This window comes from Phodopus roborovskii, unplaced genomic scaffold (assembly GCF_943737965.1).
Source record: "Phodopus roborovskii unplaced genomic scaffold, PHOROB, whole genome shotgun sequence".
Taxonomy (NCBI): Eukaryota; Metazoa; Chordata; class Mammalia; order Rodentia; family Cricetidae; genus Phodopus; species Phodopus roborovskii.
This window is the reverse complement of record NW_026126517.1, coordinates 37,858,179-37,929,587: the sequence shown is the minus strand read 5'-3', so window position 1 is coordinate 37,929,587 and position 71,409 is coordinate 37,858,179. Positions and strand designations below refer to the sequence as shown.

Sequence of the window (71,409 nt, the reverse complement as noted above, 5' to 3'; positions counted from 1 at the left end):
ATTTGAAAATGGTAATACAGTAAAGCACAAGGCGGCACCCCCCCATCCCACCCACCACCCCTCACCCCCCGTGGAGATGGCTGCCTCCATACTGGGAAAGGGAACAGAGGGCAGGCAAAGCTGGGAACTCAAGCCTGAGGCCTAGCGGGAGGCAATGTCCCCTCTCTGAGTAGTGCAGACCCCTGCCTGCGCCGCCCAGCTCACCGGCTTGTTCCGGCTGTGCCTGGCTCAGACAATGTGAACACACAATCATTCATTATAACTCAATTACAGTGATTAAAGCTGGTGGCATGCAGAGGCAGGAGGGAGTGTTGCCAACAAAATTTACACTCCGTGTCATCAGCAAGAGATAACAGCAGCTGACAGGCCCGCTGCCTCCCCTGCCATCTGCTCAGTGTGGCCGCCTGAGGGGCAAAAGCAGCCGCTGTGCTCATGGTGGCCCAGAGTGTTGAGATGGGCTGGCTGCCTGGGGCTGGGCTAGGATTTGAGCAGGGTGCTTGTGGGGTACAGGGGAAGTGGGAGTTCTAGGCCCCACACACGAAGAGCTGGCTTTGACACACAACATGCAGAAGGGGGTTCGAGGAGGGTAGGGATTAAAACCGCTCAGGGGTTTTCACCCACCCGGGGCACAGGTTGGCTTTCTGAGACCTTGTTTATTCACCATATTCCAGATGAGGAAACCGAGGCACAGTTACACAAAAGCCCAGTCAACAAGACAGTCATGTGGGGGCAGTCATGACTCAAACCCCGCTCTGGTTTTCATAGAGATGGTAGACAGAGGGGTGTGGGAAGTTGGGGCCACACTCAGCTTCAGGAAGATAGAGCCAAGCTCAGACCATACACTCTGGGATCCAGAATAAGTCCCCACTGATTTAGAGCAGAGGAGTCTAAGATGTAAGGCAGGAGCACTAAGCCCAGGCAGAGCTATGGAGGGATAGGAACACTCAGCAGTTGCCCTGGATATGGGGAGACTCAGGTTTTGGCTACCAGAGGGGTTTGGTAGGGGAAATGAAGGCAAAAGTCAGAAGCAAGGGCTATGCCACAAGGCTGAGAGGTGGGAGGGACAGAAGAACAGAACAGAACTGCCTTTGTTTGTTTTTGTTTTTTTAATTTATTTAACTTTTATTTTATGTGCATTGGTATCAGATCCCCCAGAACTGGAGTTACAGACAGTTGTGAGCCACCATATGGCTGCTGGGAATTGAACCCAGGTCTTCTGGAAGAGCAGCCTGTGCTCTTAACTGCTGGACCATCTCTCCAGCCCCAGGAACTGCTTTTCTTAATACAGTGTGACAGTAACCAGGGCACCCAGAATTTGGGATTTGCTGTTCTAAGTTTCCAGACAACAGGACTCCTGCACACTGGCCCAAGCAGATGCACTGGTCCCCATCATGGAGGGTCTTTTCTGAGCCCCGTGGACCACTGGTGGTGACAGTGGGACACAGCAGGAAAAAGAGCATGATGAGCTCCTTGGTTGCTCCAGAACAACCCTTCTGTGTATGCTTTCTTCACTTTATTCACTTTTTTTTTTTTTTTTTTTTTGAGACGGTCTCATGCAGCCCATGTTGGACTCTTGTTATGTAGGTAGCCCAGGCTGAGTCTGAACTTCTGATCCCCCTGCCTCCACCTCCCAAGTGAAGAGGTTTAGGCAGATGTCACATCACCAGTTCTGTGTGAGGCTGGGACCCGGCACAGAGCTTTGTGGGTGCTGAGCAAGCACTCTGTCAACAGAGCTTCATCCCAGCCCCGGTGGTCCCAAGTCACTCATTCAGTTCATGGTCTTCACAAAGCCTAAGCCACATTCACCATGGTTGAGTCTACCTGCCAGCTGTCCACTGCCAGACATCTTGCCCTTTCCTGGACCTGCTGGCTAACCCCAAACCTACCCCAGACAAGCATCCCCTTGGCTCCCCAAGGCCATGTCTGACTCCTCAAAGGTCCCATCTCCCTGTCACTAGGAGGCAGACTTTGCATATGCTGCAGCTGTACAAACCAAAGTTGTCCTCCCTTGTGGCTTTCCTCATCTATTTGTCCTTTAGACCTCATTCCATGAAGCTATCCTTACTCCAAAACTCAGTAGGTACCTTTTGAATGAGTCCTGCACCCTCATGCCAGTGTCTGGGAACACTGATCAAGGAATATTGCCATCATGTGGGGATAAGAACCTTAGCTGTCTTTAACCCCCAACAAGAGATGGGAGGCAGGGCTTGGGTTTTCCTAGTTTTTTTCCTTTGTTATTGTTTGGGTTATTTTATACAGATCCCCATGTTGCCCATGCTTGCCTTGTTTGCCTTGTACTCACAGATAGCCCAAGATGACCTTGATCTCCTGATCCTCCTGCCTCTACCTCCTGAGCTGGGATTGTTGTCTTGTGTTACCACACCTGGTTTCTGGCTGGGTCCTGTTAGCTTTGAAATCTAGGGCCTAAGAGAAGTAGGTCTTAGACAACAGGGCAGCAAAGATGGAAAGCAGGGAGGGGAAAGCCGACAGGTGCTGCCCACAAGAAAGAGGACCAGTGTGGGAGGACAGGAGGTCCTGGGTCGGCTGGCTGCCTTCCCCCATTTCACTCACGCATCCGCTCCTATGCCCATCAGTCCCTTGATGTTGGCTTCCATGAGGTGGATGGGACAGATGATGGTCCAGGCTGCAATTTGGAACTGTGGCTTGCTGAGCCCCCAGGGAGTAAGGAGGGGAAAGCTATGCCTTTCTCTCCCCTGTACTTTGCTGGTCAGGTCACTTAGAGATGGACACTTGGAAGCACAATAGAAAGCATGAGCCCCAGCCTGGAGAGCACAGCTACCCTGGAGGGCACAGTACCTGGAATTCCCCAGCAAGAACTGAAAGGGGAAGTTGAGAGGGGTGGTGGTGCTGGGGAGGGTGGGGAGGGCTGCCATGCAAAGTCCAGGCACCTGGCTCTGGTGCCCACCTTCAGCAACTAGTCCCTGTGTTCTGCAAATGTACTGGCAGATTTGACAGTTTCTGCTTCCAAGGAACATCTAGTTCATTCCCTGTGCTTTCTGGGCCTCAGTTTCTCCACTTGTAACACAGAGGTCAGACCAGAGCAGGATTACCCCGACCCATACATAACTTGACAAGCTCCTGATTGAGACCCTAGTAGTCACTTTCCTGTTGCTGTGATAAAATACCAGACAAAGGCAGCTTAAGGAAGGAGGTAAGGACATTTTGGCTCACAGTTCAAAGGTACTGTTCATCATGGTGAAGCTGTCACAGAGCTGCTGGTCACATCCACAATCAGAAAGCAGAGAGAGCTGAATGCTGGTGTCCACCTGGCTCCTTTTTGGTTTGGTCTGGCACAGAACGGTATTAGCCAAAGTTAAGGTGGTCTTCCCATCTCTGTTAACCTAATCTAAATAATACATCACAGGCCTGCCCACAGGGTGGTTCTAGAGCCTACCAAGTTGGTGGTTAACCACCAGGCAGGAAAGGTGGTTCTGGAGTAAGCTGCGGTATGAGCATTGAGGTCCCTGCTCCTCCAAGACACTGACTCGCCTCTCTGTTCACACGGAAGCCGGAAGGGCTGGAGACAGGGTTAGCTATGGCACACTGGCCATTGTCAGCTCCTGAGAGAATGGCTTTTATTTAGAATTTAGAATTGCCATACCAAGTTACATTTGCTTTCAAACATAATTTAAAGAGAAGCAAGCCATTGTCATCTGGTGAGTTCCGGGCTAGAGAAATGTCGTTGGGGCAGTTTACTGACCACTGTGACTTTTGGGCATTTGGATCCAGGTGGCTCTGCTCATGGTCGAGGACACTTGGAGTTCTCGAAAGAGTAGCCCCATATTGGTTCTCCAAGCCCTTTATACCCATCTAGGAACAAACTACTCAGCATTTTTTAGTTAATCAGCTCAAAGACTAGTGTGTCTAAATTCGCTCTCCTCTCAACCAACTCCTACATATCCTACAACAACGAGTTCAAAAATCATCTCTATATCCCCTTCTCCTTCTAAGAGCTGCCCAATCCCCCTGCTGGGGATTCTTATAGCATGATTTTCAAGCCAATGGTTACTATTAGCGATGCTTTGCTATTGGTGGTGCTTGTTTTTCCTCTCAGCAGGTGCATTCTGGGAGGGCGTGGCCCCTGCTCTGGTGCCCCTGGCCTCCAGTGCAGGTCTGCTTTGCCTGTGTTGTTGAATGAATGCATGACTGGGTGGGTGGAGAGGCTTGACTTCAGGGTCTGAGCTAATTTTCAGATTCTATTCTTTCTACTTCTCTATTTAAGGAAAGGAAACTGTTCGTTGAAAGCGTGGTCTTCCAGGCGTTCAGTAACTGCTGACCAGGCACCTGTTTGAGGCAGGTGCTCTGCTGGGAGCCAAGGACACAGTGGTGACCAAAGATGCATCTCTGCCCTCCAGAAAGTCACAGGTGAGTGGCAGAGACAAGGGGCAAAGGAATACAGCAAATGAAGGATTTGACATTCACTTTTGCTTAGTGTGACCCACTCACAATTGAATCTGCTTTGGGAAAGAGAATCAGATTCATCAATGAGGCCACATAAAATCCTGTAACTACATATCTGGGATATCAGCAGTCCTCAGGTCATCAATACACACACACACACACATCCATACACATAGGCATATATACATACAAACACACATGCATATACGTATGCACACTAACACGCATACACACACCTGCATACATACACACAGGTATATAAACACACATGCATGTACATATGCACACTAACACACATGCATACACACAGGTATATATACACACAAACACATATGCATATGCACACTAACACACATGCATACACATACATGCACAAAATCCACCACCTCCTCTCCAGAAAGGCCTCCATAGAGTGTCCATCCCATTAGCATGCAGTTCCCCTGGCATGCAGATTATGGTGTCTAATTCTACTCTCACTAAAAGGACTGGGGTTTGTTGTAGGAAAAAGCAGAACTTGCTGTGAAAAACTAACCTTCAGTAGCCTGCAGGGGTGTTGTTAAGGCTGTTGGGAAGTTTTTTTTTTTTTTTTTTTTTTTTTACAAAGTCTCAGATGTCTGGGAACTTCTCCATGAGGACAATCTCATAAGCAGTGAGAATAGCATCTCTTGACTGAAACACACCAAAACTGTTTAAACCCATATTATTATAATGATATTTTCAAAAAGAATTCTTCAGAGGTAAATTTAAAAGACACCTTCGTGCATGTATGCACATCTGCCTGTTTGTATATGTGACTGCAAATCCACATGTCACAGGTACGTATGTGGAGGTCAGTGTTGGCCCACGCTGTTCACCTTATGTGAGATAGGGTATCTTGTTCATTGGTTTGTACACCAGACTAGCTGGCCTGCCTCCAACTCCCATCTCACTGTAAGAACACTGAGGACTCCCCACAAGTGCTACTGACCCCACTTCCGGTCCCCAGGACTCCAGGACTTTACTCCAGTTCTGGTGATCAATAGCAAGTGCTGTACCCATTAAGACAACTCCCAGACCAACTGGTCAACCTCGGAGGACTTTAATGTTATTACTAGCATCTCATTACTGTCCTTGCATTGCTTTATTACTATGGTATTAACTTACTATTAAAAAAAAAAACAAAAAGCTAGAACATACAAGTAAATCACACATTTAGTTGTACTTCCTATGCATACTGCTTCAAAGTTGCAAAATGGTGGAGGGGAGAGACAGTTTCTCTTTTGCTCCAAGATTTAAAGGTACTTTGCCTTATATTATCTCCCATGAAAGCACACCTGTTTCTGGCCTCCCCAACTCCATTCTGTCCCCCTCCAGCTCTCTTTTGCCTCTTTATCCATTTTTCTCTTCCCGGAGTCAGAGTCAGTCTCCTCTGCAATTACCCTGGGCTCCAGAAATGACAAGATAGATCAATATCCCTGAAACAACAGTAAGTATTGCAGGACAGATCACTCCTGATAAGATCACCCCCAAAGGTGGCAATTATCCAGGATGGAAACTGAGGATGCATCTCAGAGCAGGGCAATCATCTCCTGGGAACCAGATGTTTCCCTCACAGAATAACCGCAGTGACAACCCAGTCATATCACTGGCCTGACTAGTTACCCAGGTTTTCAGCTATGCAAACCCTGCCCTTAGCTCCCCAACTCTTTCCATCATTTTCCTTTCCTATAAAATCCCAGCATCCCCTTCAGCCCCTTGAAGACAAATCTGGTTTTATTCTAGCTCTGTCTGTTTTTCCCAGTGAGATCCTATCCATTAATGTTCCTCCCTCTTCTCTTTGATTGGCATATTAGGATGGCGACCCAGCCTTTTGTGACTCTCAGAAATGGAGCTTTTGACCTAAAATTACAGCAACAAACTTTAGTGAGCCATCCAGGAAAAAGAATGTCTTTTGAGCATTATTCAGGCACAATGGATCAGTCTCGGGTGAGGAGGGGAGACTGATGGTTCTACACAGTTTCTGGAGTTCTTTTTATTCTTGGGACTTTTCTAATCTCCCAACTTGGGGCTTCCTCCTACTATGACTCAGAGAAGCTGAGAAATAAGTGTATAGATCCACAGTTCATCCCTCAATCCTTTCCAATAGTACACACTGGGCCTCCATTTGTGTGAGTGTGTGTGGTGGGGGTTGTTGTTGTTTGATTTTGTTTTTCCTTTTGTTTGTTTAAACTTTGAGATTGGGAGATCAAACCTTCCCCCCCCCAAGGAAATTTGGAATTGTTCAGCAACAGTGGTATTAAATAGCAGACAAAGATACAAGGTATCTCTAAGGAGCCAGGGTGTTTGGGAAACCTCTGCTAGGCTTTGTATAACAGGTAGTACTAGTTCTGTACTATGAGGAAGGCTCTAGAAAAATGCTGGTTCAGCCAAGGAGAAGATGAGAAAGCCTGAGAATATACTACATTCAAAAGATGGGGTAGCCTTCATGTGAAGCATTCAATTTTCTTTTTTCCTTTTTTTATTATTTTACAGTAGGAATTACTTCACCAGAAACCAGGAATATGAGCTGAAATGTGTAACCTACATCAACCCTAAATGTCACTGTAGACTAAAATCTGTCCCACTATTACCTTTTGATTTCTGGGGTGAGAAGCTAACCCTGATTAGTCATGATAGTCCAGACCTGGGTTTCTCGCATCGGATTTCACTCACACCAATTATTCAATAAATAACGATCGTCGGTGAAGGCCATCATACACAGGGAGACATTCCTAGATAACTATGTGCTTTCTATGACTCCACAAACCCTGCATGAAACGAAACAGGCTCTAGAATCTCTAGAATCTGTGACAATGGCTGACAGAACTCAGGAGATTCTCTTAGTTCCCTGTTTCAGTCCATCACCGTGGTGAGAAGCATGGTGGTGGGGGTGACTTGTGGCTAGGCAGTGGGAAAGTTGGGCAGCTAGTCTTTAGATCTTTCTATAGGTCAGGAAGGAGAGAGCTCAAGCAGGGACTGGTAGTGAATATCACTTTTTACAGGATAGCAAAGCCTGTCCCTAGTAAGCTACTTCTGCTAGAAATGTCAGAAGTCTCTGGGGTTCGACAAACTCCCAAAACAGCAATGCCAAATGGGCACCACAGGTTCAAACACAAGAGCCCTTGGGGAGACTTGAACATGTCACATCCAAGCATAGCAATGATGTTTAAAATTACTGTTCATTTGTTAAAGGTGGTATCCAGTTATATTTTACAATTAGAGCATACCTTTTACGTTTGGAAAATTTTTTACTACTTCAGTGATTAAATATCAGTGGCTTCCAGGATAAGAGTCTAGTGGAGGTGACTGCATCATGAGTGGATGAGCTGGGGTGGTTAGGTTAGATTTCCTGAGACAGTAGTACTGAGGGTGGTGGATGGCTACAAGGAGTCATTTCACTGTCCCCTTAACTTTTTGTGTTTGTTGTTCACAATGAAAAGCTAAACAAACTTTACCCACATTGTTTCTGTGTGAGACAGCTGTTCTTGCCTGCTAACAAAATTGTTAGCATGGTGAGACACTCAGGAGTGGCTTACATAGCCTCTAGTATATATTGGTGGGTAATAAGATGCAGGACTGGAAACCCGAGAGCTAAAGTGGCATGTAGGACACAGGTGACCCAGTGAGCTCTAGGAGCTTTGTCCGGGGGATTCCAGGCTACCCTAGACCTTTTTTAGCCATCAGAAACCGTTGTAGTGGTGACTCCAGGTGGAGTTCAGATCTTTCCAGCTCTCCTTTTTTTTTTTTTTTTAAAGTTTTAAATCTATAGAGTATTTTAAATATAGGGAAAAAAACATGATACTACCAAAGCCACTACTTTCTAAACTGTAAGCATTTTAATATTTTCTCAAGATTTTTTTTACTTTGTTTCTGTGTATATGTATATGTGTGTGTGTGCACGCATGCGCATGCCTGTGCTATTGGGATCAAATTCAGAGCCACATAAATATTACTAGGTAAGTACTCTACTACTGAGCCGTAATCCCAGACTTGCATTTTTAAAACAATAAAATGAGATAGATGAATCTGAACTCTGCCAACTATCATTTCTCTTTTTTCTCTCTCCTGGTTGTATGAGGTTATATAATAACTCAGGTCATTATATACCTGTGTCTACATCATCTGTACCTACTTATATTCTATTATCTAGCGTCATCTATTTATCATCTATATATCATTCATACCATCTATCAATCGTCTATTTACCATCAATCTAGCTAGATGTCTATTTAATATCTATGCTCAAATAGTTGTTTTACATAACCAGAAACATGTCTCTGGGACTCTTTACAAACAGCATTGTGTTTTGAGACTTAGCCTAGTTGACACACAAAGTTCTGGCTCATGCATTTTAATACGTGTAAATGATTTTTATCATGTAAGGAAATGCATAGGTTTTGAAAATCCTTTCTCCCATTAAAGAACAGGTTGTTTTAGTTAAATAAGGAGGTAACACTGGCCCTACCTATATTTCTTTGCAGACTTGTTGAAGAATTTCTCGAGAGTCCATTCTTAGGCATGGAGTTGCCAGGTCCTTGGGGCATGATGCTCCCATTTTGAGATTGCCAAGTTGCTCTACAGAGTGGCGGAAGCAGTTTACACTCTCACAAGATATTTGACAAGATGAATCTTTCTCCCTCCTAGCAGTTTCCTACTGTCAAACCTATACATGTTCCAATCCAATGAGAACAAATTGTTCCTTCTGTGAATCTTTCCATTTGCATTTTCCTCAGAACTAACTAGAGACTTTTTGAACCTTTACCAGCCTACCTGGCTCCCTTTCCAGTGGGTAACTGCCAATGCCTTCTGCTTACTCCTTGAGCCTTTTGCATTTCTGTACTAATTCAGAAGAATCTGAATTTAGTATATAACCTAGGTGCCCTTATTTCGCTGCTTCTAAGCATTGTATTCCTATTATTTTATTACTGTTTCCTTATTTCTTGTTGTAAAAGCAGTTCAAATTTTTAACCCCAAATGTATCTGTCAATCATCTATCTCTCATGATATAGCTTTACTTCCTATTTTGTGTTCAACAGTCCTTTCTCTCCTCAGGGTTGCGGATGAGTACAAGACCACAGAGTGATGCATGGGGTCTTGGCTACGAGCCAATGAAAGTGATTGTCTTTCATGAATGGCTCAATCCATTGATGAGCTCAAAATCTGATTAGACTATTCAGAGGTGGAGAACTGTGGGATTGGGACCTGGTGTAGGCAGTAGGTTGCTGGGATCGTGCCCTGGTTTCTCCTTCTTACTCTGCCTCTGTTTCCTATCCATTTTGAAGTGAGTAGTCTCTGCCAATAGGCTGCTGTCGCCAAGATGTTTTGTTTCTCTGTAGGCCAGAATCAACAGATCGAAGGACTTTGAGCTGATGCCTCTGAACCTGTGAGCAAAGAGAAACCTTTCCTCCTAAAGTTATTATTGTTCATTTGTTTGGTGGTTTTTATGTCACATAGATGCAAAGGCTGGCCAACACATCATTAAATATTTTCTCCTAAAGCTAAAAAATTCCATCAACAACCCCCAACCCAGAATTAATTTTCATGTGTTCTGTGAGATGGAGAGCCATTTTCCCAACATAAATTTGGCCTATTGGCCGGTAGTTTAGTGGTAGGACACTTGCCTAACACATGCAAAGTCTTAGGTTTGACCCTTGCACTGTAGGTGTGGGGAAAGGTGGCCCATTGTCCAGGAAATGTTTACCGACTAATGCTTTCTGCTACTGAGGACACCACTGTGTGTTTTGGTCTCACTTCCCTCTGTATAGGGTTCATGTATGGATTTCATACAAATGTGTTTTGTTGGTCAGTCTACACTGCACTGGTAGCACACTTTCCTGTTATTTTATGATGTCTTATTATCTTATTATCTCCTTCTATGTTTCTCTTCAAAGTCATATTTGATATTCTGGCGCCTTACTCTTCATATACACTTTAGTATCAGATTACACAGAAAACAATCTGCTCAGATTTTGCTTAGTATTACATTTACAGACTGTTTGGAAAAGCAGCTTTTTAGATGAAATCTAAATTCCTCTTCATTCACTAGTTTAGCTTGTTGCCTATAGTTTGTTTGTTTGTTCTTTTTTTAATCTTTGATAAAATGGTGTGGTTTCACCTCCATAAATATCTTCTGTAGATATATTCACAGGTAGCTTTAATTGTTGTACGTGCATTTTCCTTTATACTGGGTTTCCCAATGGTTTCTGCTTATAACCAAGATGCTACTGATTAATGAATACTATTCTTGGGTCCCATCACTTAACTAAATTCTCTTATTGTTTTAATTGTTGTGTATTCTCTCTATATGCAAACAAGATGCAAACAAATGATTACAACCTGCTTCATTTCAATTACTGTATCTGTCATTTAATTTTGTCTTTATTGCATTGGTTAATTTGGGGGGTCATAAATGTCATCAAAGCACAGACACTGGCAATGCCATAATGAAACCTATTACTTTGTACAATTGATACATGCTAATAAAAAATTTAAATTATAAAAAGAATATTCTTGGGTTTTTTTTCTTGTTAAAATAGTACTTCTAAAACTTTATCATAATTTAATATTTGGCCTCAAGCTTAGTAACTTTCTATTTTGATACTTTTAAAAAAGTCATAAGAGCTAGAGAGATTGTTCAGCTGTTAAGAGTACTGTCTGCTCTTCCAGAGGACCAGGGTCTGAATCCCATCACCTACATGGTGGCTCACAACCATCTGAAACTACAGTTTCATAGGATCTGACTTCTCTATTCCATGGGCAATGGAATAGAATAGTCCACAGACATACCTGCAGGCTAACACCTGTACATATGAAATAAAAATGAAATCTCAGATACATTTTTTAAAAGTCATGAATGTAGCTTACTGGCTTTTGTAAGATCCTTTATCTGCTTATTTCACTAGTAAGCCTGAATCATCTGGTGCCCTTGAAAATAATGTGTGGTTTGCAAAGGTTGGCTGTATGGTCCTGCCTCATACCCCTATCAATTATGTTGTTCAAACCTTTTCTATCCTTGTTCATTCCTCTCTGTGTGGTCTACCAGTTCCTCTTAGAGGCCTGCTAACACGTTCATTTCTCGCCATTGGGTCAAGCTTTGCTTTATGTACTTTGTGTGTTAGTCTGAGCTTGGGAACTCCTCATTCTGCCTTCTGCGCTTCTATGTATTCAAGGGTTCTCTTTCTTTCAGGTATCCTAATAAAATTGATTCAGTCCAACACATTGTTTTGTTTGTATGTATTGCTGTATATGTATATGCATGGTTGAGCTCCCTTGTGTGGCACATGTGGAAAAGAGAGACATCTAGATGTTTTCCTTACCTGCTTCTCCACCTCACTCTCTGAGGCAGGGCCTCTCTTGAACCTGGGGCTCACCATTTCAGCTAGATTGGCTGGCCAGCAAGTTCCCCAGGATTAAATCCCTAGGTATGAAGTTAGATGCTCACCCCCACCATGCCCAACTTTTTACACATGTGCTGATGTCTTAGTTAGGGGTTCTATTGCTTCGATGAAACACCATGACCAAAAAGCAAGTTGGGGAGGAAAGGATTTATTTGGTTTACACTTCTATATCACTGTCATCATTGAAGGTAGTTAGGACAGAAACTCACACAGGGTAGAAACCTGGAAGCAGGAGCCGATGCAGAGGCCATGGAGGGGGCTGCTCATTGGTGTACTCCTCATGGTGTGCTCAGTCTGCTGTCTTATAGAACCCCAAACCACCCACCCAGGCCTGGGCCCTCCTCTATCAATCACTAATTAAGAAATTGCCTTGATAGGCCTGCCTACACTTGATCTTATAGAGGCATTTTCTTAATCAATGTTCTGTCCTCTCAGATGACTTTAGCTTATGTCAACTTGACACAAAGCTACCCAGAAGAGCTGGGGATTCAAACTCAGGTCCTCATGATTATTATGCAAGCACTTTACCCTTAAGCTGTTTCCTTAGACCCTAGTCCAGCTTATGTGTCCTTTTAGTTTGCCATTTTATTGTCAGGATTGGACATTTGAATCTTGCTCTTTTCAAATATAATAATATAATTAATAGGTTTTGAAACATAGAACCATTTAGCCAAACACTGGCACAAGAAAACTTCCACATGTGAATTCCAGGAGGTGCTGTGTCTACATTCCATAGGTTCTCCCTTCTTAGTCTCATCACAGAGGGCATGCTATGAGCTGGGTTGAATGGGTAGTAGAGGTCCTAGCATTGGAAGAGCCTGAGCTGGCCAGGGGGACAGACATCTTTTCAACTCTCGGCTTTTTTTCCCATTCTCATCATCCCAAGATCTCTAATCTGACCCCACTAAGGGATCAGTTCTTTCTGAGACTCTAGGCATGTCCTCATATGTCAGCCAATCTACCATACATACACATATCAAATTCCCTAATCAATTCATTCACTTATATATGATCCAACCATCCATGTATCCATCTGTGTATCATCCATACCTATCCATCCATCCTTCTATTCATAATTCATCCATATCTATCCATCTTTTCATCCATACACCCATCCACACCTACCCCCCTCCATTCACAGGCACCCATCCATCCATCCACCACTCACCCATACATCCTACTTCCTCCTTCTATCTATCTATCTATCTACCTACCTATCATCTATCTAATCATCTATCCATTGATTCACACTCCCATCAGTATATCTATTCACCTGTCCACCCATCCATCCATTTATGTCTATACATCTATCTAGTCAACCAATTACCCAACCAACATCAATGTCATAGAAGCTCTACCTCTGTGTGATGTGGACAAAAGGAACATGTTCATAAAGTTCCCTTATTGATGGGATTGGTGGGACATAGGCTAATATCTTGTGGAACAGTTATAGACATGCAAAGGAGTTATTTATGAAACTCTGACCAAAATACATAAAGCACTGTAGAATATTATTGGCATTGCCTTGATCACACACTCTCATTCATCAACTAACACTTCCTATGTGCTGGGATGTGCTAAGTTCTTGTGTAGATACAAGTCAAAGTCCTTGCTCTTAGAGTTCACATCTGATGAAGGGGTCAGGCAACAGGAATGGATTTATTAATGCAAGGTAAAGTAAGCAGGGGAAAGATGGGGTGCAGAAAGTAACTGTTAGTGCAGTGGCTACCTTAGAATGTCTATACTGCCCAGACAAGGAGGCCCCAGGCACATGCAGTGAACATATCACAGGGTCTTTTAATATCAGGCACATTGAGAGTCCAGTGGTCTAGAGTCCAGCGTGGACATTGACCCTTCTGCTCCTGAGCTGTAGACCTGCTCCTCCTTCTCCCTATTCACCTCTATTCACCCTTGGCTAAGTAGGGACCTTCTTTGCCCAGGACTCTTCTCCAGTCTGCTCAGCCTGTAATCTTAGCCTGCCTTCAGGCTGGGGAACACCAATGAAGGGGCAGCAAGAACTGGAGCTAGAGAAAGCTGGACTGGAGAAGAAAGGAAGAAGGCAGAGTAAGAACTAGAAGGAGTTGAGTTGGCCATGGTGTCAGGATCATGCTTCTTTCCCAGACTTCAGAAAATGTGGTTCCATCTCTGGAAAACCTCCCCACTCTCCTCTGGTATACCACCTGAATCCTTTCAAGCATGCTTAGCTCTTGCTACTCCTGGGACCCCTTTGTGTTGAGTCTCTTGCCCTAGTTAGAGCCTCTGCATGCCATCACAACATAATCACTGACTTTATTACTGTCTCAATGGCTGAGAGCTCTGTAAATGTAGTCTTATTGATCCTTGCATCTTAGCAACTAGAACCAGGCCCAGTAACATATACGAATCTATCACATAAGCACCCATTGGAAGAATGGATGGGATATAGATGGATGGACGGGTGAAAGAGCAGATGGGTAAGAAAGTAGGTAACAGAAGGCTGTTTGATGGGAGGATGAGCAAGATGACAGGTAAGTTCTAGAATAGTTCTATGACTGCTCAGGGCTATCAGCTCTGAGAAATCTTGCACCAGTAACACAGGAGAAGGCCCAGGAAGCCTCACTCCCTGGGTTAGAATCCTCTAAACAAGCTGTTGAGTCTTGCCCAGTGGGCAGCTCCCTTCCTGAGAATGCAACAGGTGATAGGTTGAGATGGTTTGTGCTTGAATGCCCTGTGTAAAAAAATACAAGGACTCAATATAAATAACCTCTAGACACCGAAGGTGATTTTGTAAACTTTGAGTTGGTGGCTGGGGTGCAGTGGGGTAAGAGAAGGTGAGACAAAATCTTCTGTGGTCCAGGCTGACCTGAAACTCGCTATACAGCCCAGGCTAGCTTCAAATTCACAGATATCATCTTGCCTCAGCCTCCCAAGTACCGGGATTCCAAGAGTGAGATACTGGTGTAAGTTTTTAAATGCTTCACAAGGATAATATATGCTCACTATGCAAAGTAGGCTGGTCCTGAACTCACAGAGATCTACTACCTCTGCCTTGTAAGTGCTGGGATTAAAGGCGTGAGCCACCACACCTAGGCCTTTTCCTGGTTTTTGTTTTCTGAATGTATAATATTTATTAGTAGTAGCAAAAAATTATCAAATATTAGATGCACGTTTAACACTTGTGTGCTTTAGTTTATATTTAAATGTTATTTTTTTCAATTCCCTGTAGGATAAAGTAAAAACTATAATTTTGGGACACTGGCTATTTCATTACACCCAACAGACTTTTGAAGCACCCCTTTAGCCCTAACATCCAGATCCCTGAACCCCATTCTTTGAGCTCTTATAATTAATCATCTGGAGATGGAGGTGTCTGGTGGACAAACATGGCAGAAGGGGTGTTGTGTTGAGTCTGGAAAGAATACGTCTAGTCAGATGCCATCACAGATGACCTGGACACTTGCGCATACCCCAATGGGGACAAAGGCTTAGGCTCTCCTTCCATGGAAGAGATCTTGCTTTGAACAACAGAGGAAGAACTCCAGACATCCTTTCCTACCAGCACCCAGGCTCTGAAACTGAAAAGCTAGTCTGAGAGGCTGTTGGATGTTGTTCATCTGAGGTCTGGCCTGGGCAGCTAGACCTAGCTGCAGAGACCCACAAGCAACAAGAACAGGAAATGCTGCAAAGGCTGAATGCCAAGAAACTAACAGGGAGTCATTTCTTAAAAAGCCTACGATGATAGTATCAAGGCCTCTCACTACCCTCCATCCTATTTAGGGGGCAGAGGCTGAAGTGACACAGGATTGCTTGCTTTGGGCACATCAGGAGAAACATTCAGTAGCCCTCTTGCTGCATTGGAATTGTCATGACAACATTGACTTCTAAAACCATTGTTCCAGGCAGAAGGTGGGGAAGGGGAGGCCTGGGGAGCGTGGTGAACATTGGAGGGGGGGGGGGAGGTCTTGGTGAGCTTGTGTGAGGCTGGTGGGTGGCAGTGACTGCAGGATTCTGGGCCAGGGACTGAATTTGGATTCTCTCCTTGGAGCCTTGACCAGATCCATCTATCTGGGCTGAAGAGCACCCTTCCAGAAATGGTGCTAATAGTGGCCTTCTCTTCTTGAAAGACATATCTGTCACTTCATAGGGCTTGTGTGCTCTTCCCCACACCCAAGGCTCACAAGCCTCAACTCCAACCAGCTAGAAGCTGCCACCAGCTCCTAGCTATATATAATATCCGAGGTGGAGAAAAAGGTGGTCTAGAGAGGCTACTGGCCAGTCATAGCCTACAGCCTCAGGTTGAGCTCCTCCTCCCTACTGCCAGCCCCCTACCCAGCAAAATAATGCAAGTGGACAGCTGTCTGTCTCCACATAGACTACTTCTTTCTGAGGCCCTCACTAAACAATTGTTTATTCTTTGCATGAAGGGCTAGCAGGCAATTGTTGGTGTGATTCACAGTGACTTTGACACAGTAACAAGCAGACATTAAAATCCTGGGTCCTATGAGAGGCTTATTTCACAGTAACGGGTGTATGAAGGCCAGAGATTTAATCTCCATCTCCTCTGCTTTCCCAGCCTTCCCAGGATCAACTCACCTGGCCTTGCTCAACATTTAAAAAGCATGATTGTAACCCCAAGACTGAATGTGTCCTGTCACATCTACATTAATGAAGCTTGAAGGAAAAAAAAAAAAAACAAAAACAAAAAAAACAGACTTTCGGGATCCTGAAGGTCATGGCACTCACATTTCACTCTAAGTTTCTTAATGATTTTGTTCAAATAGCTTCCTGTGGACAGCCATGCATGAGGTCGGTGCTACTCCATGGCCTGTCTGCCCCTTGAGGCCCATCTCAGACAGGGGTTCCTGGCCTACTTATGCTTAGACCAAGACAGCCATGTAGTCTCCAGATTCTAGAAAGCCCAACAGCCCTGTACAGTCTTTTCAGGGGGTGGATGGAGGGATGCAAGCCTTTGAGGTGACATGGGTATAGGCTGTGTGATGAGATGCTGCCCAGGTTCCAGAATGCAATTAGATCAGCCATGGCCCCACTTTCCCAGGCATGTCTGACACACTGGAGGGAAAAGGTAATTAAAACACAACAACCAAACCAACCTTTTTAAATAGTAACTTTTAAAAATATAAAAACAGCTCATTACAATGACTTTTCAATTTTCTTTTTTCTTCAGGAATAACTCTCTTCCACCCTCACCCTCCCTTCTGGCTAGAGCCTTAACAAGTGGTGGCCAGTGACCAGCTGAAAGCCAGAGGCAGAAGGACAGACTCCAGACAGGCATGACGCACACCTCTCAAGAAGGCGCAGGGTGCCATGCCTTTCCACGTCCCAACATACATCCTGTTGGGGGCAGCCACTCAGCCAGAGCACTGGAGATGGGCAGGTTTCACAGGCGCTTCTCCTTTCTTCCTACACCAAGTCCCACATTATAAAATAATCCATAAAAATGCAATATAAAAACTCTCTTCCATATGCTACATCCATGGAAAGCCCACTAGCAGGGCTCACACGATCTTCAGCTTTTCTTTAATAAAACAACAAAAGACCAAAACAAAACAAAACAAACCTAATACCACAAATATCAGTACCCAAGGGGCAATATCTGCAGATGACAGTCCATCTGCCCCAGCCTATGACAGCTACAGTTACCAGTGTGCCAGGCTGTGGCCCCAGCCTTCTTCCCCGCCCAGAAATGGGATGAGAACCCATCTCCTTAAAGACTCACAACTCTGGGGGGGTTCCCATTTCACCCCTTCAGGGATTAGAAAGGGCTTTGAGCAGGAAAGGGGAAAAGGCATCTTATGAAAGGATATCACTTCTAATTCTTTTTATTCAAATTAAAAAAAAAAAAAAAAAAAAGCACCCACACCAGTTGCTGTTTTTCTCTGGTAGCTCCCTGAGCTGAGTCGCTGTGCCCCCCCTGCCATATGGAATCCTTTCTAGGCTGCGCTGGAGTCAGAGAGGGAGTTCCCTTGGACTTCCATTCCTCTTCACAATGATTGTGTGCACCAAAGACAAAGATGGGGCCCAGGGGGGACGGAGAGAGAGATGGATAGAGGATAGGAGATTTGAGGGCAGGGCAAGAGGCGGCAGATGGAGCAGAGGAACCCACAGGAAATCCTCGCTGTTCCTGTGGATAACAGCCTGGGCTGGCCCATCCCACACTGCCCATCTCACTCCACCTATACATGCCCTAGCCGGTGCTAAACCTGTGTGGAGGTATACTTCATTCCCAATGGGCCAGGCTGGTTTGCCCACCCCTAGGAAGCTTCTTAGTTTACTCCCCCCAGTTTCTCTTCCTGTCTACCTTCCCCACAGGAACATCTGTTAAAAAATAAAATAAAATAAAAAATAAGAAAGAAAGAAAAGCCACCACCATGAGTGGATTACAAATACAGCAGGCAAAGTACACGGCGAGCATCGGTGGGAAGGGGCCTCCTCCCTCACTGGCCGGTCAGCAACCACAGTCTCTTATTTACATTGTTCATAAACCTCGTGCACTGCACAATCAGAATGAAGCACCCCTCCCCAGAACAACAATGTGGTCTACTTCCAGTGTCCCCCACCCCAGAGCAGGGAGGGGACAGGTCAGAAAGGGGAGAAAGAGACAGACTCATGAGGGTGTCTGTGGAGGGGAAATGGAAGCAGGTGCCTCCAGATAAATCTACTTGAAGAATCTGCCAGCACTGGTAAGGGGGAGAAGAGAAAGCCCGTCAAGTCTGTCAGACACATCAATCCATGAAGGGGCGTGCGTCCTCCCCGCCTTCCAGGGTGCAGCCCACAAAGCTGCTCCCCCATTCCTCTGCCGTCCTCGGGGGCCTGGCCAGCGCCTCCCTGTCAGGGCCGCGTGGGTGTCTCCCAGAGTTTGACAGGCCTGTTAGAGTCCTTGTTCAGTAGATGACCTCGTAAACTGTGGCCTTCTTGTCACCAGAGCCTGTTACAATATATTTGTCATCCGCTGAAATGTCACAGCTCAAGACAGATGAGGATTCTTTAGACTGGAGGAGGAAGACAAGGAGAAATAGGAAGACATTTAGTATGGGGAAGAAAACAGACAGGAATTCACTCTGGGTACTCCCTGGCACTCCAGGGCTTGAACGAAATCACCTCCCACTCTCCAGCTCAGGCTGGAGCAGTACTGCTAGGGAGAGGCCCACCTCCAGGGCTCGCTGAGTCCCCTCCCACCTGCCTCTCCACATGGGACAGCATGAGCTGGCTTTAGCAGGAAGGCCTTAAGGTTGGTTGGCAGAAGGTTTAAGGATGAAAACAGGACACTTAGTGTGAGCATCTCTGCCAAGTTCACTGCTGACAAGGAGCGTTTTGGAGCCACAGCAGCATCAAAAGATGACTCTCAGCTGGAGCAGCCAGAAAGACTGGTACCAACATAACTAGAAACCTTCCAAGGACACATATGGCACATGGGACCAGATATTTAAGCAGGAAGTGGTTTGCTGTGATTGTGTTTAAGAGCAGAGCGATTGTACGAGAAACTGTGAGCCAGTGATTCTGAGTTACATTGTGAAGGGCTTTGTGTGCGTGAGATGGAGGGGGCTCTACACCTTTAACACCTGTAAAAATACATGTCCATGCTAATGCCTCTTCATACTCATGGTTTGGGGTGGCCATTCTAACCTGAATGGATGAAATGGCCACTCCAAGGGCCCAGCTGCCTAGAGCCAGCCATGCTCACATTATTTCACTCTCCAGGTATCCCGTGACCGAGTCCCTTCATAGATGCTCTTACCCTCAGGAATCACAACAGAGAGTGAGACTCACTCTAGTCCCCACTTCCTCCCCTCTGGATTCCCCATCTAGTAGGGGCTAGGCAGGGATGAGCAGGTCTGCTCCTAGCTTGAGTTGTCCTGTCCTGTCTCCTGCTGCACTCCTCCATCACTGTGGCCATACCCTGACCCAGGGAGGAGGGGAGAAGATCAGAAGGGATGTACCTGGAAGATGCTGGCTCCATAGGGCGTCCTCCAGGCATTGAGAAGGTTGTCTTTCCCAGTGCTCACAAACCACTTGCCTGCAAGCAGAGACAAAGGAACCCTTAGACTGTGGCTTGATGCTGCCAGCAGCAAGACCCACCCCAGATGTGTCTTCCAATCATGGAAACACTCTCAGATATGCTGAACCAGGGCTTAGTGCTTGCTGCTCTCCACTCCTCAAAAGCAGTTATGAGAGGCTCATAGACACCTAAAGAATGCCTTTCTCTGCTGTGCAGGGGGAGAGCCAGGACAAGAAAGTAGGATTTGGTTAACTGAGCTAAGTGTTTCTCAAAAGATCCCCACCAAAGCCACCCAGTAGGCTGGTACTAACCAGTCTATGACTGCAAGATGACGGAGAGTACCAGAAACACAAAAACCCAACAGTATGGAGAACCAGCTGTCAAGGAGGACTCCCCTGAAAGTGGGCTCCTAGCTGTGGCTCCTAACATCCCCAAAGCCACATGCTCTTCCCTGCCAGTTTCTCCGGGGCTAAGAGTTGGCACCAAGTGTCTACAGCTGCACAGAAACTATGGCCATAACACTCAGAGAAGATCCAGTTCAACACAAAAGGGCTACTGTCCTGAGAGTTCAGGGCCCCAGGGTTGACATCTGTGCCCAAGAGACAAGGATGGAGGACAGAAAGACACTTCTCTGCAGGGCAGTGGAGGGTATGGGCTTGGCACCCTTCCCCACCCTTTAGCAGACCAGGCTGCCCATACTGGCTCCCATGCCAGGTTAGGGCCCCAGGGCTTACCACAGTAGGCAAACTTGAGGGACAGCACGCAGCTCTCATGCAGGTGCAGCTGGTACTTGTCCGGCTTGGTGTGATGCAGGACCTCCACATTGCTGCTCTCCATGCCCACGGCCAGCCACTCCCCAGTGGGGCAGTAGCCCAGGGAGAAGATCTACCGGAACAGACAGTTTAATGTTTCCTCTCCTCGCTCCATCTCTACCACTTACAACCAAGCCCAACAACCAGTTGCCTGTTGCCCCTCTGGGAGAGGGGGTCATTTGTACCCCCAACTGAGGAAGTCGGCTCTGAGGGCAGAGAAGGAGAGGGCTACACACTTCACGGACTCTGCAAGCTGCCCTCACTCCTTAAGAAGCTGGCAACTACCACACTCCACATTAAGGTACAGAATGCTAAAATGACAATTTCAGTCTAACAGCAAGAAAAATCAAGGGTCATGGTCAAGGTTTTTTAGGAGCCTTGAGTCAGGCGTTCACATCAGAAGTGGGAGGGAATTATAAGCAAACTGAGGAACACAGGAAGCAAGCTGTGGAACTAGGTTAAGTCAAGTGTGTCTATCTCCACGGCCAAGCCTACTCTACACTATTATTGCTTCTCCCAAGAACCCTTCCCAGATGGCTCGTGCTGTTGGTCCTTTGGCAATCATGGCCCTGTGTGATCCCTGTCTCCCGACACGTGCTAGGGTCTGAGGCAGGAGGGAGCACAGTGCTAGGACTACACACCTGGGAGGTGAAATCATGTTGCTGTAGCTGCCGTCCCTCACGCAGGTCCCAGGAGCGCACAGTGTTGTCCAGGCCCCCAGTCCATAGCTTAGTGCCATCATGAGAGATGTCTATACAGCTGGCCCCATCTGTGTGGCCCTGGAACTGCCTATGAAGGCCAAGCAAGGAAGAAAGGTGAGCCCCAGGATGGTCCTGACTAATCATCCCAAAGAGTAGGTCAGCTAGAGGGGCACTGGAGGCACGAAGGGCTGGACTGTATTCCTCGAACCCTTGGACATGAAGCAGAGCTAGAGACCAGGTCCCTCCCACTCCATTCAGGAGTGCCACCAAGGACAGGTTCCCTGAGAAATGGAATAACCCCGATTCCATGTGTATCCAGGTAGGCCCCTTGGTGAGCCCACTTTGTTCTAGAGAAGGTAATGGAGAAGAAGGCAGGAAGATCCTATATGATCTGTACAATGGTTAGGGGGCAGGCCCTGCCTTTGGGGCACACTCCTCCATCTAGTCTGCATAATCTCTATGTAACTACCCTCCCAAAGCTACACAGTCTAGGAGACAGCCCAAAACACGCCCAAGGGTCTCATGGGTAACACAATGGGAAGTAACTGTGGGCAGACAGTCCTGTCCACCACTGCACAGGATGGTAGTATGACTCGACACATGACACCACCCCCCAGGTCACACAGAAACGAATCGAGTAGCACATGTCGGCTCGGAGGCAGGACACAAAGCTCAGCAGCTCTGCCCCAGCCAGGTCTCACCACTAAGCAATGCTGTTCTTTCTCCCACCTTCTGCTTTCTACTTAAGCTGCAATACCAGAACTGCTCTAAACCCTGCCCCCCTCCCCCACCTCCTCCCCAAGCTCCTTAAGGAGCCCTCTCCATCAGCTGCCCTTTGCTTGCACCTGACCCCCACCTCACACCTGCAAAAGAGCCAAGATCATGGGCTAGGTGAGTATAAACATCCCTAGCTGCTCCCTTGCCAGCCTCACCTGACCAGGGTCTGGTTGTGCAGGTCCCAAACTGCAATGTTCCCATCACTGCAGCAGGAGAAACACACTTTGGCATCAGGACTGATGGCCAGGGCATAACAGGCTGGAGCTGAGGATGTCAGCTCAGCCTTGATGCGGGGCGTGGGCGAGGCCAGGTCCCAGATGGTGAGCGTGCTGGCCTCACCACCCACAATGAGCGTGCGCCCGTCAGGGAGAAGCTTGCATGAGCGGATGTAGTTATCCCTGTTCTGGAAGGAGAAGAATGGGGTTAAGCGCTATCCACTTGCTTTCTCCTGGACCAAGAAAGCCACATTAGGTAACTTCGTATCCTATGAGGTATCTAAACTCCTGACAGACTACTCCATCCTTATATTTATCCCTATTCAATTTCTCATACTTTTAATCTTGAGCCTAAGGGTCTTGTTGCCATCTCCACTTGCAGATGCCCCAACTGTTCAGCTAACCCAGGGCTGAGCCTAGCCCTAGACCTAGTGCCTTCCCCCATGGCTGAGTCTACCCTGCTCTCCCCGTCACACTACAGGAAGTGCCCATGGCCCTGGATTCTCACCAGACAATCCAGCTGGGAGATGGGACTCTTGCTGCCTGGCTGACTGATGTCCCATATCTTCACACAGCCCTTGCCACCTGTGTAGACGTGCCGGGTGGGGTTGCTGATGGTCACAGCACATACTACCTCCCCGTGGCTGAGCGTGTTGATCTGTCGGGCATGCCTGGGAATTCCGGGGCCTGCTAGAGCATCATGGGGGAAGGGCACAGGCTGCATCTGCCCATCAGCACTCACATGGAAGGAGTATGCCCTGTAAGAAAGAGGTGAGTCACTCCTGCCATCCACCCCTAGGCAGTCCCTCAGACCCCTTCTAAGTCAATGTATAGACACATCATGATTTTCTGCCCTGAATCCAAGCCCCTTTCTCCCAAATGCCTTTATTCCAGGAGCTCCTTGGTACTGGGATGGGTCCATCAGGTGAGGACTTAAACTTAATACTCCAACCTTGAATCTTTATTCCAATTATACATCCTTGTTCAAAATCAGCTTAGGAGCTCCATTGGTGCTATGGAATGCTCTTTCCTGTGGAGTGTGTGTGTGTGTGTGTGTGTGTGTGTGTGTGTGTGTGTGAGAGAGAGAGAGAGAGAGAGAGAGAGAGAGAGAGAGAGACTAGGGATGAGGGGGAACTTCCTGGCCCTCTATAGGCAAAAACAATGAGCCACAGGGATTCAATTTGTTCTGCCTGTGTTACTACTGTGGGTGCCTTATCAACGGCCATGGTGGCATAAGATCTATTGAAGTATAGGGCAAGTTTCTATGTGGTACACATGGCTTCCAATAATCCACAGGGGCATAGAGCAGGGCAATGTGCTCTACAGAAGAGCAGGGTAACAAGAGGCAGGAAGGACAGGCGAGCGTGTATGCAGCAGCAGGAGTTCCTAGGGCCCACATGGATCCGTGCTCTGCTTACAGGCACTCTTACTCTCCCAGAGTCAAATAGCCAGGCCTCTGCATCCCTCAGTTGCCCTAGAGTAGGGGGTTTCTGGGACTGATTTCCTTGCATCCAGCAAGACCCTGTCCTCAGGGGATGGAGGAGGGTATTATCCTTGTCTACTCCATGAAGCATGCAAGAAGAATAAACCAAGCACTTACGGTTTCCCTCCAGGAATGGAGGCGAGACTTGAAGGCAAGCCTGTGGCCCGCATAGGGGGATGAGGATCAAAACCAACCTGTAAAGAAAGGAGAGTGGCTCTGAGAGAGTTTGCCACTACACTTTCCCCATGTTCCCCATGGCCACAATCATCTGGGCCTGATGCACCCTGTGCCTTCTCTAAAACCAGGTGACAGCATTGCTGAGAAGAGCCCATGTCAGAGAAGGCAGATGCTAGGATGCCAAGCATCCTGCCAGAACAGTGACACACAGGACAGCAACATAAACCCCATCTCTGAAGCAGTATTCTCTCTGCTCTGCCAGGCAGGGTGGGCCCTGTCCCATTTCTCCCCTTCCTGAGTGTGCTGATGGCCTATGGAGTAGGACCACCCCAGGTATAGGAACAACAGAGAAAAACTGTCCTGAAAAAGCAAGTCCTCTCTGCCACCCTTAATCCTGTTTGTCCATAGTAATTGTCAGCACCAGCCCTACCTCCCAAACCCCTGCTACTTGGCCAGATGTCACTAAGCTCTTATTGGGACTCTTATCCCCTTTCAGGGTAGAAGCCCTGGCCTCAGACTACAAAGGGCAGTCCAAGAGCTATCTTTAGTCATCTGAGAAAGATAGGCAGGTGGGGTGAAGCTGAGGTCTGCTACCCAATATATTAACTCCTTCTGAAACAGGTGCTTTACCCCAGAGCAGTTGTCAGGTGCCTGCACCTGTGCTGGCTAGTTTTAAGTCAACCTGACACAAAAGTTAGAGTTATCAGAAAGGAAGGAACCTCAATTGAGAAAATGCCTCCATAAGATCTAGCTATAAGGCCTTTTCTTAATTAGTGATTGATGGGGGGGAGGGCCCAGCCCATTGTAGGCGGTGCTCTCCCTGGGCAAGTGGTCCTGGGCTCTATAAGAAAGCAGACTGAGCAAGCCATGGGGAGCAAGCCAGTGAGCAGCATCCTCCATAGCCTCTGCATCAGCTCCTGCCCTCACAGCTTTGATGATGAACTGTGAGCGAAATAAACCACTTCCTTTTCAAACTGCTTTATGCTGTGGTATTTCATTGCAGCAATAGAAATCCTAACTAAGAAGAAACCCAAAGGTCCCTTTCAGCATGCAGGGACATGTACCATACCAACCATGTCAGCTCCCACTCCCTGCCCAATGCCACCCCCCCACCCTGCCAAAAGGAGCCAAAAGGTCTACGTACAGCTCCAAAGCTCACCATTGGCGATCGGCCATAGGCGGCAGCTGCAGCGGCGGCGGCGGCACTCATCTGGGGAGGGATATTATGTAGGCCAGCGTAGGCGCTTGGACTGGTGAGGGAACCATTCATCTCATGGTGGCTCATCATGGCAAAGGGTGCTGCATAGGAGCTGGTGAGGGAGATGGGTGTGCGCAGGGCCGAGGCTGTGAGGAGGTGAATAAGGAAATGGGTATTAGTAAGAGTGGGCTCACCCTTCTGCTGGACAGAGCGGGGGTCACAATCCTCCTCCATTCTGCAGTAGCCTACACTGAGCCTACCCAACTGGATGGGCTCATTTCGTTCCAGAGGGCAGCACATGAGGCCCAGAAAAGAGATCTTGCTCAGGGCCTCACAAGACTGTGAACAGAAGTAGACACAGCAGGTCTAGTGTAATGACCTGTCAGTCACTCCTTTCCCACGCATCTGGCTTGAGAGTGGCCTCATAGCCTCTGGTGTACCAATGTCACAGATCCCCATAAACCCTGATATAGTAATGTCAAAGGGCCAGGGTTCCTTTTCCTTAAGCCTGATTGTTGAAGATTGCCAGGCATACCTGTAAAGCACCAGCTTGAACACAGTCCCATGCTCTTGACTATCTGTTTGGCTCCAGCCAGGCTAGGGACAACCCCACTTCCCCCACCAGATCGACCCGGGCCCATGGTGCCTACCCATTATACCTATCGGGTCCATGCCTGGAGGTTTACCCGGCATTGACCGGAGCCCCGGGGTCGTACTGGTGCCTGGAGTTGGGGCATCATTCCTTGGCGTTGGTGTGTTGGATTTGAGCCCAGGTGTGGAAGATTTGTCGTTCTGAGAAAGGAAGACAGAGACCAAGAGACGCCATGAGGATTCCTTTCTCCCAAAAGCTGGGCAAAATGCCTAACCCTGGTCCCACATGAAGCCAAGCATGGGATGAACAGAAGTCCCTCCTTGGCAGGGATTGTGGTGGAGGTTCTAATTTAAAGAGGCAAAACCCAAGGCTCTGATACATTCAGTGGTGAGAGGCTCAGGCAGTGTGGGTTAACAATTTACATGCAGCCAATCCCAATGGTCACGTTCTTTCCACACCCCAACTCTCGCCCACCCTGCAAATGGGACAACTTGAGCTCTAGATTCCGCACATTTCCCATTTCTCCCCTTCCCCGCCTCTGTAAGGTGCCAAGGCAGACCCCACATACATGACCAAGGTCTTTGGTCTTGGAGGAGGGTGTGCTACTGGAAGAAGCCACTGAGGCTGGGCTGGTAGGGGCGTCTTTCTTCAGGCCACGGGCTTTATCCAGGCCATTTTCAGGAGGGGAGTGTGCTGGGCTCACCCGAGGCGTCGCTGGGTCCTGAAAACATAAGTGTTATAGAGTTCTGAAGATGCAAGTGGGTGTCCCTGGCCTGACAACAAGAAGGCACAGGGCTTGGGTGGTAGGCAATTAGCACTTTAACAGCCTAGAGCCTGAGCCTTTCACCTCACAGGTGGGGTAAATAAGGGCCTGGAGACAGGGAGGAATGACCTATCCCAGGTCACATGCAAGTCTAAAACTCTAACTGGCAAGGTTATACATGGCTAACTAGAAAGCTATGGGAATAAAGACTGCTGTTACTTGGGACCTTTCAGCACCCACATATGCAGCCACCATGATTCAAAGTCGCCCCCTCCCCCACTTGATGCTCCAAGAACAGAGGCTCCATTGCCTGGATCAGGCAGCAAGAAGAACATATCTTATCTACAGAGAATTTGTCCCAAACCACCCCATCCAGGGACTCCCTACAACTGGGGCCTACCCGTACCTCATTGGAGACGTCCACCACCAGGTCATCACTCTTGTCACCATCACTGTCCTACAAGCAAAAGAGAAGCCAGTCGGCCAATAAGAGCCCACATCCCTCCTGATCTGCTCAAGCAACCTTGTACCCCAACACCTTCCCCAGCCAAACCCCAAAATCCATGCTGTCTCTGCTTCTGGGCCCTTTCCCTTCTATGACCAGAACCTCAAGTAGGAACTGGCCTTCCTCCTGGGTTCTTTGTAGCTCAGCCTCTAGGCTCTGGGGTAAGCAGCCTCATTAGCTCAGTCCTGAGCTTTCTAAAGCCAGGCCCTCCTGCCCAGCTGTTATTCTGGCTGCAGTTATTCATAAGGCAGGTCTCATCGCTACATTCCCATCACTCTGGGCGGGCGGAGAGCTTCATTTCACAGTGCAGCTGAGCTTTATGTAACATGTTCAGAGAGCTGCAGGGCATCCAGGAGGGCCAAAGAGGGCTTGGTACAAGCCCCTCTAGTCTCAGATCTCAACCCTGCTCAGTGTGGCAATGGGGAACAGACACATAGTCATACTCCCACTGGGACCTCAAAGGTCAAGGGTCATGCTATAAGGTTATCACAAACTATGTCTCAGTAGCTGAATGCCTGGGGGGGGGGCGGACACTGTGAGGACTGTGGGACTCACACTCAGGTATAGCAGGGCACAATCTGAGCCTGGGTGCAGTAGAGAACTGTCTAGCAGAGTATTCAGTTCTCCCCAGACCCCAAGAAGACTGGGACAATTCCCTTATCCATTTCTCTCCCAATGCCTCACCTGACCACAGGACATATATGAGCCTTCCTCTGGGCCCTGTCCCACTACCAATGACTCACACTCAGTACCCAACCATCAGAGTTGGGGCCACAGCCCTATCCAATGACGCCACTTGCCAACTCCTACATACATATCGGCTCAGGCTGTCCTTCTCCTCTGCTTTCCGCTTCTTGGCTTCCATGCTGTAGTCTGCAGACCCCCGATGCTTCTCACTGGCCCTGAGGCTTTCTGAGGGTGACACTGAATTGTTCTGGAAGAAGAGGACCTTGGGGTCAAAACTCCATGCTGAATGGAGTATTGCACAAAGCCTCTGACTCAACAGGAGCAGATGACAGAGGGCCAGAAAGAAGGAAGTGGGCAGCACCCTGTGTCTGTAGATCCGGCTCACCCAGGATATTCCCAAAGCACTATGGGTCCCTGAGGGCTTTCCCAAACTATCCTCAATTTCTGGAAACTGCTTATTCAATAATGAACCCTGCAGTGAATGGGGTGTTTTCCTGGTCTGAGGCCAAATCCCATATGGGCAAGGGGCACCTGTCACTCAGTTTACTCAAAGCAAAGTGTCTTTTAAGGCCTGAGCCACAGGCGGGGATGCACAGAACTTGCAGTTTAAGTTCAGAAGGGACAGAGTAAAAGGCACTGCCTGGGTTGCTGACAAGTGTAAAAGAACAACTCTAAGCCCCTGGTCCTCCACAGCCAAGCCTTTCGCAAACTGAGAAGAAAAGAGAATCATGAAGACACAAAGCCTGTGGGGTCACTTTCCCTTGAAAAGATAGGACCCCCCCCCCTCTGGGAAGGTACTACTGTCCCAAGTTAGACAGCAGGGGCCCTAGGGACATCCAGGGTTTCATGTTGGACAGAGCAATGAGAATTCTCAGTTCCTCCTCTGTTACAGAATGAGGGAGGAGAATCCCTAGGGAATATAGGCCAGAGAAAGAAGAAAATCTGAGGCAGATGTACAGCAGGGAGGGCTGGGAATGGGGTGTCCTGAAGCTGGGCACACACAGGGGCCTTTGGAGAGGGATGTGTGCAAACCTTGAAGGCCAGATGCCCCTCCAGGGTACATCCTAAGAACTCAGTGTATGCCTCCACCAGCACCCCACCCCACAGGCTAATATGTTAGAACACTAGGTCCCAGCTGATGGAACCTTCTGGATTATAGGGTCTGGCTGGCAGACACAAGACCACAGAGGATTACAGGCAAGCTCAGATCCACCTCAGCTTCTTCCTCACAGTAGCCATGACATAACCAGTCACCTCATATTCCTGTTGTCCCAGCCACAAGCTGCTCTTGTAGCCATGATGGACTGGACCCTCTCAAGCCATGAGCCGGTTATTTTATCACAGTGATAAGTAACTGATAAACCTACCCATGCCTAGACTGACAGTGATATCACGAGTGATGGAATGAGTAAGACGACCTCTGCCCTCTCTGGGAGGTCTAGGGAAGAGAGTGGCCACAAATCCACACACAGATGAAGGCAGGCTAAGATGCATGGTGGAGTCATGTGGGAACACAGAGCAAGATCTGTTCACAAAGAAGGACACTGAAGGCAAGCGGGGTGATCCTTTATTTCTCCTTTCCCCACTTTACTACAGGCCAATTCTGGCCCTGGGACAGGGTTCACTGGAGGGAACGTGGTGGCCAGCAGGTGGATGGGTTTGGGGGAATGGTGTGGGAGGGAGCCAGCCGCAGAACTTAATTTCCTTTCCTAAGCCGGTTTTCTGGGCAGCCCTTCCCTGCCAAGTTTCTGCCTGAAGCAAATTAAAATGGCAGAGTTATCAAGCCTTGAAGAAAAAAAATGGAGGTTATAATGGAACTGCAGCTCAACCTTCCCCGCAGCCGAGCGAGCGGCGGTGATGTGCGCACAGCCGCAATTCAATTAGTTGCTGCAAGCACAGGCAGGAAAAAAAAAAAATCACCGTCATTTCATTTCATTTCCTCCGATGGTGGCGGCCACCCCGTGCTAAGCAGAAATGCTTCCAGCCCCTCAGGCTGGCTGCCCCTGCCTGCGAGGGCGGGTGATGGAGAGAGAGGGAGGGGACAGGGTGGCTGCTCGTGTTTCTCCTTGCGACCTAGTGCGAGAACAGGGAACTCTTTCTTCTCATGCAGTCAGGCTGAAAACCCTCGCTGCTACCGGAGAGTCATGTCAGGCATTTAGCGGCATCGATCCAGCCCGCCTCTGGTTGGCAGGCAGCCAAAAAACTAAGTATTTTTTATTGCTTCAGCTAGGCAAGGAAATATGAATGAAGCTACCTCTAATTGGACTCCAGACTAACCCCTCTGGGACAGCTTCCAGCCTGTCCACCCGGCCCCCTCCCCTCTCTGACACAGCCTTGTCCTTCCTGCTGGAGGCCTCGGCTGTTGACAACCTGTTTTCCTAAGGCTGATTATTTCAATCTCCACCATCCAACACCGCAGCCACGAGGACACAGCCCCGACAGTCCCTATCCTCCCATTCTGAGCTGCCTAGTGCCCATTCTGAGCTGCCCAGCCCTAGGATGGCATGGGATTCATCACACCCAGTTCACCCTCCAGCCCCTGTGTTGAATCTATCCAGATCAGATGCCGGGGAGTACTATGGGGCAAAGGGCTGAGCGCTTGGGGGGGGGGTCTCTGGGTTTGTAGCAAAAGGAATTTAACAGGGGTAGGTACGAGGCCAAAAGCGAATAGGTATGGATAAGAGGGTGTTGAGTTTCAACTGCCCACTTCCTGGAGAAGGCTGGTGCTGACCAAGAAATGAGTCCTTCTGTAAGAGGCCTTCTACCAAAGCCGAGAGGCTGTCTGAGGAGGTTAACTGCCATGGTATGCATAAGGACACTGAGGCTCAGGTCAAGACATAACCCTACATCTCATAAAGCTGAGACTGGATTGGGGGTGGGGGAAGCAGACATGATGCTGATGGACACACTCCTCTTCTGGCCTTTTATGTAGGCAAACTGTCTCTCCAAAAAATGCCACCGTTTAAGGATCAACACCAAAGCAATCCAAATGGATTTTCAGCTTTAATCATTCCTTTCTTCTGTGCCTAGTCATTCCTGAGCCCAAGGGGGAGACCTGCATTTCTGAGTATATTGGCAGGACAGGAGGAGACAGCCAACTCATGTTAACCGGGGTGGGTGGGGTGGGTAGGGGTTGAAAATAGTCTGCATGGAGGGAGGGATGGGAAAGGAAGGCAGGTCAGGGCAAGGGAGCTTCCTGAGGAGGCTGCTGCCTGGATGGCTAGTTAACGGTCTGACATTCCAAGCCCTACTTAACATGAGGTAATAACCAAAGCCATCCTAGCAGATTAGATGGTCCCAGATCCGAGCACGGCCATGAGGAATAAAATAGCTTTGCTAATCGCTGGAGGACTTTTTTTTTTTTTTTTTATCCAGACTCCACTGTGCTTATTCAGAGGGCTTATTCACTTGAAACAGAACCTCGGAGCCTCAGTGTGATCAGAAAGATTTACAGCAAATCTCTGAGCTGGCAGACACACAGGCGGCCTGGCCTTAATGCCTGCCTGCTAGCACTTTCTTAAACGGAGTGAAAGTGCAGAGAAAGGAGGAACCTCAGGCATTTGAAAGAGGGAGGACTCAGGATAATGCTAGGAGCAAGCATCCAATCTATAGGGGTGATGAACTGTAGCCTAGAAGACATGGGGACATACCAGGGTTTGGAGTCCTGGGCTCAGCCCAATGACTCCAAAAGGCCCCTTGGAAGATGAAAGGCTGGAGGCTTCGGCTGACTACTTCTGTGGTAGACTCACTCAGGCAAGAGCCTACCACCTAGAGAGATAACGGACTTCCTTAATGGAAGTTCACTTTCAAGAGAGGACAGCAACTCCTACCCCTAGGAGAAACTATCACCCCCACATCAGCCCTGGAGCCTCATCTTCCAGCTTTGGGCACACATAAACAAATGATAACCCCCCCCCCCCAGGTTTTACCCACAGAGCAGAACAGAAAACTCTGGGGTTAGCTGTGGGCAGCAGAGGCTACTTGCCAGGCCTGTAGTTCTAGGAACACGTCCCCAGACAGGTCCACCCTCCTCCCGCACCAGCCCCACACCAAGATCCAGAGCACCCACACTCACCGCGCTGGACTCTCTCTCTGTGGGCAGGAAGGCCAGGACCCCAAGGAAAAGGGGGGAAAAAAAGGTAAAAGGTCACTTTCAACTCAGCTAACTTTTGTGATTTATTAAAGCCACCTCTCACTGGTTAGGCTGATGCTAGGTCCCTGGGTGATAGTTCTCAGTTTGGAAATTGGGCATCCCAATTCTAATTGCTGTGGTTCCCTTCCCACCAGTCCCCAGCATGGCCTGGGAGGCCATCAGCCAGTCCTCTACCCCCTGATGTGTCAGAGGAACCTTGGTTTGTTTGTCACTGCACTTTCTGGAGCTGGCAAGGTTATTGCTTTAAGAAGAAGAAGGAAAAAAAAAAAATCCAATGGAATTTAGGAGTGACTTTTACTGTTTTGTTTTCTTAATATCATTCTCTATGTCTTTGCCAAAAAGCCCCCAGACGCTTAGGCCTCTGGTTACACCAAGCCACATAAGCAGCAGCTCCCATGATCCTCTCCTCCTCTGCCAAGAAGGCACAAAACAGTTGGTCTCTGGTTCCAGGATACAGCATGGACTAGGGCTAGGATGGTGACTCCTCCCCCAAAGTCCCTGGGAGCTGGGAAGATATAGGCCATGTGGCCCAGTAAATATCTAAAAGCCAAATAAACGTACAAGCTGGCAACTTATTAAGGGGCTGCGGGGGTTAACTCTGATATCCTTCTCATCCCTAATAGTGCTATTTCCTGGGTCTTCAGGAGGAGCCAGAAAGGAGTTGATTTCAGATTCCTCACCTTTCTAGTCTCCAGCTGGAGTATTGCTGGGTCCAGCACCTAAAGATGGTCCACTAACTAGTCTGAGACAGGGTCTGGAATACCCAGGGCTGACCTTGAAACTCAGTATACAGTTGAGAATTACCATAAACATTTGCATGCATTCTGCTTACAGCCATGCCCTTCCACTCCTAGTTTGTATGGTGCCAAGGAATGAACCCAGGGCTCAGGCATGCTAGTCGAGTACGCTACCAACTGAGCAACACCCCAAGTAGTGTTGAGTACTGTGTACCTTCTATACTGCTAGGAACTGGACAAGAGAGAGGAAGGCAGCAACAAAAGGCTGCAAGGGAACCCCAACTCAGGCTCTTTTGAAAAGGCCCTAATCCAACCACCAAAGCCCACCCTGCCCACACCAGCCCACCCACCCAAAGCCACACACCTCTGTGATCCAGTTCATGGTGGTTCTTCTCATCCTTCACTGCCAAGTGGGCTTGGCTGCCCAGGGCACCGAGTGCCAGCAGCCCAGAGCTGCTTCCTGTCACTGGGGGGATCCCAGGAGGTTGGAGGCCTGATGGGTGGGGTGGCAGCTGGACCGGGGGACCATGCGTGGCATGGGAGAGATGCTGTGCCTGGAGTTGTTGCTGCTGCAATGAAGTCGGTGGTGAGTGATGACAGGTCAGAAAGGGCAGAGGATGGGTCACCTCTGCCCTTCCCCCAGCAATCCTCCACTCGTAAACGACAGGGAAACACCCACACCCACACTTGTCCCCTCAGCCCACATGCTCATCTTGCTGAACAAAATCTGTTAATGGACTGCAACATAGAAGATTTCTGTCTTCCAGGGTCATCCCCCAGCTTCAGTTTCAGGATAGTTTCCCATGCCTCTTTCCAAGCCCAAGATAAATAATGCATGCATTTAAAACCCACACAGTCACTAGGGCTTCCTTTCAATTGAGAGGAATCCATTTTTAAGCTCATAGCTCATGCATACATGCCTTTACATCAGCAGCCAGCGCCTCCCACCCAAAGCTGGAACCTGGGCAAAGCCTCCATGATCCTGAAGAAGCCCAAGGCTTGTAGAGTGGGAACAGGGTAGGCCAGAGCAGAGAAGTACCCAGGACTGGTGAAATAAAAGCTGATGTCCTTGGCCATCAGAGTAAAGAGAACACAAGAGCAACAGAACAGGGGAGAGCAAAGCCCTTGAAACCGGATGGGTCAGGAGCCATGTCCCTATTCTGGCACTTACTGTCTGCAAGGCTGGTGGAGGGAATCAACCTACTGCAGGGGACTACACAAGGTAATGGGGGTTGGGCACGCAGCCATTGCTCAATGGGCTTCATGGCAGTCACTGGCACTTGCACGGGTTCTCACAGGGCTCCCCACTGTTGTAACAACCTGAGTACTCCCAGCCACACAATTAACAGCCATGCTCCAGTTCCTCCCCACACCTAACCCAGGACTCTGCTGCCTGACACCTCTTTCCTCCGCCAGCATCAAGGCTCCTCATCTCATTTTGCCCCCAACCCCAAGCTCCTAGCTCAGAGGCTTCCATGCTCCCCCAGCAGCCAAGATAGAATGCTCCCATATTCCTAAGACATTGTGGGGCAGCTTATATAGTAGCAAATATTTCTCAGAATGGAACTATTTCTTGGGACTGGCTGGGACCTTAGGGTACACTTGTCCCCACCCACACACACATCTTTCATCTTGAGTAGTCCAAGAAAAAGTACCCAAGGCCACGTGTATGTGCATATAAAGACCTGGGCACTATCCAAAAAGATCCTCTAATTCACACAGTCACCCAGTGGAGGAAGGGTTGTGCCAATTTTTACAGAACATGAACTGATAAAGGGGTACTGGGGTGGGAGTCCCATGACTCTGGGATTTGAACTCTTATCTGTCAACCACTAACATCATCTACAAAATGTTCCAAAGAACTTCAAAGCAAGAGGGAGGAGATGAGGGAGATATACAGCAAGGGTATAATAAGCCCAGGGAGCTTATACCTGTGACACAGTAGCTCTCAAAGTCAACAGGACCGGGGAAATCCCTACAGATATCTGGTCAGTGATTAAAAGCTTCCAGGATCCCCTCAGACTACTGATCTCGCTCCATCTTTAAGTCAAGCCTGCTGTGGCAGCCTTACACTTCCAACCCCACAGGAACCATGCCTTAGTTCTATCTGTAGGATTGTTACCCACAGCCAGTGTCCTGAACCACTGAGGATCTGTGATGACTACAACGCTAGGCACCTGTGCAAGCTTTTGGTGGCTTAAGAGTGATGTGACTCTAGGTCTGCCAGTGTCACGGCAGATCTAAGCTAAGGGAGCAGAATCACAGGTGTGCTAGGCAGACCTCCCGTCCTCTTGGCTAACACTAAACCCTCAGATGGGAGCTAAACACAGCTCCCCCACCTTCCCTTTTACAGAAAATGAATTTTTAACATAGCTTCACAAAATAGCACATGCTCGTTCTAAGAAAAAAAGACTTTCTTTAAGATAAAAGTTTTGTTCTTTTTAAGTTCCCTGCTTATCCCACCCTCACAAGCTACTGTTGAGTTTGTCTGGAACCCAGCTTTTTCAGATTTACAATTTTCCGTGTGATTCTCCACAAATGAGCTCTTATTGATCATGCTGTTGTTATAGGGCTTGATTTAAAAAGTGTTCTGAAGAAAAAAATTAACCTTCCTTTTGAATGACTATTTAGTATTCCACAGCATGGCTGGACCACACAGCTTTATCTAGATACCATTACAAAGATTCTTCACTGGGGCCCTGTTGATTTTAAACCCCTTGCTGGGAAGTCCTTTAATTCTGCTGGTGATAATTACTTAATAAAACCCCAGAAAGCAAGGACTTGGATACTTAATCCACAGTGCATAGTGTGGAACTAGTAAAACAAGATGCCTTAAAGAGACAAAGGGGGGCATTGCTGGCCTCAGACATGCAAAACTATGTGTCGGTTTCTCCATCTTCAAAAGATGTCTCCAAGCACCTGTACTCTTGCCCTTCCCAGTAAGTTCTCTTCTCCCACTCCTCTCTGCCCAGTCAAAACAGACTGCCTTCTCACTCTTCTGGTCAGAGATTTCCTTTCTCAATTTGGAGAACGTAGACCCTGGAGCCACGTAGAGCAGCTAGAGGTGGATTTCCAGCTCCATCAGCTGGTGAGTCCCTGGACAAGCCTTCTGAGCTCTCTGGACCCCATTTTCCCACAAAATGGACATCAAAGTGAAGCTCATCCTTGGGCTGTGCAGGACTCACAGTATTCCACAGAAAAGTGAAGCTGGAGTGCAAGCAACTATAGCAAATGGATACAAGCATCACCGTCGGCTTTAAGCAACTTGGCAGTTTCAGGAAGGCATGGTCATGGCAATATCCATGCAGCACCTCCAACAGTCCTGGCACATCCCTCTACCCATGTTCCGGGTGAGTAAGAGAAAGGTTAGACATGGTTAACAGCATAGAGGAAGGGAAATAAGTCAGCAGAGAGCCTTATCTACAAGTAGCTGATGCAGTCTCAGAGGCCCAGTTAGAGGCAGCTGGGACAGCATGTCATTGGGGCAGACAAATATCCACAGGTAAATCCACAACAGAAACAAACTTGTGACAAAAGGTGGCAGCTACTCAAGAGATGGTCACAGTGCTCTTCTGTGTCTCTCAGCAAGGAGCATTCTTCTTCAACAGGGGCAAGAACAGCTGGTTCTGTACAGCCAGGAGCACCCACATGGTCTCCTTGGGGTAATCTGAAGGTACCATGGAGCCAGCTCAGAAGACTGCAGAGCAGTGGAAGGCTGTAAGTTCTTCCACGAGGCAAGACCGGAAGCAAACGGACACCAGTGCTCTTTGGGCGAAGGGTCTGGCAGCAGTGGTCTTGGTGACAATACAGAGTGAAGCCAAATTTTCTCCTTGATGAGGTCAGGAACAGCTGGCAATGATCTGACTCTCATGCAGGTAGTAGCATGGCCCGTCACTTCCCTGGGCAGGCAAGCAGGGAGCAGCCACCCTCGGGCTATGTTTCTACCCTTTGCATCCTGTCCAGTGGCTTCAGAGCACAAAGGGATCAAATATGGTGTAGTCTGAGTGAGAGGGTCACGCTGCTTTCAACTGAAGCGTTCTCGATGGTAGAGGAATGTCATCAATGATGAGGTCTGAGGCCACTGGCCTCCACTTTTGACAGTTCCTCCTGATACTGGCTCTTGTCCATTGTGAGAAGTCAGTGATTTTCCCTCCTGCTCTTAACCCCCAGAGGACTGAGAAACACAGAACCAAGCACCCTCCTAAACATCCGCTTCTCCATCCTTGACCATTTCACGACAAAAAACATACACTAGAGCTCATGTCCCCTTGGTGGTTTCTGTGCACACCATCCCTAAGTGCCTGGTGCCCATGGTCTGGGATTGGCAGGAGTGGTTGACAGCAGAAGCTGATGGGAGATCTTGCTTGAAGAGCATGTGTAACCAGATTGCACACCTCACACTTCATGCCTATGCCAGCTGAGGTTCATAATTTGAGTTAAACTTAGAGAAGTTGTCTAATTCAATTCTAGAGCCAAACAGGCCAAGAGCTGCACCAGAGAAAGCAGATGGGGTCCAGATAACACCACCCCCAAGGATGAGGAAGAGCAGGTCTTCTACACAGCCCAGTGGGTACCCAAAGCTTCCCAAAGCATTAGAGCTTCTGGGCGTGGCAGTAGTTTTTAGAGGTTACAACTATCTTTGCTATCTCCGCTTCAGAGACCGGACAGCCACGAATGCCAACTAAACTCTACACGAAGCAGAAATCTGAGCCACAATTCCCAACTCCGCATTCCCCTGGGTTCCCAGAAACTGATGCTAACATAGAGCTTCTCCACCATGCTGCCCCTTCTAAACTTCCACCAGCTGATTCTTGCTCAGCCATCTCCCCGGCCACCTCTTGGAGTGAGAACAGGAAGTCCTGGTACTGTGGATTCACAAACCCTGCATAGTCTGGGACAAGCTACAACTCCAACCTCTTTCCCCTTCTTCTTCAAGAAAAATATCAAGTCAACATTTCACATACATCTACTAAGTTCCCTCGCCAGCCCAGACAGAGTAGCCAAGCACCCACCACCTCTGGGCAAAAGGCCTCAGGTCCACACAGAACACTGCACAAAACAAGTTCTGGAAAGGACTCCCTCTCTAGGCCCAGATTCCCCAAGGGAGCATGCATCCCCTAAGGATGAACTGGGAGCTGAGGATGGTTGGCAGCAACCCAAGTTCCTTCACCTGCCCTTCCTTTCTGCTCTCCACATCTTGGATGTGGCCTGTCCTCTTAGAGGAAGACCCTGGGAGACTACAACCATGGCTGCACCCATGCTCCAGATATTACTAGTAAGTAGCACAGCTAAAAGAGAACTTCAGGAGGCCACAATCAGCCAACTGGAGCCAGGTGTCCTGCTAGAAACCCACCTATCTGAGGAAATCTCAGACTAGAGCATGCCCCTGCCTGTGTCCTTAGCAGGGTGGCTCCCATTCTCTCCTCCGGGAGAAAAGAAAACAAGCCCCTCGCTGGAGGGCAGTCAAGCACAGCTCCCCAGCACCGGCCTGCCCCAGCTGTTGGCAATTCCTGCCTTGTGAGGCTCTGTCAGGCGGAGCGATTAGACGGCTGCCTGCCTAATGACAGGGCGATGGCCGCATTCACTCAGAGCCCAAGAAGCAATTACCTTGAAAATGGGGGTCACAGGCCCCACTCGTGGGCTTTAATTGAATTCCAATATCTGCCTAGGGCTGCCTTGACCTAACTTGTAGCTTCCTAAACGCTACTTAAAGGAACTGGAGCCAATCCAATGGTGCTGCTTCCCAATTTTACTTTTTCTCAAAAAAAAAAAAAAAAAAAAAAAAAAAGTATTTTCATATGTGGGCCTTAATTCCAAGGAGGGAAGGAGGGAGGAGACAGACTCAACTGTAACCCCTATAGATGGGTGAAAGAAATTGCCCTGGAGACCTGAACGAGAGGCCTGAAAGGGAATGCAGTCAAGGAGCTGGAGCTGGAGGAGAAAGGCTTCCGAAGACATTCTGCGGTCTAGAGCCCACCTATAACTCCCTGTACCATCACTGTAGGACATGGGCCATGCACAAGGGTGCTCTCGGCAGGCAGGAAGAACCCATTCTCAGGTTGGCTTGATGGCTAAATCTCTGTGAAGTAACAGCACCAGCACTGGACCAAGCCAGAGGCTCTTTTGCCCACATAGATATAGACAACATCTGGAGACGTTCTGGGTGCAGAAGGGTGTGGGGAGTGGTGGTGGTGCTATTACACTCAGTGGGTTCAGAGCAAGATTGCTGCTGAATATCCGAAAAACGCACTGGGTAACAGAGTTTACCTGGTTCCAAATTTCATCAGTGTCAGCCCATGGGTCCTATGTTCCAGTAAATCACACCCCCACACACCCACGCCCTTCTCTGGAAACCCTAGTTAAACTCGGTAAAAGGGGGACTTTTGGGAAGAAGGAGTTTAGAGGAAGTGGGACGACACAAGCAGACAACAGGGGGGAGGGGCAGGGAGGTAGTTCAGCAGTGGGTGAAAATGCTCCCTGCCATACCCGACAGTTTAGAGTTTGACCATGGGGTCCCACAGAGTGGAAGGACAGAACTGGCTCCTGCATATCATCCATCAACAGTCAACACATGTGCTGTGACGTGTATGACCACACAGGAGTTCAATGATAAATGTAAAACAGTACTTTTTCAGAAGGGGGTAATGAGGGTGAACAGGATCAAACCACACTGTATGTATGGGGAAAGTATCAGAGGATAAACTTAAGTGTTTCTTAAAGAGAACCCTGGGCTAGATGATCGAAAAAGATACTTCAAGCTTTAAAATACCATGGCTTCTCTCTCCAGGGTGCTGCTTCTCAGCACCCAGCCTCTTACCCTTCCCACACAGCAGGAGGGTTGACTTTCCTCTCAGGGCCACTGAGAATCAATGCAGGCTTAAGCCCTCCCCAGCCCCCTGCAGCTCCCACAGGGAGAACACCAAAATAAACCCATTGAACTATCTTTGCCAAAGGACTCATCCAGGTTCCATCGAGATGTACAGCTGAAATTCACAAGGATGTGTGAAGAGTGCTCAGCCATGCAGCCTAGTGTAGGGAGCAGCAAGACCCCAACCCCACCCAATACTGTCACAGCATGGTGCATTAAATAAATAGCAGAGATGGTTCTGACCCCAGGAGGCCAAAGAAGGGCAGCCCAGCCTTGGGGAGGGAGGAGAGGAGGCAGCAGCCAGGCACTCATCAGTACCTTCTGGAAGTCAGGGACACTGGCTGCCAGGAGAAGTGGAAGCTAATGACATTAAGGGCAGATTCAAGATGTGTCTGGTGTTTCTTTAGTCTGAGGACTAGGAGACAACGGCAGAGCCCATGTGGAAAGACCCCAATGGGTCCAAGTCCTCAGCTCCCTTGGGAAGCTGTGGGCCACGGGCTGCCATTCTTTGAAAGCACCTAAGGTCAGAGTTCATCTCTGGTCATGGTAAATGAGAGGAATAAAAGGGCTATACACACGGTGAGAGGCAGATTGGGGAGTCCACGTACCCCGATGATGGCGTTCAGCTCTGTCATGGTGACCTGCTTGGCGCGTTCCACCGCCTGCGCCACTTGCTGCTGATGCTGGAGGAGATAAAGTATGATCAGGTGTGGCCACCCTCACTCCATCACCGGACCCTTCCCCAGAAAAGACAGAACGAGACCCAGGACACAGAGATGAGGGTGATAAGTGATGCCGCTTTCTTCTATCAGTCCTTTCAGTGAGAATGAAGGACTTTCTAAGGACAAACAGATGGCCACTGGTCCATGATATCTTCAACCTCACACATAGGAAAACCTTTATTCTGTGCAATATGAACATACACTGGATGGTTCATTTTGGAGTGATTATTTTCTAACCGTGGTATCATTACTGTAATCATAAAGGACATCATATTTCAGGACATGCATGAACCTATTGAGGCTAGTGGTAAACTAAACAGAACACAAGGGATTTACATTCAAAGGGCTGAGAAGAAACAGGAATCTACAGCTACCCAAAGGGAGAGCAAAGAGTCTAGTGAAAGTGAAAATGGCTGAAGGCAGTCTAATGGGGTCTTAGAACTTCTGAATGCAATGATGTGTAGGTTTGGACTCGAAATTCTAACAAATACTCCACCCTGGTGTGGGGAGGCTATGGGAAACTTTAGTACTTTCCACTCAATATTGCCAAACCTAACCAAGTCTGCTCTTGAAAAACTAAAGTCTATTATTAAAAATTAAGTTTCACACATTCCCTAGAGCCCTGAGGTAGCACCAGCCACACACAATGTCATATACATAACCTTTACTAGGTACCAAAGGCACCACCATATCTAATTTTACTCTATTTAGTGAGAACCTGGTCACTACCTCAGATTCAGCACTCCATCAGGGAGCTGATATGGTCCCAGATACCAAGGGGAGTGAAGGGTGGGTCCTGGCCTTGCTTGTGTTGGAGTGGAATCAGACGGCAGCCAATGATGTCAATCCATCAGCCTGCCCAGTACCTCTGGAGATACTTCCCTCAAAATGATAGTCCAGCCCTTGCCTCCACCGGGGGTTCTCTCAAGGGTAAAGTGACAAGCTTGCAAGTCATTCCTTTGGAGAGGGCACTTTGCACCTGGGGAGCCAGTACCCCCCACACAGGGTCTGACCTTTGCCAACAATCAACCAGCCTTACTGGAACCAGGTACAGAAAATATCCCTGGGAAAGCAGAGGCCAGTGAGAATGTGCGGGTAGGACAGTCATAATGCCCATCACTGCTGCAGATGAAAACTGAGACCCTCCTCCCTGGATTTAGGTATGGCAGAGGATCATTCTCCCACTGAAAAAGGAGCACAGAGTCCCTATGATGTGAGTTCTGCCCCCTGATTGGCTGGAGAAGGCTCATCAATCCTATCAGCTAGATCAGTATGAAAGACAGGCCTGAGCTCTGGCCACACTGTGCTGCCCTGGCAGAAGAAAGTCTTACCTCTTGTGACAGGAAAGGCATAATCTGGGCTAAAATTGTGTTCAGTCTCTTTGCAATCTCTGTCTGCAAAGGAAAGAGAGACCACAAATAAATCAAGTCACTGAAGCACCAAGGCGAGTCACAGTGGTACATGTCACACAGGCACCCATTGCAGCCCCTTGCCAATAGGCTCCATGATCACATTTTAGAAAGCTCCCATTTCATAGGGAGATGGCCTATGTTAGGCAGGTCACAACTGGCATCCTCTATAGAGAATCCCCCCTATAACAAAACAAAGACCACTCCACATTCCAGAAAACCCACGACAAAACTGAAATCTAGTGCTGAAAGAGCTGATCTGCCCAATGACACCCCAACAGGATTGGTCAAAAGCAAGAGCGCCCTGGAGCATCATGGAGGGGAGGGCTTTCCCAGAGCCAGCCTCACATGCAATGGTAAGTGGTTTCATCATTCCTTCTAACCCTTGTAGAACAATCAGAAAACACACTCTAGCAAGTCTTCGGTTCTCACGGTCTTGTCTGAGAATGGAACCCAGTGGCTTCCCAGACCCTCACATACAGGCTGCCCACAGAACAGCAGATAACTTCTCTGCCCACCAGCCTCCCAGCAAAGCACATGTTTAGAGTACCAGGAGCTTCCAGGGGGACCATATGTGACTCAGATCTCAGATCAAGAGTGCTGCTAAATGGTTAACTGAGCCCGACAGGAACCCTGGGATGCTGACAGACAACTCTTGGAATTGGCTTTCTTATCTTGTCTGAATCCTGAGCAGCCAGGACTAAGGTCTCAGAGCAGCCTTCAGAGCTTTCATCAGCTGGCAGCAGAGATCTTTCAGACAAAACCATGACAACAGCCTTTTAAAAACCTGTGATGATCTGCATGTCAAATGATTCTGCATGTGGAATCTGGTGTGCCTCAGCTAAACAATACCCACAAAAGCTGGCCTTGGGGAATTCCTGGGGCCAGCAACCTTCTGGCACTTAAGAAAACATCTCCAGTTTGTGGAGAGAAAGGGCCCTGACAAGAGCCTAATGGGCTTGGGCAGTCCTTCGTCCTATGAACACAAGGCCAGTCTATCCAACCCAGAGAACCTGCCCACCACAGTGCAAGCTCCTTGGTGGAGACAGGTCATGATGGAACACCTGGGTTTCCTCAGGAACAGGGGCAGTGTTTCCCAGCAGGCACTGCTCCCGGCTATGCAAACCTGTTCTTCAAATTGCAGACTGTCTGCATCAGTACCGTCCCCAATTCCCAAGCTTTCTTGGAGTAGAGGCAAGTAGCAATCCAGCTGAGAGCTGGTGGGACCCATATTTGCACAATGGTGGCAGACATCAGTAAGGGTGCCACACGCTAAGGTTTCTCAATGTCACTGGTCATAAATTGTTTGTTCCGTTGGTCTGTCTTGTATATTGAAAGATTCTTAACCACAGCTTGACTCTTGCCTTTTTCCAGGGATATCTGCCATTCGTGCCATAAGGACTCTTGAAAGATCACTTTGTAAACCCTAAGCCTACATAAGCAGGAAGAAATGTACCCTAAAACCAGGGTCCTTCTCACGTGTTCCCTTCTTCCTCCAGAGACAAATGAGTAGGGAAGGGGGATGAAACACAGGCGAGAGCCAGAGTTCTAAAATCAATGAGCTAGTCTGCATCACATTCTTAACTGACAGAACAAATTTGCCAGTGTCACTTGTGTTAGCTAAGATGAGGAAGGGCAAAACATCAATACATTAGCCCGGTAGCTGAGGACGCACACTGGCCCAAGGACTCTTGCCTCAAACAACCAGGGTGGCAGTGACCAGCAAACAGTATGTGTTCAATAAAGTTGTGGGTCTGGGAAGACAGTAAGTGCTCAATAAACATCTGTCCAAAGAATTAACATCACTAGCATTTATCCTTTTTCCTCTGTGTCTGTGTGGTACATGTGTGCTGCCTGTGCACGAGGAGACCAGAACCTGATGTCTTCTTTTACCTCCCATCTTATTTTTTGAGAAAAGATCTCTTACTGAATCTGGAGCTTACCACTTCGGCTAGACTGGCCAGCCAATGAGCTCCCTAGGATCCTCCTGACCCTACAAATCCCAGTACTGTGCATTAGTGCCTGAGCCATCTCCCCTGAGCCACGGTCACACACTCGTGGGGGGGGGGGGGCGGGGACATGATTCCTGATGTGAGCAACATCTGTGAGAGGGGCTGTAGTGGACAGTGTTGACAGACAGCTGCAAGGAGGGTGGGGATGGGCAGTGGCTCAAGCCCTTTACCAACAGGGTGAAAGTGCATGCCAAGCCAGGCCAACCTCAAGTCAGCTCACTGGGTCTCCGGTTGCCCCATCAATTCCCCACATACACAGGCAGGAAGGCAGAGGCCGCCTCTGATCCCTGCCAGCCATTTGACCTACTACAGCTCACAATGGTTTCAGAGCTTACATCCTCTAATGCAGGTCAAGGGTCAGGATCTTGGTAGTTAGAGAAAATGAAAGAAGAGCTGGCCTTCCCCTTCCCCACACCTGTAGCGAGCTTATGACTGCCAGCTTCCTAAAGGAAACTTCGCCCACCCTGCCAGGCCCAGGGATCCCCTGGGATTTTGCACAGCCTTGTACAAGTCAAGGAAGGCCTGGAAGGAGCCCTGTGGGTGGCTGAGACTAAGCTGTCACGCAGAGTCCCTCCTCCATCCATCTTCCACCACACCAACTAAGCACAAGAGCTACAGAATAACCCCAGAGACAAGAACCTCTAGAAGCCTGTGGTACTGACACTCAAGCTCAAGCATGACAGAGAGGCTGCTGGCTGGCAGAAAGGATTCAGACAAGTCACCAAGAGCACTTGGAGGGGGGGCGCATACATCTGGAATACACCTGGAGAACTTTTATAACCACCAGGCTTCCCTGCTTTGGGACTTGGGTTTACATTTGCTTGTTTCCTGCCCTCCCTTGAGGGCCAAGCTGTTGACTACTACACTTTTTTGTCGCCTCTCCGCAGAGAAGCAGAGCGTTCCCCATCTTGTAACAGTCTGTTCTGCACTCCAATGAGCCCAAAGATGGGCACAAAAACTATTTACTAAACCGTTTCTTGGTGCTAAAGCAATGGCTCCCAACACGTGGGTCATGACCCCTTTGGAGAGACAAATGACTCTTCCACAGGGACAATGTATCAGATACCCTGCATATCAGACATTACTACTCATTAACAGAAGCAGAATCACACTTAGGAAGCAGCAATGAAAACCATTTTATGGTTGGGGGTCATAACATGAGGGACTGTGTATTAAAGGCCCACAGCATTGGGGGGAGAACCACTGAGACACAGGGGGGGGAATGAGCCACACAGACAGAACCATTCATTTTGTCTGCTTTGTTTTTCGAGACAGGGTTTCTCTGCATTGCTTTGGAGCCTGTCCTGGAACTGGCTCTGTAGAGCAGGCTGGCCTCAAACTCACAGAAATCCGCCTGCCTCTGCCTCTGCTTCCTGAGTGCTGGGACTAAAGGTGTGCACCTCCACCACCCAGCCGGTCAGAACCACTCTTAAGAGCAACAGGGAAACATCTACTACACTCTTTGCATGTGTCAACTGTTACAGCCCTGGCGGAAGGCACCTACCAACAATCTCCATTTTCCCGATGGGGAAACTGACACTCAGCAATTAAGCAACTGCACTAAATGACTTCCGGCCAGGAAGCCAAATTTCAGCCAGTTGAGACAGCTCAGAGAAATGTTTTTGAAAGAAAATCGACCGTCAAGGCTAATGATTGACAGCATTTCTGATTACAACAGCTGTCCAAACAGTATTTGATCCAACTCAAACAACCTCTAAGCACCAGCTCCAAAAAAAAAAAGGGGGGGGGGCAAGAATCTAGATGTGTGATTTTGACAATTAGGGCAGGTCACAAACCACAAGCTAGAGCTAGAATGTGTACTAGAAAACTCCCAGCGGGCACTTAGGCTCAATCTGTTACCAGTGTGGCAGCTGGGGTCCAGCAAGCTCAACCCATCCTCCCTGCCTCCTGGGGACACCAGGCATCTCTGCCTATGAGCCAGGTCTTCAGATGCACCTGAGAGGTGGCAGGAGGGGAGGGTGGCTTGCTTTGAACATTCTAGCAAAAGGTGTCTGGGGAGGCTACACTGGCCTTTCAACATGCTTTTTATGTACAGTTCAAAGGTGGTGACGATGCTGGTAGAAAGACACTGTTCCTAATCTCCGAGACACAGACAGAAGCAGCCAGGGAAGGGCCAGGTCCGTTTCAGAGTCTGTGCTACCAACTGGGCATTGGGGAGGAACATCTGCCCCATCTCTGCTGAGATTGTTAGGCAAATAAATGACAGAAAACAAAATAGTGGGGGGGCAAATGTAATTTCCCAAAGAACAATCAGTTCCCTGTGCCTCTGTAGCTCCTGCTTGCTCGGTCCTCTCCTCATTAAAACAAGACCTCTGGATGTCTGGCCAAAAGCTGAGGGTACTTGAACACTCTGAAAGTGAGTGTCTATAAGAACAATCTACTACCTGCATCTGCTCCAACTTCAGACCATTCCTGACCTATGACACTGAGTTAAGGAGGGGATGGAATCAACTCTTGGTCCTCACTCCCAGCAATCACTTGCTGAGGCCCTTTGGCATCCAGTCAGACTTCAGCCCACTTGCCTCCTTTAACTGACGATATGAGACACAGTACAGCCACTGCACTAGACTATCTTACCACTAGCCGGCTTTAAACTGCCTGCTCACCCATACCTACAGACTCTGAGAACACATCTCATTTTAACCTCAGCCAGATGAAAACAAGGTAGGGGGGAAACATTAAGGAGCACCCAAACCTCTAAAGAAATGGCCCAGCTTCAACTCCCGGGTATCTCCACCGAGTTTGGGCAAACCACTTCTCTTCCCCAGGCTTTCATGTTACCTGGAAAGGGGAAGGGCAGACCAGGCGGCTCATTTAGGTCCCAAGGGCCAGATTCAGACTTTAGACCGCCATAGCCACACACTTCTGAATGGCCTGACTTGCTGTGTGACCTCCAACTACCCACTTCCTCAGACAGCTCTGCAAAGCAGAGCCTACATAAATGCCTAAGTGGAAGAGCAGCGGGGGTGTACCACACCACACCCTGACAGTAAGCCTGCTGTGGTGCTAGAGGCTGGGTCCTGATGTCCTGTCTTCTCACGAGCTTTTTCAATCTGCATTCAAGGGTCCTAGAGGCACAGTGGGCGTGGCTGTGAGGTGGTAGAAAGGCTTAGCCTACATTTCCGCTATCCCGCTATCCCATGAACTGGGTTCCTAAACTACATAAGAAGGAGAAAGTTAGTGGGGCATGAACCTTGATCTCTCAATTTGGCTAGGCTGGCTGGTCACTGAACTTCAAGGGGTCAGCTTGTCTCTGTCCCTCCACCCCAACTAGAGTCTTTAGCAGAGGTGTTAGAATCCAAACTCAGGTTTGCATAACAGTTACTTTACTAACTGAGACATCTCCCAAGCTCCCTTAAGTTGCTTTGGTCAAGGTGTTTTGTCACAGCAACAGGACACCAACTAATACAAGCAGTAATGACACATCTCTAAGTACCTCCTGTACAGATCTTTTGGGGCACAAAAAAAAAAACAAAACAAAAAAAAAAAAAAAAACAAAACAAAACAAAAAAAAAACACTCCTTTACCATTTACTGGGAAGTAGCACCATGTTTGCTGGGTGGGCAAATGGCTGTCCAGCACTAGCAAGCTCCTGGTTACAACTCTAAAATAAGGGTGTCTTTCTTGGAGATCAGGACTGTGTCATGGGACAGTCAAGATGTGAGTCTGGAGACCCATTTGCAGATACACTTGAGAAAGACATGGAACAGATGCTTGTCTACCTGAAGTGCAAGTTCAACTTCAAAGCCACACAGAACCAATTATTTCCATCCCAGCGTGTCTAGCCGCCTTTGTTATCTCTGAAAAGTTCTATCCGGTCTCCAGCCCTCCTGTTAATCCTCCAGACTCCTGCATTTTGAATCAAGTTACCTAGTTCTCTGGGTAACTAGAGAGAACCTGCTTCATATCTTGAATTAAATGGGCCTAGGAGCTGTGTGTAGAGTGAGCCGACTCTGGCCAGGCTTCCTGTAACTACCCAGCGATCAAATATTAGAAGATTTAAGAACAAAATGTCTTGGCAATCTTGACTTGACATATCCCTTGTATTTCCTAGGCAATTCTAAATTAATAGTTCCTCAATTACTAACTAAGATGGTACCCTTGGCCAGGCAGTTTCTCCTTGGGTCGAGCCAGGTGGTATTTATCAACAAAGGAAAGAAAATCAGGGAGGGGGAAGGGCAAGGCAGCCAACAAAAGCCAGGGTGGTGTTCCCAGGCCCCATTCCCTCCATGCCACAGACCCCGCTGTGGAGTGAGAAAGGGATAAATGATCCAGTTAGCAGGCTGGGAGATGATGCTTGCTGTTGGGGGTGGGGGGCTGGTTTACAACACAGATAGCTTGGTGATAGGTGAGTCTCTTTAAAGGCTCTCTTAGCACTGACATATTGATCAAATTATATATAACTACAACATCATTAAATATTTATGCCCTCTGAAGAAGCCTGCTGGGGTCTTTATGCTAGGAAGACTGAGTACAAGAAAGGGCCTGGGCCTCCACATGACCCCAAAGATCTTTGTCTTACAGGGCAAGAATGGCAAGGCTGCCCTCATGCACCAGGCCTTGTGCCCTTCCCAAGAGAGGAAGGGACAATGAGGAGGGCAGGGAGGAAGGAAGTCACACGGGCTTCCTAGAGCCTGGGGTTTCTGAGTGGTGACATGACCCTTCTAGGCACTTCCCTGAAAGAAATTAGTCTTCTTGTTCTTGTAAGAAGTCTATGTGCCAGGCAAGCCAGAGGGGGAGGGGCTGAGTGGGAAGGAATTGCAACCAAATCTGGAGCCTGCACCCTCGTCTCAGGGCTGTCCTTGCCCCAGGCCTGTTTCTGCAACATGGAGGTGTGGGCAGAGGTATAACACAGAGAGCTCTCCGATATGCCCAGGTGCCAAGCACAGGAGAACCCATAGGGCCATAGAGGCACTCCATGCCATAAGACGGAACTGAGCCCAGAAGACAGCCCGCATCCCTCCCCGAGCTCTAAGACGCTAAGACTTTCATTTCTCTGACTCTCACTTTCCATCCACCCAGCTTCCTGTTAACAAGATCCAATAATCTTTAAATATTTGTTCACTTTAATTTCTTGGTTCCCAAACACATTAAACTGCTTGCCTCCCACCCCCTAGGAAGGGAGACAGCTCTCAAAGAGCCTGCTTGTACGGACAGAACAGAGGGAGCTTTTCAGATTACACCTTCCCCCAAGCTGCCCACTCATCCCAGGAACCCCCTCCCCTTCCCCCCACCCTTCCCTCGGATAACCCCCTGTTCCCTCCCCCACCTTCCCAGACTCCATTGGCCAACTCCGGCGAGGAGGAAAAATTCTCAATTCATCCCTGTAGGGTTGCCATGGCAACCCCCAGCCACCTAATCCCCCCCCTTGGAGCATTATGCAAATCTCCCCCTTGCCCCTCAACAGGCTGTAAAAGTCACATTACCCTTGCTGAGGCCGCTCATTAAATTTTGGGGGTCTCCTCACCAGGTCAGGGTTACAAATGAAACCAACTGCTTTGACATTTTGAGGACAGGGGCTCTCTGGGAAATGGAGGTAGCATAAATGGAAAACGAGGTGTTTTGCAGCAGACTGAGTAGGAAAAAACAGAGCCCTCTTCTATGTGAGATCTCAAGCCCCAGCATATCCCCTCCTTAAATTAAAATTCAGAGGGTCAGCAGGGCTCCTTTCCTCAAGTCCAGGCATTTCACAGGCCGTGGAGATTGAGCTGGGGCACTCACCTCACCACCTACTCCCTCTCAGACTGACAACCCCACTTAACAGATTGGGCATATGAGGTCCTGACAGGGCAACGGGTTGCTCTCCACAGAGCAGGACAGAGGTTTCTAAAAGCCTGACTCTTCCCTTACACCAAGGCTCCTCTCAACCAGTGCTGATTCTGGCCCTTAGAGGACAGGACAATCAGCAATGTCTGGAAACATCTGTCGGGACACTGCTACAGACAACCACCCAGTGGGTAAGAGCCCAGGGGCAGCCTAAATATGCCCAATGCATACATTTTTACTGTGATGATGACTTCTGAGCAATGGAGTCAAGGCCCAAAGCAGTTCTGGAATGGGCACCACGAAATGGCCCAGGTCAAATAGACGTGGTGTCCCAATCTGACCTTGCCAATGGGTCCACCCCTGAGACTGCACACAGTCATCCAACCCCTTCCGAAAGCACCTGCTATGTGGTGCTTGGGATGGTTGGACGGCCAAGCAACAACTGGAGACAGGCTCAGGGAAGTCTAAGAAGCCTGGCCCCTTCCTCTCCTCTTCACTTTTCCCTCTCTGAAGCTGTGGAAATTTCGAGGCTCTATCTGTTCCACTGTGAGAATACCCGATTGAGACCTGTCTGTGTGCTGAATTCCTGGACACCCTCTCCCATAATCCCCATCACACTTCCCAAACCCCCACACGTCCAGAAAGCCATGTGCCACACAGGAGTTAGAGCAACTAGCTTGAAAACTCGCTTCTTCAACTACCACAGGTCCACATTTCAGTAGCTCAGCAGTCTGTGCAGCTAATGGTGACCATGTTGGGCAGTGCAGATCACAGCACTGCCATCAGTGTGAAAATTCTGGACAACCTTGCTCCTTTAGCAGGTAGGATTACATACGCTAAAACTCACAAAAGCTGGGAGGTCAAGCAGCTGCCCTGAGTCACACTGGTGGGGACTGAGTTCTACTCTAAAGCCCCCCACTCTAGCCATCCAGAGAATCACATCCCCCACTCTCCACAAAAAAAAAAAAAAAAAAAAAAAAAAAACCCTCCCAATCTACTGACATCTTCATTGCCACCATGTAAAACACTGGCTTGTCAGAGATCCTGTACCAACCTTATAGGCCTAGGAAATGTCCCTGGGCTTTGAACATAGAGGAGTTCAAGGGGTCTGCAAGGAAGTGATCTCTTGAGAAGCAAGGGTAAGATAAGAGTCTGGTGAAAGAGCAGGGTGGGGGAAAGCTAAAGACTGCAGGATTGCCCCCCAGATGATATGAAAGCTACTATCAAATCTACAACAGGGGGTACAGGGGCAGCAGAGGGCAGCTGCTGGTGACTCTGGCTCAAAGAAACTTCACTTCCTATGGGATAAGGTTTGAGATCCCTGACTGAGCAGAGGCACAAGCTGCTATGAACTGATTCCTCCAGACTGCCCCCAGGCCTTCTACTTGGAGGAAAAGCTAAACATGGCTGGGATCTTGTCCTGGAAAGAAACCAAAGGCAGGCATTCTGCTAGGAAAAACAGCAGTGATGAGCTTGACCCCAGAATATCATTCCACCTCATTGTCATCCAATTCTACCACTCTGGCCACCGGCCCCACATTCCAAAGGCCAGCATGAAGGTGAGGACATGATGCCCACTCGAATCCAAAACTAGGACCAACTCTATCCCTGCACACTGGTCTACAATGAACTACCCTCCTCTTCCACTAGCTCCCGAAACAGGAGTGTGCTGCTTGTCTGACCAGCATCCTCAGTTTCAGACCCTGAGTCCAGAAAGACCTTATAAGCCATACAGTGGTGGCACATGCCTTTAATCCCAGCACTCAGGAGGCAGAGGCAGGCAGATCTCTCTGAGTTTGAGGCCAGCCTGTCTACAGAGCTACACAGAAGAAACCCTGTTTTGAGAAAAAAAACAAAAACAAAAATCGTGGGGAGTAGAAATGACCTTGCCTTAGCCTCCCTTCTCCCTCAAAAGGCTGCCGGATTGGGTGGAGTCCAAAGCCTTCACAGTCGACGACGAGAAGGAGGTGTTCCTCCTGACCCAAGTTATACTGCCCTGTCCCTTGAGACAGGACCAAGGACTCTAGCTGGGTTTGCGTCTCCATCTGAGGGAGGATGGAGCTTTCCAGCGTAAATTAAACACATTTAGCAGCATCAGAACCATTCTCAGAATTACAAGCAACCAACCCAAACCTAAGAGGATATAAAGCCAAGATAAACAAAAGACCAAGCCCTCAGAGCCCGCCACCAAAAGCCAAGGTAAGGCAAGCCTCATGTTTTCCTTCAACCTCAGCTCCCTCACAACCCAGACAGAGCAGTGTCACCTGGTCCTTCCTCATTCCTGTCACCACACCTCAGCATGTCACCCCTTCCTTTCCTGCTCCTTCCCCCTCTTCCACTTTTGACCTGATAGCAGATAGAATGAAAACCAAACAGAAAATACTCTCCAATCAAGGTGCAGAGCACTAACCACCCCCTTTACAATCACAACCTTTAGAGCCCTCGGGCCTCAGAAACCTGAGAACACTCTGGATGTTCAGCACTTGATCAGGAAGAGAATCCTAGCCATCCAGAGAATCCCTAGACTGCAGAAGCATCCTCCTGCTGTACCCTCACTACCAGGCAGGTATCTAGGCTCAGTCAACACTAAACAACCCTGTCCCTCAGTCCTACTGCTCCACACTACCACCCCTCCACACCCAGGTCTACAAGTGTCTGATACTCTTGCTCCAGAAGCAAAAGGCCCCCTATTTCAGATGAAAATGCCTCATCTGCTTTTCAACCAGGCGCTGCAGGAATCTGAAGTGGCTATATTGCTCTCATCTATGACTTCTGCAAGATCACCAGTTTTTGTGTCTGTATGCAAAGATGTAGTAGCTGTCTCAGAAGTTTGGACTGTCACTCAAGAATGGGTAGAGGGACGGGAGAGATGATGGCTCAGTGGTTAAGAGCACTGGCTGCTCTTCCAGAGGACTGGGGTTTAATTCCCAGCATCCACATGGCAGCTCATAACTGTCTGTAATTCCAGTGGCAGGGGATATGACACCTTCACACCAATGCACATAGAGTTAAATTTAATAATAATAAGAAGGAGGAGGAGGAGGAGAAGAAGAAGGAAAAGGAAAGGGACCCAGGCTCCTACCTTTTTATGGGAGATCTTGGCTAGGGAGAGACATGAGGACCACCTATAACTAAACTCCAGGTACTAATAAGGTGTCCTTGTCCCTGCCTCTCTGACCTCATCCCTACCCTTCCCATAGTTAGGCACTCTGTCCTTGCTTCACCACTTACAGGGTGGCTGAGATGAAGTGGGGAGGGGCAGTAAAATCTCTGGTTCTCCCCAAACTTGGTTCAGCATTTTAATTAATACCAACTCCACACTACCCACCCTCTTGGTTTCCAGACAGGTAACAGACCCAAGGGCTCTTCAGAAGGAAAGGCCTCCTGACATCTGACCAGGCAGGGGGCTTGGCACGCAATCTGGCTCCAACAGACTGACCTGTTCTCCACATCCTGCCATGGCAGCTTCTAACTCAGCCATAGCTCAGTAGCAGGAAGCCCCTAGGCTCTGGCTGTCATGCAACATGCCCAGAAAACAAAAGAACCTGAAAACGCTATGCCAACCAGAAGCAAGACTCCCCACTCCCTCCTTGAGGCCCTGGTGTCAGCAGGAAAAGGCTGACCCGAAGTTTTGGCTCTGGAATAGATGATGCCTTAAAGAAGCCCAATGGATATATACCCTCACTGCTCTCAAGCAGCTCATTCCTCTCCCTAAGTTCTCTTAGCCCCGACAGGAAGGGAGTCTTTATTATAAAAGGCCAGAGAAAGAGAAGGAGCCAAGAGGAGGAGAGGTACAAGAGAAAGGAAGAAAGCATCTTGGATGTGTCTCAGAGAGCATTTGTTGAAAACAAGATATTGTCCCTTTAAGCATATAAAAACAAGGCCCTTGAGCATGCAGTTCTCACTCTGGTACACAATTATGGGTGCTTTCAGCTGTCTAGCACTACTTCAAGAGCGCTCTTAAGCCAGACTGTCAATGGCATGTTGAAAGCTATTTTGCTGGCTGCTATCATTAATAGCAAAGTGGAGAGCCGGGCTGATGAGAATTAAATATGGGGGAGGGGCAGGTCATACCCAGTCATTACAGAATTACCAGTATGAGAAAGGAGACAATGCCACTTTGGGGAATAGAGTTCAAACCAGAGTGTGATGGTGGGGAAGCAGACAGGGGAGGCCACAGACGCCCTGAGCATCCCCCCCCCCAATGCCAGATGGACTGGAGCCAGCCCTGGAGAGCCATATGGGGACGGAGGGAGCCACTGAATCGTGGTGAATGTGAGGGTAGAGAGGCCTTCGGATAATGCAGTGCTGCGAAATGTCACCACCTCACCTCACTTCACAAGTGCGGTCCCTGCCCTCCCCCAACCCATTCTTTCTGCCTGTGGCTTCAGTGACATCCCAGGAGCTGTTGTCACCTGGGAGGAGCTCTGGCTGCTGGCTTCTGCCTTTAACAAGTCTCCTCCCACCTTCCCTTTAAGGCCCCACTCAAGTAACAATCCTTCTGCAGGGACATCCTCTCTGACCCGTCTCCGCTTTCCCAGGAAGAGTGAAGCAAGTGTGTCGCAGCGGCCACATTAGCGCTTACCTCACCGCATTGCAATTACTTATTTAGAGGCCTGATGCCCCAGTGGAGGGAATGGTGTCTTATTCGTCTGTGTAACCAAGCCCGGCCCACACCCAAGCACATCCTAGACCCCTAATGACCGTTTTGGGAATGAATCCAACTCTCTCATTTTGCTGATGAGGAGACTGTGTGCTGAACCACAGAGAGCAACCTGCAGACGAGCAGGCAGCCCACAATTACAACCCCTCACTTCCTTCCCAGGGCTCTATACAGTGCAAGTCCACCCACCTGCCCACAACTCAAGGAAGGAAACCCCACGTGTTTACTGGGCACCTATTACACTCTGTGTGTGATTGAAAAGGGGGAGTCCTCCATAGCTCCAAAATGAGATAAGGTTCACTTGTATTGCGCTGGATCACAGGGGGAGAGACCCGCTGAGAGTTGTTTACTGTCTCCTGGTGTCCCAGCATTTTGTAAAATGATACAGAAAAACATTTTCCTATGTAGAAAGGGAATTCATTCATTGGCTAACTCTCTCCTGCAACAATATGGAATCAAGGGCCTCAGTAAGGGAAACCCTTTCCTGGGTAGAGAGGACTTCAAAGAGGGTGAGGAGGAGGAGGAACTCTTGGCCACTATCCCACTCCTGCTTCAGGGGAGCTTCTGTAATAGTAGAACTGGGAGTAGGGTTCCCAGCAGGCTTGTCTATCTAGTTCTAGAGTTGTCTCAGTGGTCAAATGCATAAGGAAAAACCCCTGAGAAGTACAGAAAGCTTTATTCTGCACAGTTCTACTGTCTGCTACAGACAAGGGATCCAGAGAAGGAGAAATGAGAGGCATCCTTGAGGGTTAAGTCACCCTCTAGCTGGATGAAACAAGCTTCAAGCTCAGTAATTCCCAAGGTAGACCACAGATGTTATCCTTCTGGGGAGATTACAACCCCCAAGTTTCCAGGAAGGAGCCAATGAAAGAGCTCCCAGGAAAGAAGTAAATTTCACAGCTCAACCCAGATACCACACAAACAGACACTGCCCTAGGATCAGTGCCACACACACCCCACCCCCAATCTTAACTGTCACCAAGGTCTGTCAACTCTTTGGCAGCATCTTTCCAGAAAACCCTGTTGCCTGACGGTTCCCTGGCTGCACAGCCCTTTTAAGCCCTGTGTATATGGCCACCTTGTGGCCAGGGTACAACAGTCATGGGTTTTACCACGCTCACCTCATCTGTGAACCTGCCCTCTATGTTATTATCAAACACGTCAAATCATTAGTTGTGCAAATAGCTGGCGAATGGAGACGGGACTGTGGACACAGAGGATTCAGCTGACAAGGTTATACAACCCCAAATGGGATACTTTGGACTTTAGTGGAGCCAAGTCTGCAGCCTGAACCTGGCTGGATAATAGCATGGCACAAGCGGAGGTAATTAAAGACACAGCGTGCTATGAGTTACCAAGAGACTAGCTACAGAAGAGTCCAGGGGTGGGGAGGAAAGTCTGCAGTAGCAGCATTAGTATCACCTGTGACTGCCCGTTTCCCTGACTTTAAAGGTTTGGATAAGAAGTCAAGGGGTTCTTCCGGCTCCAGGGCTCTGGAACTTGCCTAGGTTACTGAAAACAGTGACTGTCTAGTATTGATTGGCATGGTGCTGCCCCCAAATCAAAATGCCTCAAATCAGTTTGCCAAACATCAGTGCTCACCAACAGGGTGAAAGGCCAGCCTGCTGGCTTCACCCAGCACCATGTCTCAAAGCCACTGCATGACAGTTGCTCTGGAGCCTGTTTCTAAACTGGCTTTGTCGTTTGCTGCTGACACTGGAAAGGCGCTGCGGGAACAAGACTAGAACTGATGAGACAGGTCAGCCATCATCGCTTCCATGGCCCTTGCTGAATCATCCTTGACACCATGCCTGGAAGCAGGAGCCTGGGGGAGGTGCTGACCTCTTCAAGTCCCAGGCCAGGCCTGTGATTCTGTAATCTTTACCATAATTAGGGAGGGAGACAGGCAAAAGAGTAGGAGGACCCATTTATTACTTCTCTGGGATTTGACAGCTTGAAAAAGAAAGAAGTGGGGGAGACAGAGATAGCCAGGGACAGAGCCAGCCACAGTGAGTTTAACCTCTCAGTAAAATAAAAATGGGCTGGACATACCTCATCAGCTGCCCTCTGTCAATACTCAGGACCATCTGGCAGAACGCAAGGTTCTCAGCTAATTGGCATTTCCCATGGAGGCAGTGCAGAAGAGCTCTTGAAAAACTATGTGGTGGTAGTGGAGAGAGGGAGAGAGTGCACGCGCACAAGCACGCTGAGGATGGCCAGACAGACTTTCCCAAGGTGCTAGCTCTGCAGGCCATCTATTATATAAAAGTACATACAGTCCCCACCCCCCACTCGCTTAAAGATGAAGAATCCAGCCTGTTTGTTCCAGGCAGATGTAATCACACAGTCAAGTCTAGAGGGCAGGACACTGCATGAATAATTCAGGCACTCAAGTCACTTGATTGTGTGTGCAGATAAAACACCAGTCAACCGCTAAACAGGTCAGCTGATAAACTTGTTTGCTCAGGCCTAACCACCATCGCCAAATGCTCCCAAGACTCACACTACAATTAGTGGCAGGGTTTTCTTCTACAGAACCCTGCAAGCCTAGGGAGTGGCCAGCACGCCATTAGGTCAGGGCTGTATTGCGTTTCTCCTTTCTCAGTCAGGGTTTCTCCACCTCTTTGCCTCTTTGTTCCTACACAGCCACGGGATGAGTTCACCCAACCCAGAGACTTCTCGGCACGCATTCGTGCTGGGAAGGGGCTGGAAGGCAAAGGTAAGGCAACAGGAGCAAAGGGCCCAGCTGCAGAACCCACAGGCTCTGAAATGAGCTCTAGCTCTTGCTGGCTTCCTTGATGCTTGGCTTCCCCTCCTATAAAAAGAGGGCAAGATCCATCTATCCACCACTGAGAGGATTAATGAAGACAATGTGGCCAGATCTCAGGCATTCTCCCATCTTAGAACCCTGTTTGGGGAATGGCCAGAAATCCTAGATGAACACAGCTGCTCTGCACACAAGCCAGACATCCCCTCTCCCCCACCACACACAAACAATGCACACACACACACACACACACACACACACACAGAGAGAGAGAGAGAGAGAGAGAGAGAGAGAGAGAGAGAGAGCACTGAAATACTTAACCCTTCTGGGTTCATAGCATCCCCAGGGCTCAGAATAGCTTTGCTCTGCCAGCCAAGGTGACTTCTTTGTACCCAACAGCCATCCACTCAGACACAGGCAACGCCACCCATGCAGACCTCAACATGCAAGGACATATTACACCTTAATTAGAAGCTCTTAGAACAACAACTACTGCTATAAATTTTGAACCTGGGTGCAATTACCATCTTTAAAACACGCCCAAAATACTATTCACAGAGGAAGGGAGGAAGTGGTACCTTGCATAATACCCCAAAGTTCTTAAAACACCTGAGACCCCAGTTTCAGGCCTGGGCCAGTTCTACCTAGGAAGAGGCAGAACACATTTCTGGTCTACCCTCCTCAGGAGAACCTTCTTTACATATAAAGCAATGTCTGTCTATTATTTCTGTGGGCCAAGAAGTGACAATGCAGTAGAGTCCATGTGTGCATGCCCAGGGAACCACAGCTGGCTTCCCACACTGCTCACTAAATGCTGGCCCCTTTCTGGCTACCCTTCCCAATGGTGGGGGCTCCCTACAGGACTGGAAAGGAAAGTAGATTCAAAGGGCTCTATTGGAAGCCACTGGAGCGGGCAGGAATCTGCACACTTCCCTTCAGGGTCACCTGCCCTTCTCACCTGCCCTGGGTCCTGCCCCCTTTAAAGAACAAAATTTAAACCTTGTAAATGACTGTTAATTTAGAGCAGAAAATCCATTCAAGTCACGGTCACCAAAGGCTAGAATGAGTCAACAGCCTTCTGAGATTTCAAGAACACCAATTGTTAAAAAGAACAACCAGCCTGCGCCATTTATACGTGCCAAGTCGATGCTAATCGTCCGCCAAGCCAAATTATAGGCAGCCTCTCCTCGGAACACAAATAGACAAACAGGCCTCTCCCACAGCCTGGCCTAGCTCAGGACTAGCTACTGATATGCACTGAGATAAAGGGTGTTTCTATTTGCTGGGTTTGAGGTATACTGTTATTAGCAGGGTGACAATGTGGGGTAGTTTACATATCCATCAAAGGATACCACACTAGCTAAACTGGTTTGACTTCTGGATTACAAAGCTCAACTGCCAGCCGCGGAGGCCTGGCGAGGCTGGCCCCTGGGCAAGCTACTTTACCCCAGGGCTTCAGCTTCCTCCTGTGAAATGGGGACATAGCTGCCTTCAAATGAAGAGAGTTGAGAAACTCCCTCCTAAATGCAAGGCATGAGGATTGCATTTCACTCTGGCTTTAAGTTTTTTCAGGCCGTTAGTGGCTTCATTCCCTTACATTTCGACAGCTCAGCCTGGCTTTTAAGGCCCTTGAAGTGTAATCTTATCAAGGCAGTACATCACGTTTTTTTTTTTTCTTCAAGAAAAAGAAAGAAAAGCAAAGGCAGGGAAGGAACCCCGCCTGAATTTCCTTTTTGAGAATTTTACATTAAAACAGATAAAAGGAGTCAGCCAACTGCAGAAATGGGTAGCTCAGATCCTGGGGTACCTACAGTGTAACTTTCCCTCAGGTCTTTGGTCCTTTATCTACCCAGATCCCAGACCAGGCCTAAGTTCACAAGAACAAATGCTAACAACTCAACATAACCAAGGAACAGCAGCAGGCATCCCCTGAACATTCACCTTTAATGGTGGGAAGACCAGAAGAACCAGGCTCATTTTCAAATCAGGACCTCCCCCAAAATGAACATATTTTTTCTTTATATATACATTTTAATGAAAACAAAACACACGTACCTGTTTGTGCATTTCAATATTCAAGCCATAGGACATCTCATAGTACTACAAATTTAAAAAAAAAAATGCCATTAGCAGGCAACACAGGGACACTGTTCATTTTCACCTTCCCTTCCTCCAAGCTTTGGCCAAATCATTCATTGAGTCCAAAGAAGCTGATGTCCTCCCACAGAGGCAGCCTGTGGAGGTTTAAAAGCTGATACCAGGAAGTGGCCAAATGCTCCTCTCCACTCAAGAGAACATTACACACAACAGTAAGAAGAGCAGGGCCTCCCCTCCCACAAGTGCCCCATGTGCCTGCCACACGTCATGTTTATACAAGGTGCGCTCTACAGGGAACGCTGTACACCACCTCCACTTATCCTCTGAGAGTTATTTAGCACTAGGTGTAAGGTCTCTCATGTGGAAAGTCTGCTGTGGCCTGCACTTAAGTGGATCCCATGCCCACTCCCGAAAGGAAGATGTCAACTCGAAGGAAGACGCTAAGTTAAAACATGTTCTAGCTAGGGGGAAGTCCAGATTCCCAGCTGAGGAAATCCTCCAGGAGGGGACAACGCAGGCAGAGAATTTTAAAAGTCTCCTCCAATCTGGAAAAACTCTGGGGAAGGCAGGCCCTTCTGTCCCATTCTGGCTAGATCCCAGCTGCCAAACAGAAAAGTTTCCGAACACTCCCAGGAGGACTCCAGGAGGGATTTTTATACAACTCTGACACCGGCTCAACCAACTTTATGTTACTAACCAGTTTAAGGCAATCAGACCCCGGGGAAATCTTAAAAAACACAAACGAAAAGCTCTTTACAAAGGTGGCCTGGAATGCAGGTTTGTTTCTCTTTTGGGCCCCTACTCTCACCAGCCCTCCTCCAAGTGGCAGGGAAGAGGAAGCTGAAGGGAACCCTCCACGGGGGCTGACCTGAAGCAGGGCCTGGCTCAGGCCTGCGACGTCCCAGCTGAACCCATAGCCTGGGTGCCCTGCCCTCCCTCCTTTCGCCCTGCTGCGGGCTGCCTCTCACCATCACATAATGGCGCTGCATCTCCGTCTTCTCGTTCGCCAGCTTGTCGTACTCCACTTTGAGGCTGTGAGGGCAGGAGGAGGCGCTCAGGCCTGGCGCGTACACGGCCTCCTCAGAGACCTGAACCCTAGGACCTCGGAGAGCCACTTCCCCGGGACCCTGAGCACCCCCCCTCCTTTATCCAACATCCTCTGGGCAGTGGGGGTGGCCATACGCCACCCGGAGCCTGGCGGTACTAACTCCAAACTTCCCTTGATCTGCGAGGGGACGTATCGTGGCCACGCGGGGGCGGGCCTTTACGCCCGATCAAGACCCTGATCCCCCCTACCCCCCCCCCCCACTGGACGGGATTTCGGGAGCTGGGCGACCGCGGAACGCAAAGGGTTAAGGCGACGCGCACCGAGAGGGGAAACAAAAGGCGGAGGCCCCGCCGCCGCGCTGCCGGGGGTCGGAGTCCCCCTGGGTACCCGCGGGGGCCATCTCCAGCGTGCGCAGCCGCCCTCTTCGCCAGCCTGGGGCCACCCCCCGCCCACCTTACCTGTGATACTGAGCTTGCAGGAACTGGAATTCGTCTTTGATCCTGTCACAGGACTCGGCCACAGTGAATTTAAATCCCGGCTGCCCGGGTTGATGGGGAGCCTGGAGCCCACGAGGACGACACAGGGGAGAGGAGTGGGCACATCAGACGGGCTCCACGAGGCCCCTTGCCTCGGCTGGGTCCCTAGTTCCTTCCTGCCGGGCGCCACCGACAAGGCCACCACCCCATTGACCAGAACCTTCCTAGCAAGTTTTTCTCCGCTCTCCCGAAGGGGCCGGGAAGGGGGCGCCCCGACCATCCCCAAAGCCAGGAGGGTTCCCATGGCCAAGTGCCGCGGGGGCGACTTGGAAGACTTGGGAGAGGGGCCCGGGGAAGGAGCCAGAGTGCCCCCTCCAAGACAGGCCGCCCCCGGCCACTCGAACGCAATTACCCTTGGCTCTCCACTGCGCCCCCCCCACCAAAGCCCCTTTGTGTGAGCGCACACACGCGCGCGCACCATAAAGGTAGCAACAAGCAAAATGGAGGTGCTAGATAAACTGCCTCGTTTACCCTGCCATGATAGATGCTTAAATAAGCCCAGTTGCAATTACTCACCGGATGTCTGCCTTGCGGATACATGGCAGGGAGGGGTCGCGATTCCGAGAGCTTGGAAGCGCCGAGAGCCCGAGCCGGGGATGTGCGGGGGAGGGGGGAGGCGAGCTCGAGCGGGGGGCGGCCGGGGAACCGAGAGCTCGCCCCCGGGCCCCCCAGCCCGCTCTCGCAGCGAAATCCCAGAGTCGGGCGTGCGCCCCAAGTGCAGACAAAGAGCGGCGGAGCAAGCGGCAAAGTCGTCGGCGGGCTCGCGCTTTGTGCGCCTAGGGCTCGGCCGGCTTCGGCCGGCCGCCTTCCCCCGGCTGCTTGGACAGTGTCAGAAGCCGGGGCTGTGCGGACATCGTCGGCTCCCTGGTGGCTCCAGTGCGGGATCCCGAGGCCGAGGGTGGGGGGGTCCTCCTATCCCTTAGCGGGTCACTCAGCACGATGAGGCTGGAGGGGGGCGCGTCTGGGCAGCCCAGAGCATCCGGGACGCGCGGGTAGGGTCCCAGAGGTGGCCGGGCCCGGAACTCCCAGCGAGAAGAGAAAGGCGGGCCACCGAGGTGACGGCTTGAGGACCGAGGGTGAAGGCTGGAGCCCAGCGAGGGCGCTTCGACGCCCCCCCTCGGAGAGGAGAGCCTGCTGTTCCTTCTGCTCCAGTCGCCACCGCCAACCCTTCCCAGGGCCGAAGAGGAACTCCGGGTTCAGTCGGTGCAAATCATGCGCCCTGGCATCCTAACTCCAGCGGGCATGAGAAGCCTTGGCGAAGGGGTCCTCTCTGTTCCCAAGTAGAGCGTCAGCGTCCCTGGCGAGCAGCGGTCGGCGTCCCTGCCGCCTCGGAGCGCGCAGGCTGGAGAGCACGGAGGGGGAGACGCAGCCCGAGCCCGGGAGCTCTGCGGCTTCTTTGCTTCCTCCCAGCTTAGCTCTCCTCTCCGCGCCCCGACAAAACCCCAAAACACACGCACTCAACACACACGCTCACATACACACACGCACGCACGCACACACACACAAAAGTGCCTCGGACCTGCGGATACCACACACAGACAGGCGAAGGGGGCCGAGCACGAGGTCTGAACTGCCGCGAGAGCAGTTCCAAATAGGGACTGAAAAGTAACAAAATAATGTGGCGGCTTCGCCTAGCGTCCACCAATGGGAGTGCGAGGATCCCACGTGGGGCCACGGGACTCGAGCTGCGACTGGGCGCCGCTATGCGCGACGTCACAATGCCCTCTTGTGTCTAAAACTATGCATGAAAAGTAGCAATCAGGCCCTACCCGCTGGTGACTTTCGCTTGGGAGTGAAAAACAGCGCTCCTCACATCAGGAATTAACCGAAAGACATATAATAAATAGATATATATTATAGTGCTGGGCTGCTAGGCTTTTTTTCTTTTTTTCCCACGATCTACTAGCAAATAATTATTTGGCGGGAGGGGAGGAAGAGAAAACGAATAACAACAAAAGAGAGAAAGAGAAAAAGGACAAGCTGTACAATCCTCAAAACCTGTGGCTGGTAGTAATGGATCAGTTGATTCTGTAAAGGCGGCGAACGATTGCCCCCCTCTAATCTCATTAGGGCTGCAAAGCAGCCCAATTAGATACTATAAAACAAACAGAATCACTTTGTCAGTTTAATGTTTTCACTTCAGAAGATTTAGGACCGATAAAATGCTGGCTCCCAAAGTTACCTCCGACCTCTAAGACTGTTCCCCAAACTGAGTTTCTCTTTCTTTATCCATTTCTGTTCCCTTTCCCACCCTAGGGCGCCCCGCTTTCCTCCTTTGTTCATTCGCCCTTCTTTTCGGAAAGCCAAATAAACAGCGCCTCTGATGCACCGCGGCGGCCGCCGAGGGGGATGTCTGAGAACTCTGGCTTGGCGGACCGCGCAGATGGAAGGGCCTGGCTGTCTGCGGACAACAGGCTCAGTAGTGTGGCTGGCCCTGTTTGGGGTTCTTGCCCTTTGGGGACGGCTACGTTCTGGCCGCAGCCTTGTCAAGGCGGACTCAGCTGCGCTCGGGGCCGAGGTGGTGTAGGGCATGCTTGGAGCTGGGGCCCTCCTAGCTACGACCCAGAGCTCCGACCCGGTTTCTAGGCCTGCTGGCCGGCCCGTACCATATGCATCGGCAGCCACTCGTGGAAGAGCGACTGCGAGCCCGGAGCGTCAATGGTCACCAGCCTTCACGCCCAAGAGGGCACAGACATTTGACTCTGGGGCCCATTTGCTCGCAGACAGGAGTCACTTCGGGACATACTGCCCACCCTGGGTACTCGAGCCTCGGACAGCCACCGCCAAGTGGGCCGCCCAGGTGTTCCAGGGTCCCTCTCATTCCCACCAAGCACGCATGCAAGCACGCTCTCCCGGCCCGTTGCGGGCGCGCGCGAGCCGGCCGCGCGCCCCCGGAATCTATATTTTCCCCTCATTAGGAGCCCAAGGTTCGCGTTTGCATCTTAATGAGGAGCTGGGAGCGCGCGGGGACCTCCACGTGAGCGGCCGCCCCGAGATGGAGCCTCCCAGAACCCGCTCCGGCCGCCGGCCGCGACCGCGCTCTCCTCTTCATTTATTTATTCTCCTAAATAAAAACATAAATCGTGTACGGCGCGCACCGAAAAAGGGAGGGGGCAGGGAGAAGCCCAGCTCGACAGATGCGAGCATCTGGCCTCAGCATCCATTAGTCTCAAAATGGCTCCTCTTTTGAGCTTCCCTCTCCCCTCCCCCTTCTTTGCCCTCCCCCTTACGTCACGGGTGGGCGCACCCGCTTCCTACCCGGCCCGCCCCTTTCTCGCTTCGGCCCCCACGTGGGGAGCGCCGGCCACGCCCCAGAGCAAGCCTAAAGACCAATCATAGATAAGCAAAGAGCCTCTCCACTATTGATTGGTGGAGATATAGAGAGCTGTCAGTCCTTGGCTAGAGCTGTCAGTCAAAACCACGAGGGGTGGGGGAGCGCTGACAAATGCCGAGGCTTCTGAGCCTCCCGCTTGCAAATAGTGCTTGGAATGGCTGCTTAATTAGCTTTGAATGGCTTTTCCTTCCAGCTCAAACAATCTGTCACTACCATGTGGTATAAAGGAGCCATGCATAAAAAAGTAAGCAGAGGCTAAATATCAATTTGATTTTGTGTATCAAAGGAATATTTTATTTTTCTCCCTAGTAATGAAACGTATCAATTTAAATAATAAAAGGTAAAAACACACACAAACCCTGTTTTAAAAAAAAAAGGAACAAGAAGGAAAAGGAAAGAAGAAAGAAAGAAAAAAGAAAGAAAATCAAAACCCAAACTCCACGATGTTCCGACTCGTGCGCACGTCTGAAATAGGTAATTTCTATGGAACGTGTTGAGGAGGAAGTCTGAGACTCTCCCACTCTACCACCACCCCTCCTCCCTTTAAACTTGCATTTAGTGTTTTGTTGTCCTGGTCCTAGGAATGGCGGGGGAGGGGTGTCAAGGGGGAGGAGATATAGGGTTAGGGAGAAAGAACTTTAAAGGGATCTCTTTGAAGCTGCTAATCAAAGTGCAGGGGTTTTAAGACCTCTTAAACTGGGGGTCCTACAGCAGGTCTTGATTTGGGAGCCGAGAAGAGAGGGGGGAGATAGAGGGTGTGCTTGTCGCCCAGATTTATTAAACACGATGTCTTCAAGATGCCCGGGCCAAGGCGCCTAGCTCGGACTCCCTCGGGACTGGCTCCGACGGCGCCCTCCCGCTGGCGGCCACGGAGGTCCTGGACTTCCAGGTCGAGTCTATGCGGTCTGTATACAGAAAAGCACTGCAGCTCTGTCTCCAGTCTGCGTGTCTCCTGCCGGGGCAGTGGTGCTCCCGAGAACACCACGAGTCAGCGTGAGCTGGTGCAATGCAATCTCCATACTGAGTTCTCGTGTGAACCCAGGCGCCAGCACCCGGACTGCCACACGGAGGATGAGAGTGATGGATAAGGTTTTGCACAAGGCCGCCCCCACGGCAGAACCGAACTGCAGCGGCGCGCCCCACAGTGAGAAAGGACAGCCCTTGAGCGTTTAATAGGTACAAAGCAGGCCGTGGTTACCCACTTCGTCCTCACTTCACTCCCAAGGCCTGGCTGATGGCCAGTCTTACAGGGTAGAAAAGAGAGGATGAAAACAAACACACAAACAGAGCTTAGTAATGGGCCCGAGCTAAGCAGAGAGGTCAGAATTGGAATTCAGGACAGTCAGATCCAGGGCCCAACTCAGAAACGTCTTTGTGCAAGACGAATCCATATGATCATTAGCTGAAAGACATTCACTCATTCATTCTAGCTGTCTCTGGAGGTCTGGGGGTGGAGCCTCTGGCTCCCTGCTCTCCCCTTCACCTACACTCCCTGCCCTTTCTCTGTTACCAGAACCCGGAGCACGGTACTCGGTAACCAGGTTCGGGTCTCCCACAAATTTTTCTTTAGGAAAAGGAAAAATGCTTATTTTATGCTAGAGAATGATGCATACAGCACCCTGTCCGAAGGGCTTGACAATTATTTTTAAAAAGGAGGGGACTGAAGAAAAAGACTTCAAACAGCTCTGTCTCCAGTTCTAATTGGAAGCGTTTCAACTGTTTATGTTACAAGAAGTGTCAGGGTCATTTGCTACCGAAGAGCTGACTTTTCATTGGCTGCTTAATTGAGTACCTCGGAGTCCACCCCACGTGGGAGAGGAATTCCTGGCACATTTAAAAAAAAAAAAAAAGTCACACGGTGAGATGGAAAGCCCGGGATGGATCTGAAACAGCGGAGCCCTACCCCCCCCCCTCAACCCCCCAGCTCCTCATTTTGGATGTAGGATGACTGTGGGAACTTGGGATGGGGGACAGAGATGGTTCTCTGGATCCTTAAAACTAAATCTGAAACACCTTAGATGAGTGTTATATGCTTTTCTCCTGAATTAAGGGAACTGCCTCTGGCCAGCCACCAGACTGTGGCCTGCCCTTTGAGGAACTGGTCTCAAGGCCTGAGATGGGGTTGGGGTTGGAAACCTTCCCTCCTGTCATCCCCAAGCCCCTTGAGCTACTGACATTGATTTCTTGGGAAGCCTCTTGTTTGAACAGGCCAAAGAGGAGAGTGTTCTCCCACATCACCACCCACCACCCTTTGGTTGATTCTGTGGTCCCCTCATTATTTATGTTCAGTGCTAGAGCAAGGCTGGCCCCCCTCCTACCCCATCCCCATCCATCAGTAATCCCAGATCTTCCTGAACAAGGCAGCTCCTCACCATGAAGCCAGAAGAAGGGGACTTTTTGTTTGTTTAACAAACTTAACCCGGTGCTTAGTCTGCACCAGATTCCATTCTAAGCGCTGAACAAATATTAACAAATTTAATCCTCACCCAAAGAATGAGGGCAGCACCACTGATGACATTCCCACCGAGCCAATGGGCAATTGATACTATTCCCTGGTACAATGACTTACTCAAGGTCACTGTGGTGGTGTGGTGGTTGACAGACTTGAATCCAAGCAACTGAGCTCCAGAGTCCACAACTTAACTACACTTGCCCTGTGTGTCAGGGCCACTTCAGGAAAGAGGGTTGAGACTCCTATTGGTGAAGGGACTTCCCACGGTCTCTTAAACTCTCTTTCAACTTGCTAGCTGGGTCAAATTCTGTGACTCTGGGGCACTTGTGGACTCTTTCTAAGCCTCCATTTCCTCATCTGTTGAGTGACGATAACAGTCCTGTCCACCTTGGAGTATTGCTTCCGAAATCAATGGAGACCATTCAAGTGGTACTTGGTATAGGCCAGGCACATTAAGTGATCAATAACAGTTAGCTATGGTAGCCCCGATGAGGGTGTGCCAACAGCTGAGGACCTTCTGGAACATACGTGGTGTGTGTGTGTGTGTGTGTGTGTGTGTGTGTGTGTGTGTGTGATCAAGTATGGTTCTGACCAAAGCCCACCAGGAGCACCAGACTCCCTCTGAGCCCCCAAGAAAGCCCCAAAGCATGCATACCTATCTCTTGACTCTGGAATTTCTATTCTTTTCCAGTCCTTGATAACCTTGGCTATCCCTGCAGCTCCTGAGCCCATCAGGGAAAGGTTAGGTGAGTGCAGGAAAGAAAGAATGGGAGGGAGGATAATTTGAAGCTAACCTTTGAAGGGGTAGGGATGGATGGAGGCAGAGAGAAACCTGAATAGCACCACAGAGAGTGGTATGAAGGGTTTCTCTGAGGATTGGTTGGGAAGGTGGGATTTGAACTCAGCCCAGAAGTGTAGGCAAAAGTTCTGGTAGACAGAGAACAGAAGAAGCTTTCTCCCACAGCCTTCCAAGGTAGTTTCCCTTCATTATAGCCTATCTTTTACTACCTAGAGACAGTCATTTGGTCCTGAGGAAGGAAGCTAAGTGCTTTCTCAAAAACAAAACAAAACAAAAACAACAACAAAAAATCCTTGTCCTTATTCCACACCCATCTTAAGAGCCTTCTCATCAAATGGATGTCCCCAGAGGCCCCTAAGTTAAGGAGGGAGGGATCCAGTTCTGCAGTCTGCTGTCTCCCTTTCTACAGCTGTAAAATGGGAAGAACAGTGTTTGGGTGCTGACTCATCAAGAGTTTACTGCAAGCCTACAATATGCAAGAACTAGAATGTGAGAGAAGCCCTTGCCTTGGGTAGACACAAGGCTGTCTAGGTCTAGGCTGCACGTAGAGCCTCAGTTAGAATTTTATGGGAAATAATATTGGGTACTGAGTTGGAGTTGAGAGCAGGAGTAGTAGTGGCCTTTGTTGACTGAAGGTAGAGTTCCACACAATAGCAAGGCAGCCCAGCTAGGACTCTCTGGAGAGCCCTGGGATTATTGGATCTGCTTGGTGGCCCCACTACCTCTGTCTAAAAAGCTAAGGCAACCAGACTACCAGGTGATGATTTACAAATATGCTATCATGTCCACCTGGGACTTTGTGGGGGGCAGATGTAGAGAGGAGGCAAGGAATGTGTTTGTTCACCTGTCTTTAACAGAAAGAAGCCTGAGACTGGAAACATTTTCCCCACACCTCCTCCCAAGCTCAGTTGAATTGCATCCTGCTGTTCCCAAGGTGCACTTTGCTGACCTCTATTGACTAATGGCGCCCGGTTTCCATGCCTCATGCTGGAACCGGGTAAATATTTATCGAAGTGATTGGGCGTCCTAATTAAGAGATTTGTGCCGTTTCTCTTTCCCTTTTAAAGATTCGAAGCTGAGGCTTAGGAGATTAAGAAATAGTTTGCTGGTATTAACGCATCCATTTTAGCAAGGGTGGAGAAGAATTACCCAGGTCAGTGCAGGTAGGAGTGGTGGAGGGTGCTTCTGGGCCGCATCAAGCCTGGATAAAGACTAGGGTAGAACTCTGGCCCTGTGCATACACTTTAACAGTGGGAATGAGCTGGAGTTGGAGGAGAGAGGAGAGGGTATTTGTCTCACAGCCTTTTTTGTTGTATCTTCCAAACCTACTTTCATCTTTCTGTCCTTTTATTAAATGGATCTGCAAATGCTTGTTTGTCATGCACACACAGTGATAGGGTGTGCTTACCTGCTAGTTCTCAACTGAGGGTAATTTTGCCCTCTAGGGGACATTAGGGAATATCCAGAGACATTTTTTATTTTTGTTGTTGTTGTCACAACTCAATAGAAGGGGTGCACTGTTATTTGGTTTGTAGCTATTATTATATTATTGTTGTTGTTGTTAATTTGTTTATTCTCTCTCATCTTGTCTGTGTAAGTGTGCACATGAGTCTAGAGGACAACTTTTGGGAGTCAGTTCTCTCTTTAACCTTGTGGGTCCTAGGGATTACATTCAGGTAGTCAGACTTGGCTGCAAACAGCTTAACTCAGTGAGCCATTTTGCTAGCCCATTGACAGATATCTGCAGTGAGTGGAGGCTTCTAAGCATACTACAGTGCCAAGAAAACATGAAAAGCCACATAGGGTATGTATGTATGTATGTATGTATATCCTAGTCCTAACAGTGATGAAGCTGGGTAACTTGCAAATACTGCATTAGTCACTTTCCTGTTGCTATGACAAAATAATCAAAGCAATTTAGGGAAGGGAGGGTTTGTTTCTGGTTCATAGTCTGAGGGTCTAATCCTTCATGGTGGGGAGGGCATAGTGGTGGAAGTTAAGTCTTCTGGTACTGAAAATGATTCTTTCCATAAACCAGTCAGGGTTTCCAACAGAGCTCTGGGGAAGTTCTGGGACCTTCAAAGGGTAATGGGTCAGGGAGAAGATGGGGAAGTAGAGACCATGACCTCAGAGACACCCCCACCCATGCAATCCCTAAAACCCACACTAGTAGGAAGGCATTGACTCTGAAGCATCACTGTCCTTTGACCTACAAATGTGTGCCCCTTCCCATCATGCACACACTTACATTAATAATAAATAAGTACATTTTAAGATCTAACAGAAAATAACAAGTGTTGTTGAGGACATGGAGAGACTGAAGCCCTTGTGTGCTGTTGGTGGGACTGTAATGTTGTGTGACTGATATAGTCAGTGTGGCGGTTCCTCAAGGAGTTAAAAATAGAATTACCATGTGACAAACCAGTTCCATGTCTTGTGTATATACCCAAAAGAATTGAAAACAGAATCTGAAAGAGATAGTTGCATAACTGTATGCATATTGCAGAATTTTTCACCATGACCAAGAGGTAGAAGTAACCTAAATGTAGGCCGTAAGGCAAATGGACAGATAAAGAATATTTGACACATATATACAATGAAATATTAGCCAGCCTTTAAAAAGAAAGAAATCCAATTACATGCTGCAGTGTGGATGAATCTTGGGAGGTTGACACTGAGGGAAGGCAGTCATATGTTTCATAAATCAGCTCTAAGGAGCTACTAGAGTAATCAGGCTTGAAGAAACAGAAAGTAGAATGCTGGTTGCCACACTGGGGAAGGACAAGTGGAGTGGTTAGGGCTACAGAGTTTTGGCTTGGCAAGACGAAGAAGTCTAATAATACAGGAAGAAGTCTAATGATACAGGGTGAATTAGTGGCATGACTGTGAGTAGTTAACACTATCCTTTGTACATTTAACAGTGGCAGATTTTATGGTTTTTACTACAGTTAAAAAAACAGGAGCAGCCCCATTGGCAGGTGAGTTCTTTGGCGTTTTGAGCTCAGTTCCAGGAGCTCATGGCCTAGCCCTCTCTTTTAGCCTAATATAGCAATTTCTTCTATCAGTGCAGTCTGTTTCAAACAAAAGAGTGTCTGGTTTCTGGACCCTGTGCCTGGCCTGGCCTCATACATTTCTGCTTCTTCCAGCACTTTCTTTACCAAGATGCCTTCAGCCTGCCTTAGGCGATTATAACTGTGTCATCTTTCCCTAATTAAAAAGAAAGAAAGAAAGAAAGAAAGAAGAACTATTTTTAAAGTGCATTTAATTTAGTGTATGTGCACGTGTGTGCACATATGTGCACTTGCTCACAAAGTGAGCATTTGCACATATGTGCACATACACAAACACACCATGGTGCACATATGAGGATCAGAAGATGACTGGGGAAATCAGTTCTCTCCTACTATGTGGATCCTGGGAATCAAATTCTAGTCACCAGACTTGATGACAATCATCTTTACCGATGGGACCAATTTGCTGATCCTGCCTGACATTATTGATTCATAACAATAGTGATTCTGGACTGGGGAATGGCTCACTCAGTCCATGAAGTACAAGTAAAGAGCTAGGTGTCACACATGTATTTGAACTCCCAGTGATGGAGACATTGGAAGCTGGTGAATATCTGAGGTTCACAGGCCAGCCAGCTTAGCTACTCAGTGAGATCCAGGCCAGTGAGAGACCCTGTCTCAAAAAGACAAGGTGACTAGTTCCTGAGGAATGACACCCAAGGTTGATCTCTGTGCACACACTAAGAAAGAGTACTGATACTGGTGACATGTGACCGACCCTCAAGCTGTTCATAGACAGCTCTCCTACTCTCCTTACCTTCCTGTATCATTATTATTTTAGTTTTATTTTGATTATGTGTGTATGTGGGGAGGGCATGTACAAGTGAGTGTAGGTGCTCTTGGAGGCCAGAGGAGGATGTCATATCTCTTGGAACTAGAGCTATGGGCAGTTGTAAGCCACCCAACATGAGTGCTAGTAACCTAACCTGGGTCCTCTGCCAGAGCGCTTTACTTTTTTTGCTATGGGGTTTTGTGCAAGACACACTGTGGGTTCCTTGTCTGTAACATGGGGATAGTGACCTCATAGCACCTTCCTATAGGGCTGCTATGAGAACAGAGAAGAGTGTCACAGGTGAGGGGAAGTGCTCTGTGACTGTCAGTGATTCTGAGTAAGTGAAGTTTCATCAGCTTGTTCTCAGTGAGCTCAGACTCCCATGCATCCATCTAAATCCAAGCACATCTGCTTTCCCCTTGGAACTGGAGTCTCTGCA

At 49.0% G+C, this 71,409-nt stretch overlaps 1 protein-coding gene across 16 annotated transcripts; it reads right to left on the bottom strand.

Moving 5' to 3' along the window:
- Positions 1–16,926: 16,926 nt before the first annotated feature.
- On the bottom strand, positions 16,927–61,201 carry Tle3 (TLE family member 3, transcriptional corepressor). Of its 16 annotated transcripts, none has more exons than XM_051197678.1 (20): positions 61,059–61,201; positions 60,465–60,565; positions 59,927–59,990; positions 58,917–58,961; positions 41,555–41,617; positions 40,080–40,184; positions 32,998–33,202; positions 31,819–31,835; positions 27,871–27,990; positions 26,958–27,008; positions 26,357–26,509; positions 25,847–25,988; positions 25,143–25,342; positions 23,939–24,015; positions 22,847–23,096; positions 22,279–22,526; positions 21,287–21,434; positions 20,568–20,718; positions 19,775–19,851; positions 16,927–18,826 (listed from the first exon to the last, which is right to left on the bottom strand). In XM_051197678.1, the coding sequence occupies exons 1-20, from the start codon at positions 61,080–61,082 to the stop codon at positions 18,719–18,721; spliced, it is 2,349 nt and encodes a 782-aa protein (XP_051053635.1). In that variant the 5' UTR covers positions 61,083–61,201; the 3' UTR covers positions 16,927–18,718. The 16 variants fall into 16 exon arrangements, with proteins under 16 accessions (XP_051053635.1, XP_051053638.1, XP_051053637.1 ...); XM_051197681.1 differs by having other exon boundaries at positions 25,158–25,342; XM_051197680.1 differs by having other exon boundaries at positions 25,856–25,988.
- Positions 61,202–71,409: the final 10,208 nt, after the last annotated feature.

Coding starts and splice junctions, on each gene's coding strand:
- Tle3 (XM_051197678.1), bottom strand. CDS start 61,082: ATGTATCCGCAAGGCAGACATCCG. Junction 60,566..61,058: donor ATCCGCAAGGCAGACATCCG/GTGAGTAATTGC, acceptor CGTGGGCTCCAG/GCTCCCCATCAACCCGGGCA. Junction 21,435..22,278: donor CACAACCAGACCCTGGTCAG/GTGAGGCTGGCA, acceptor TGGCCTTCATAG/GCAGTTCCAGGGCCACACAG.